The 72,089-nt window shown below is 37.3% G+C and overlaps 1 non-coding gene across 1 annotated transcript; it reads right to left on the bottom strand.

Moving 5' to 3' along the window:
- Window positions 1-35,040: 35,040 nt before the first annotated feature.
- LOC126078624 (U6 spliceosomal RNA) lies at window positions 35,041-35,149 on the bottom strand. The gene has a single exon (XR_007518110.1). It is a non-coding gene; the product is annotated as a U6 spliceosomal RNA (small nuclear RNA).
- Between the last annotated feature and the right edge of the window lie 36,940 nt (window positions 35,150-72,089).

The raw sequence follows: 72,089 nt of genomic DNA, 5'->3' as shown, positions 1-72,089 counted from the left end.
GCTCCTGTAGGTGGAAATATGGCCAAATAAACAGGTATTTATGATATCATATGGTAAATTTTATGAAGGGGATTATAGAGTGCTACAGAAACACACAGAAGGAAAATGTATTACGAATTGGGGAGGCTTGCTGATTTGTCCAGTAAAGAGATCCTAGATAATGGGGCATCTAGGTTGAAAGAAACCTGATGAATAAGTGGGGGTTAGTTTGGTAAATGGCAAAAGATGATTAATTTCCAGGGAGACAGAATCACGTGTGCAAATGACTGGAGGTAGAAAAGAATGGAGCGCTATGGAACTTAGCAGTGGTTGGGTGCGGCTGGACCATAGGCTATGGAGGGAGAGTGAAGTCAGGGGGCTGGTGTTTAGAAGAGTAGCACGATCGGTTTCGGGTTTTAGTACCATCATTCTGCTGCAGTGTGTATCATCATTTAGATGTGGGTAAGATGGAAACAAAGAGACCAAATAAGAAATTGTCATAACCAGGAATAATAACGGCCTGACCAAGAGTCTAAACAAAATACAAAAATGAAGAGAAGTGGATACAATTTATTGGTATTAGGAGGTATGAACAAAAATATTTGATAATTGTATATGAGGGATCAGGGAGGCAATAAGTAATCACCTAGCTTTTTTTTTTTTTTGGTTTGAGTAACTGGGTCACTTAGTAGTGGTGACATTACCCACTCTGAGAGGGAACAAATATAGGTAAGATGAATGGCTGGGGGAGGGAAGGATTCTGAGTTGAATTTACAATATGTTGAATTTGAATTTTCTGTGAAATAGTCAAGTGAAATGCCTGACAGGTAGTTAGAGATAGGAGTCTGAAGCTCTGTAGAGATAATGGGGCAGGAGCCATAAATTTCAGAGACAGTAAATGAAGGCACTATGCTGTCTGAGATCATGCAGGGAGAGTGGGTAGAGTGAGAAGGGGTCAAAGGAGCAGCTTCAGTCAGGAGGATGGAGAACTCCAGTGTGAAGGGGGAAGAAGCAAAGGATGGGGCAGACCTAAGTCAGGTTGCTGGTTAGGTGGCTGAATGTTGAAGGAAGGAAGTCTTTTTGGATGATTTGTATTGTCTGAGTGAACTGGGAGGCAAGCTCTTCTCTGAGAATGTATATCAAGGGAAACTGGAGAGAGAAATGACTGGAAAATAGAGTTACTTGACAGCATCTGGGGCAGGCTGAGTATGGAGCACAGGAATTTATAGCAGCTCCTCACTCTAGGGCTGATAAATCCCTCTTTCCCTTCTCAGCCAGAGTTCTCAGCAGCCCTGAGCTGGTAGGTTCAAAAGAATACAAAGGAAAGAACTGAGTGACAAAATGGGCCAGGAGAAATGACGACTGATACAAGCCAATTTACAGAATGAAGAACCATGGAAATGAGAGCTAATTTTTAGAATAAACAAAAATGAATCAAATACTAGGAATTAAAAAAAAAAAAAAAAGGTCAGTAAAGTTCAATGATCACATTTTCATAATTATTATAAATAGATACTTCTGCCGAAAATTCCGGAAGACTGTATAAACTTTCCAAAGGCCTTTTGATCCACTGATCGTGAAAGTATTCTCTCTCAAATGTATTTAATGTCATCAACCTTTTTCTTGTTGACTTCTTCAAATATTGACTGGTTTAAATTTCTCAGAACCTCTTATAGCAATGGATTTGAGTATGATTTGAACAACTGTTCAATTTTAGTTTCCTTAGTTTCATGAAATCCTATATATTTTATAAGGCTTGCTGTTTCACCTTCCCTCCCTTTCATACACCATAAACCTTTACTTCAGCAGGTGAAAGGAAAAAAAAGGGGGATATGTATCTCCAAAGTACCACAAAAGCATTCAGGGGAAAAAAAGAAAACATACGTGATTTAAAAAAAAAAACAAAAAACCTCATGTCCTAGAATTAGACAGATTATTCCATAACAAGATTAAAAAAAAAAAAAGCAGCAATGACACAATTGTTAACTGGGTAGTGGGGAAATATCTGAGGTACTATCATTTAAGAAAAAATTAAGCTTAAGAGAAAATTGAGGCCTAATGCCAATTTATTTAAAATTGTCAATCCATTAATGCTATGAACCTCACAAACTGAAAAAGTAAAACTTACATAAGTTTGAAAGATCTGATCAAATCAACAAGGACTAGAAAAAGCAATGAGGCAAATTTCCTGAAAATAGACAAAACTATTGGTATTTGGAGATAATATAATTAATTACAGAAGGATGATCAGCTGCAATATTGAAATAAGGGGAATTTCTTGTCCATACAGCAGCAATAATCAGGTCAAAATAGTCTATTCAATAACAACAAAACACAGAAAATGTTAAAAGGATATTTAGCCAAATATCCTTTTACGGTTTACACGAAGAAAACTATAAAACTTTGCTAAGGGACGTAGAACCAAAAAAACCAAACCCGCTGCCATCAAGTTGATTCCGACTCATAGCAACCCTATAGGACAGAGTAGAACTGCCCCATAGAGTTTCCAAGGAGTATCTGGTGAAACTGAACTGCCAACTTTTTGGTTAGCAGCCATAGCTCTTAACCACTATACCACCAGGGTTTCCAAGGGACATAAAGGAAGGCTTAAAAAAATGTAGAAACAAAGATGTTCCTGGAAAGAAAAACTAAATATTGTATAAATGTTAACTGCCCTCAAATAAACTTATATAAGTACAATAATGCAATTGCAACCACGATTCCTTTACAAAATAATTCTGAATTTCATTTGGAAGAATACAGTGAAAAAACTTAGCCATGGAAAAGACAAGGAATGGGGAAATTGTACTTGATCAGAAATCAGAAGTTAGTATAATATAACCTCAGTAAGAACGATTGAGATATTCACTCAGGAAACGACAGATCATTGCAACAGAATGGAGACTCTAAAAACAAGAAACTTACACATACTCACTGTATAATGCAGCATATAAACGATAGCTGTGGCACATAAAATCATCAAGGAAGGGCTGATTAACAATAAATTCTTCCGTAACAAGACCACCTCATATGCATGTGAAAGCTGGACAATGAATAAGGAAGACTGAAGAAAAATGGATGCCTTTGCATTATGGTGTTGGCAAAGAATATTGAACATACATTGGACAGCCAGAAGATTCGAAAAAATCTATCTTGAAAGAAGCACAGCCAGAATGCTCCTTGGAAGCAAGGATGGCAACACTTCATCTCACATACATTGGACGTGTTATCAGGAGGGACCAGTTCCTGGAGAAGGACATCATGCTTGGTAAAGTAGAGGGTCAGTGAAAAAGAAGAAGACCCTCAATGAGATGGATTGACTCAGTGGCTGCAACAATGGGCTTAAACACAGCAATGGTTGTGAGGATGGCACAGGACCCAGCAGTCCTTCGTTCTGTTGTACATAGGATTGTTATGCGTCAGAGCTGACTTGACAGCAACTAACAATATATAATAATAATAAGACATGTTTTTAGTTGGGAAAAGATTTATTTATTAATTTTGGAATCAGAGCTGCCCAACAGGCAATTGGGAATATGGATCTGACTTTGGGCTTTGGGGAGATTCTTAGAAGCACAGTTTTTGAAAGTCATTCATGAATGAAATTGTAGGACAGCAGGTTTGAGTGGAAAAAGAAAGAAATGGGCTGGGTACAAAAGTTTGATAAATTTCTATACTTATGGGCAGAAAAGGAAAAAGGAACCTGTGAAGAGACACTGGGAGTGAAGAGTACTCAAAGTCCGGAAAGCAGGAGGTATCAAAAAGAAAAGCACACAACATAAGCAAAGAATCAGGGAGATTGAAGAAAACACTGAGTTTGACAATAAATTGATCATTGGTGTTTTGTAAAAGAGCAGAAATCAGTTTACAAGGGGTAAAAGAAAAAACGTATGATAAAGAATTGCATTAAAAATCCTACTCTCTTTAAAATACTTGGGAGTAAAAAAAGAAGAGAAAAGAGATCACAAAACTTGTTTATAGGCAACCATTCCAGGTACTTCCATTGCCATTAGAATTTTTTAACCTTAGTTTTTATTTTTAATCTTTTTATGCATTAATTTTTAAAGTTTATAAACATATAATTGAATTCAGTAAAATTCACCATTTTAGTTATACTGTTCTATGAACTGATAAATGTATACAGGTGCCTAACCACCACCACAATCAAGGTATAGAATATTTTCATCACCTCAGAAAAGTTCTTTCATGCCTCTTTGCACTAAGTCCTCATCCTTACCCCAGTCCCTGGCAACCATGATCCGTTATCTTTGCCTTTTCTAGAGTGGAGTATAAATGGATTCGTATAGTATATGGCCTTTTGAGAGTGGCTTCTTTCACTGAGCGTAATATTTTTGATATTTATCTATGTTTTGTATCAGTATTTCATATCTTTTTATTGCCAAGTACTATTCCATTGTAATGAAATACTCAAAGAACTGGAGTTAGAAAACCAAAAGGGAAGAACACACTCAGCATTTCTCAAGCAAAGAACTGAAGGAAAAATTCAAGCCTGGAGTTGCAATATTGGAGGATGCTATGGGCAAAATATTGAATGACCCAAGAAGCATCAAAAGAAGATGGAAGGGATACACAGAGTCGTGGTACCAAAAAGAATTGGTCAACATTCAATCATTTCAGCAGGTAACTTATGATCAAGAAACAATGGTACTGAAGGAAGAAGTCCAAGCTGCACTGAAGGCATTAGTAAAAAACAAAGCTCCAGGAATTGATGGAATGCCAATTGAGATGTTTCAACAAACAGTTGGCAGCGTGGAAGTGCTCACTTGTGTATGCCAAGAAATTTGGAAGACAGCTACCTTGCTAACCAACTGGAGGAGATCCATATTTGTGCCCATTCCAAAGAAAGGTTATTCAACAGAAAGCAGAAATTATCAAACAATACCATTAAGACCCCATGCAAGTAAAACTTTGCTGAAGATAATTAAAAAATGTTTACAGCAGTATATCAACAGTGAACTGCCACAAATATAAGTCAGATTCAGGAGAGGACTTGGAATGAGGGATATCATTGCTGATGTCAGATGGATGTTGGTTGAAAGCAGATAATACCAGAAAGATGTTTGTTGTTGTTCGATGCCATGGAGTCAGTTTTTGTCCTGGGCCATCCTCACAATCATTGCTATGTTTGAGCCCTTTGTTGCAGCCACTTTGTCAATCCATCTCATTAAGGGTCTTCTTCTTTTTTGCTCACCCTCTACCTTACCAAGTATGATGTCCTTCTTCAGGGACTGGTCCATCCTGATAACAAGTCCAAAGTAACCCAGACAAAATTTCACCATCCTGGCTTCCAAGGAGCACGATGGGTTTACTTCTTCTAAAACAGGCTTGTTCATACTTCTGGCAGTCCATGGTGTATTCAATATTCTCCACCAACGCCATAAGGAAAAGGCATCAATTCTTCTTCAGTCTTCCTTATTCATTGTCCAACTTTCCCATGCATATGAGGCAACTGAAAATATCATGCCTTGGGTCAGGAATACCTTAGTCCTAAAGTGACATTTTTGCTTTTTAACACTTTAAGGAGGTCTTTTGCAGCAGATTTGAGCAATGCAACATTGCTACTTCCATGGGAGTTGATTGAGGATCCAAGTAAAATGAAATCCTTGACAACTTCAATATTTTCTCTGTTTACCATGATGTTGCTTATTGGTCTAGTTGTGAGGATTTTTGTGTTCTTTATGTTGAGATGTAATTCATATTGAAGACTGTAGTCTTTGATATTCAACAGTAAGTGCTTCAAATCTTCTTTGCTTTCCGCAAACAAGGTGTGTCATTTGCATATCAAAGGTTGTTAATGAGCCTTCCTCCAATCCTGATGCTCCGTTCTCCTTCATGTAGTCCAGCTTCTGGGATTATTTGCTTGGCATACAGATTGTATAAGTATGGTGAAAGGATACAACTCTGATGCACACCTTTCCCAGTTTTAAACCACGTGAAACACAGGTAAGCATCGTTCTGGTATTCTCTACTTTACCTGTGTTTTATTCACTAGGCAAAGGTATTCAACTCTGTGGATTTTGGATAACATTTCAAAGAATGGGAATTCCAGAACACTTAATCGTTCTCATGGAGAATGTGAACATAGACCAAGAGACAGTTCTATGAACAGAACAAGGGCACACTTTACGGTTTAAAGTAGGGAAAGCTGTGTGTCAGGGCTGTATTCTTTTACCATACTTATTCTATCTGTATGCTGAGCAAATAATTTGAGAAGCAGGACTATATGAAGAAGAATAGAGCATCAGGATTGGAAGAAGACTCATTAACAACCTTCAAAATGCAGATGACAGAACCTTGCTTGCTGAAGGGGAAGTGGACTTGAAGCACTTACTGTTGAAGATTAAAGAGTACAACCTTCTATATGGAATACATTTCAACATAAAGAAAACAAAAATTCTCACAACTGGACCAATAAACAATATTACGATAAACAGGGAAAATATTGAAATTGTGAAGAATTTCATTTTTCTTGGATCCACAATCAATATCCATACAAGCAGCAGTCAAGAAAAGAAATGACATATTGCAACAGGCAAATTTGCTGCAAAAGACCTGTTTAAAATGTTAAAAAGCAAAGATATCACTTTGAGACCTAAGGTGCTCTGGACGCAAACCATGGTATTTTCAATTGCCTCATAGGCATGTGAAAGTTGGACAGTGAATTAGGAAGAGGGCACCTAACAACTGTTTTCCATTGTATGGATATGCCACAATTTCATTGACATCAAAATCTTCAGAACTAACTATCAAAGGAGACTGTATCTCAATTTTACTGAAGACAGAATGGAAGACCCTAGAGGTTGGTCAGCTTCCTGAAATTCATGGCTAGTAGAAACTAGAGCTGGAATTCAAATCCAGATCTGTCTAACCCCAAACCCAGGGACAACATGAACCTCAGAGACTGAAAAGTAAATCAAAGAAAAAATGACTGAGGTTCTGGGGCATGGAATGAAGTGGAAGATTTTTTTTTTATTTAATTTTTTCTCTCTCTCTCTTTGAAAATCTAGGTGAAATATTTGCTTCCTATAAAATGAATTCATGGTGTCTCAAGTTTCATGTCACCCCTACCTCCTTTCATATATTTTAGTGTTTCAAAAGATACTCAAGAATTTGGGGAATTCAATCCAATTTGCACCCCTGGAACGATTTAAAGAGCTTGTAACAAATTGAACTTCTGAGTTGGATCAGTTCCTGGGGGACAGTTGCCACAGCCACATGCTTCCATCAAATGTACAGTACATGATCAGAAGGATTCATACTATAGATAGAAAAAGGACAAACTGCATTTGAATCTGTTCATTTCTAAATTTAACAGTTCATTTTTGTGTTTATGTAGAGCAGCATCAAAGCTCTGCTTTGCCAATACTGTACTTTATTTGATTCTTAGATTTATACTAATTCATCCATTGCCTGACTTTTGAATGTCTCATCTCCTTGCAGTAATGATTTTGTGCATATTTAGAAAACAAGTTGATCAGGATGCCTGCTGCCTCTGGTCCCTCAGCAAGTTCCTCTTCTTTTTTAAGATAATAAAGTCACCCTGCAAGGGCCACCACAACGGAATGTGTTTCACATCACAACACAGATGGTTTGTTTACACCATTTCCCCTTCTCAGAGAAATTTTTAAGGATGAATTCAAATTTTCTTTCTTGTCGCATTATTTGTCTTCTAACTCCTTTCTAGTCAAAACCTGGAAGTGCCCTTGAAACACAAGAAGTTATTCTATTTTCTTTACTTTAAAATATAAAGAAGCACTGCAATTGGAGAAAACAACCATTCCCTGCCAAGTGTTTGCCAACTTTTAAACATCTCTTTAAATAATCCTTGAGATTATACAATGCTCACCTTGATGCTGACAACACAGCACATAGATCCTCCTTCTTCAAGTCTGGAGCACTGAATTCATTACTGATTTGCACATTTTCTTTGACCCAATATATAAGGTTTCAGGTCAATGGTTTCTTTGTTTTTGTCATTGTTTTTTAGGTATAACATTATAGATAAAGGCTGGAACACTGTATTATACCTTAGAATTACCCACGGAGTTTTTTTTTTTTTTTTGAATAGTGATGTGTGGACCCTACTATCAGAATTTCTCATTTAATTACTCTGGGATAAGAGGGCCTGAGGATCAGAAATTTTAACATTTCCTCAGGTGATCTTTAACGTACAGCCTGGGTTGACAAACACTGGTTTAGAATCTTTAATCAGACGTTCCATAGGATGCCAATAGAGAACTTGATTTGCTTTTTTCTCACCATCCTTATGAAATACGTGCTTGCCATTTAAGGTTATAAGAGTGCATGGATGTGGGAAGGTTTCCATAGTGATGAATATTTATGGAGAGAGCGGCGGCTCTCCTATCATGCATCCGACAGGTTGGTGAGAGTACTTTGTAACCTTCTGTAGGAATAGGATATTCATCTAGTTCCTGGAGCAGTTTTTATTCTGGTATCTTTCCCCGAAAGACATTCAATAAGCTCTGTTCTCGAAATTAGAGAGGCTCAGTCTCTCTGCTGCTGAAAAATCCACCAAGAAAATAACATTTCCACTAGAAAATCTAAGCCAGGGTGTCTCAACCTTGGCACTATTAACATTTGGGGCAGATGATTCTTCATTGTGTGTGGCTGTCCTGTGCACATCGGATGTTTAGCAGCATCCCTGGCCTCCACTTAGAGTTGTGACAACCAAAAATGTCTCCAGATATTGCCAAATACCCCTAATGGAAATTATTTCCCCAGTTGAGAACCACCACTGTAAGCGTATCAATTCAACTTTATATCTAGACAGAAATATTTTATTAGATCATTACCATTAGAAAATGAATTTGTGCCCACATTGTTGCCATACTAATTTTTCCATTAAACATTTGTTCTCAAAAATATGGCAAAATGTTATTTTCAAATTGGGCCATGAACAATTATATCAATGTTATTATCAATTTTTTTATGGACATCTAACATGAAAGAGGCTCTGTTCTTAGCACTATAAGGTGGTGTGGGAAACAGGAAGTCTAAGGAAAAATAGCAGCAATACTACATTGTATTGCTAGTAATAAACCAAAAAACCAAATCTGTTGCCATTGAGTGAATTCCAACTCATAGTGACCCTATAGGACACAGTAGAACTGCCCCATAGAGTTTCCAAGGAGTACCTGGTGGATTTGAACTGCCGACCTTTTGGTTAGCAGCAATAGCTCTTAACCACTACGCCACCAGGGTTTTCCATTTCGAACGCTCTGGCCCTTTAGAATCCGGGCTTTATTTTCAAGCAGACGAAAATTAAAATTGAAAAATTTGTTGTAGATTCTATTGATTTTCTTTTGTTCATGTCTTCAGGTTTAATAACCCATGCCCTGTCACAGCTGTGTCTTATTTATATATGACACTGGAAGGAAATGTAGCATTTTTTTTTTTCAGAAAATTTGAATTATGAGTGATGGGCTCATTTTTTCATCTTTATATGTATTTGCACTTTATGCAGTTAACATGTATAATTATTTAATCAGGAAACGTACATCAGTACTACTTAATGTTTATTGAATACTTCCTACGAGCCAGGCATTAAGCTAAATACTTTACAAAGATCATCTCATTAAATTCTTAAAACAGCTCTGTGTGGTAGATCTTACTAGTAGTCTTAAAGTGCAGATGAGGAAGCTGAGAATTAGAAAGTTTAAAAAGAACCCAGTTTTCACAGCCTGGAAGTGGAAGAGCTAAGGCTGGACCCTAGCCATTGTAACTCAAGAGCCTGCACTTTTAACTGTAAGTGCAATGACTCCCTTTGTAAAAATAAGAGGATGGAAATTTCAGAAGAGATGGTTAAACCTCCCAAGAGTCAGTAAACTCCTCTAAGAATTCTAATGTTCTCCCTGTTTCTCTACATATGTGCTATTTTTTTTTTTTTCATCAAATCCAAGGGAAATACCAACCAGAGGGCAAATTGTTTCATCTTTGTAAGTAATTCTCCCACCACTCTTGGAACAGTGACACCCTAGACAGAGTTCACAAGATGCTATCCCTTCCTAAAAATTAAAACATTTATGTACTTTTATGTTTATTTGCATGCAGCAAAGGCTAAGTTAAGAATTACACTTTTATGTAGGGACTTCATGCCCTGGATGACTGTGGTTTACTTCTCAATCTTGTCTGCTATTAGACCAGTTATATATTTGCATAATTCTCACTCTAAGTATTTCAGGAACAGAATCTAGCATGTAACCAACTCAAAACTAATAATAAATCTAAAGCTATACATTTACTTTCAGAAATCGTATTTTAAGCAAAAGTACACTATTTTGTATTTCATAAAAATAACCTAAGTGTTTTCCACTTCACTTCCACTTCCAGAGTTTTCCCAAAGTGAAATCTGACTCATGTTTTATGTGTAGTAAGATTTCTAGGACAGTCTTCATTTAAACAATAAAAACACTATGGCACAAGGAAGAATGTGCTCAGGATAGTAGATACAGAAGCAATATGTATTATAATTTAAATCCGAATTTAAACCAAACTAAACCCATTGCCTTCAAGTCAACTCCCACTCATAGTAACCTTATAGGAAGAGTGGAACTGTCCCCTAAGGTTGGCAGGGCTGTAATCTTTATGGCAGCAGATAGCCACGTCTTTGTCCCGCAAAGTACCTGGTGGGTTCAAACTGCTCATCTTTCAGTTAGCAGCCGAACACTTTACTGCTGCACCACCAGAGCTCCTTAATGTGAGTTCACTACGTGTCAAAGGGGTATAACAGAAATTTTGAGGATCATGTGTTATGCAATACACCATTTAATCAACCTAATTGACGTTAAAATTAAATGTAATTTAAGATTATAAGGCAGCTCTTGATATTGATAATCCTTCACCAATCAGTAAAGGAAAATTTTTGTACACATGACACTGATTCAAAGATATAGTTAGTTTGACATCAAGAGGATTTTAAACCAACAGTATATACATATATATATATATTATGCACACACACACATGTACATTTCAGAATGGATAAAAAGAAAACTAAAACTTAGAAGTATGTAAAAATATGCTTATTACTTTTTTACAATTTTGGCATTCCTATTTTATCTACTTTGGGACAAAATACCTAATATTTTTCGTATTCCTTTTTATGTATTGATATGCCTCTCATTGATATATTACATGAAAACAAACAGAAGTCAGAACATGCTCCAAGTGAAAGGTTATTAATATTCTTGGTATCTTGAAGGAAACTCTGGTGGCATAGTGGTTAAGAGCTACAGCTGCTAACCAAAAAGGTTGGCAGTTCAAATCTACCAGGCACTCCTTGGAAACCCTATGCGGCAGTTCTACTCTGTCTTATAGAGTCACTATGAGCTGGAATCGACTTGATGGCAGTGGGTTTGTTTGTTTGTTTGTTCTTGGTATCATGCAAATATTAGCTTTGTTAATTATCAAATGTATTATCTGCTATAGATTTTTTAACTTTATCTGACAATTAGAAAACAGGTAGAAATTTTGGGTTAGAGTAAATTATATTAATAGACAAGAACTTCTGCATATTTAGATAAAAAGCAGATGTTGTAACACTGAGCATAGGGCTAAAGTGTATTTTTCTTGATTGCTCTTAAGTTCCTCATAAAACTACCTGGAATAGCTTTGTTCACCCAGTGAAATCTATTAGCCCCCACTGAATGTTTGAAGGCCTTCCCAACACTTTTAAAGCCTTTGACTTTGAGGGACAGGGACAAGGCTCATCAACAGTTTAATGTAGTGGTATTTAACACTTTTACTGTGGCTGACAAGACAATATACATTCTATGTTGTGACTCAATACAAACATGTGTGTGCGTGTAAAGATAATAAGTATTCTGAAACGTAAATTTTGAAAAACACCACTTACCCTTACTGACTGCAATTTGCTCTAATAATCTCTTGTACTGTGTTATTGTGTTCTGTTTCATTAAAAATAAAATAGTTGTTTATGACCAATTTAATTGATCTCAAAACCCATAATGAGTTTGTACCACAAAAAAAAAACACCAAATGTCTTCTTTTTTAAAACTTATAAGTTGATAGCAGAGATGGTTTCTATTAACTGTTTTAGAACTTCTTGGCAGATTTGGGTCACTATTAATCAAAGGCACTGGCATGATTTACTCAAGGTTGTGCTTTTCATCTCTGTCCTAGTATCACTGTTCAAGACAGCCACTGTATTTTTTTTTCTGTCTTATAAGAAGAACATGTAACTCATAAATGAAAAATTATTGACATATTTACTTAGAATATAGCTGTATTTTACGTATCTATTTAGTTTTTATCTCTTCAAGCAGATAAAGATTAAATGGACTAAAAAAAAAAGTCCTTTATTCTTGGTGATAACACCTTAATTTATCCTGATCTCAATAAAAAATCCATGTTTTTTTTTTTACATGCGTGAAAAAGTGGTTCAAGAGATTGGTTCTGATTTGGAGCCTATGACTTCCAACTCCATCGGTGGCCTTTGATAATTTAGTTTTCCAGTTCTCTTATCTCCATATCTTTATAGAGACCTCACCTGACTTTATAAAAACCTATCAAGATACTTTAATTTGATACTATTTTCTATTGAGTAAATATACTTCACTGTCTCAATTGTAAGTTATAAAGTAATGCTGCTATTCTCATTTATATACAAATTTTAATCAACAGATTAGACGTTAAAAACAACAAATTCCTAAATAATATTATCTTCTGGTCACCACAGGACCCAAGTTTAAAAAATGTACTTCTGGGAGAACAGTATTACATAATGAAAGTGGGAAGGTTGGAGGATAAGGTGGAAACAAGAAGAAAGAATAAGAGAAGAGCATAACGTGCCAGCAGCTTGGGTTTAAATTAAAATAGTACAAGATGTCAGAAAGCAGGTTAAAAGAATTAATTACTTGCAGTTATTTATTAGGAAGGTTGTGGCTCATACCAAGGAAAGCAGAAAAACACTTTCTTAAATAAATGTAAGCCTTTCAAAATGAAAAGTTTTCAAAGCTGGCTCCATCCTCATCTTGCAAAGTCAGATGGGGAGGCTGAGAAGCAGCAGCATCTTGACCACTATTGACAACCCAGGTGTAACCAGTAAATCTAAAGTAGAGATGGATCAAATATTCTTCCATCTGCTTCTGTGCTGATATTTATATTGTATCAAATGTTTCAGTACATACGTGTGAACTCAAAAAGTAGGAGAATATAAACTGTGTCCTTAGATATCACCCTAGCCTGACACCTATAGTTTATTTAGCCTCTGTTTATAATTATTTTAATAAAATAATCCACTTTAAATCCTTTCAGTGGTAAAATTTCAAATTATCCCCGATTAGGTAAGAATTTTGAGAATAAAGTATCGATTTAATTTTAATCTTCAAGTTACTGTATCATAACTTATATGCACTGTTTTAACTATTAACTCTGTGTAGATCTAATTTCTTAAAAGAGTACAGATAACAAGTCTTAAAAGTAAAGACATAGCCCATTTCATTGATAAAATTTTTATGTGAAACACATTCTCAAATACCTTACATTCAAATTGTAAAAACAAAACAAAGCGAATGGAACTTTATTCCCCTGATACCTGGTCTTGGAGAACATTAGTGCTTGCAATCAAATCTTAGCCCTTTGTCATTTGGCCATGAAGATCTCACAACCATAAATCAAGAAAACCTTATGGGAGAGGAACAGAGCAAGTTCCCAAAGCACGATGGATATTATCAGCCAAGAGTTTCTGGAAAAAATAAAGGTAGATCCAAAGCTACTGGTTTTCATTTAGAAGACAAGGCTATTGCATAGAACGTCATCTTTCAAGTGAAATCCCATCAGGATGCATCCATTTGTAACCGTGACAATTAACAGTTTCTATTTCCAATTTGAAAATTGTGAGAAGGATGGGGATGATTATGATGATTATTTATTCAGGTTATTTTGGCCAGGAGACTGTTCTTAGGTCTCCCTACTGTTTCTACAGTATGCCGTGTTCTTTGCAAAGGGAAAACCAAAATTACTTTATTAGTGACCCTTGAAAGTTTCCCCAAATCCCCATTTGGTTTGGATTTCCCTTAATCTATTCTAGGATGATAATGTAACAGAGGAAAGCATATGGTCCTAATAGATATTCAGACCAGATGTTAGTTGTCTAATATGTATCCTATTCCTGGATGGCTGAGCAGAGGAGTCTATAATAGAAGATGGAGAAGTCGTTAACTAGAGACCTTGCACATTCCACTATTCTCACCAGTTTACAAAAGTTAAGAGTTCCAGATTGCAGCACCTCTGGTTCTGTCACTTTGAATTTCTGGTCAATGTTAGCAGCATTAAACTTGTTGCTTATACACATGGAGGGGAAAGGGAATGGACACACCTGAGATCTTATCTCAGGCATGCACTAGAAACCAGGGGGCTGGGGACCAGGTTCAGGGTATATCCACATCTATGTTTCCTGAAGAAAGGAACACATGAAACCTTTTCAAGGAGTTGTCTTCCACCTTACCCTAAACTAAGGCATATGCCAGAGACTGTTTGCCTTCCTATTGTCTCAGTTCCTAACACCTAACATAGAGCTTGATACTCACTAGGAGCACACATATATTGACTGAGTAAATAAATAGAAGGTACTTCATACTGGCATTTTTGGATACCAGGGCTCTGAATGGAATCAGACACATTGAGTTTGTGGAAAGTAAGCATAATTAAAATGTCCCATTATGTGCACTCCTTTGAATAATTAAAATGAGTTATAGATTTGTTATTAAAATGATTCTCTCTCCTTTGTTTCTTCAAGAGGCAATGATTGCTCTTGCTGCAGAAAATATAGTTTCATTTAACATATAATGTATCATTACAAGAAAAAATATTTTTTTCAGAGCCCATACTAAAATACCTTTTAAAAACAAATCACTGGAAGATGTCTATACTGGTAACCATCATATGGGTGGTATAGTAAGATTTGATAACCAAGGATTAGATCTGTAGATTAGGAGTGTAAATGATCTTTCTTTTGAGTTGTTGAATACTACCAAAACACATGAAACGCAACATTTTACACATGGGTAATTATGAAGAGAGACACAAATATGGTGCAAAATTGAAAACCTTCTCTTTCCACATAGAGAAAAGACAACATTGCCCTTTATAGGCCAATTGGAAAGACTTTTTAATGAGAAGTATGGTTTGGAGGATAAATACTGTATGTTATTGTTTTAATCCTTAAAATCTGTTTTTACTAATTGATAATCGCTGGCAAGTAAGGACTGTTAGTGATAAATATAGTTGTGATACTTCCGTCTTCATTTGCAATGAAAATCTGTTTTAAAAAAATTTTTTTTTCCAATCAATATGAGCTAGAGGAGATAGAACGAGGTCATGCACTGCCTACAAATTATGTACACAGTTTTGAAACTGAGAACACTGGTATTTTCACAAAGGCTTACATATGCACTCCCTAAATGATGACCTGGCCTCTAACCACAAAAGGTTTGGGCTTTGTCTTTAACGCCAATGAGATAAAAGAATTAAATAAAGGAGAAGGATAACATACCAGTGCTCCTGAGTGTAATCAGGAGAAACCAATTGCATTTTTATTGCAAGACCCTCTGGGGATTCATAGGAACCTGGAGGGCTCTGCTTGGAAAAGTCAGTAATCAGTGGAATACTGTATGTCCAAGAAGCAGGAAGCACAACAACCATCCTAGAGCTGAAATCATCCTGATCAGGATACCTCTGCTAGGATGAAAGATTAAGGGTTCCCTAGTGTTTGCGTCTCTCCAACAGGAGGTGAAGTCCAGGAGTGGCCATTGAGTGACTGAGTTTAGGTTATCTACCTGCACTGGTTGTATCACAGGATGGGAAGAAAAAGGATCTGTCTCTCTTGGCTTCCTTAGTGAGATGGCAAAATTTGGAATTACCTTCCCACCAAAATGACACATAATGGGTGAAAGATAATTTTCTGAACAACTACAGTACCATAATGAATGGAAGAGGATTCTGGCAAACAAACACTAAATACTGCCCAATATCAAAATATAGTGTGTATAATCCAACTTGGTATATCTCAAGTCTTAGATAAAGAAGCCAATATCCATGGCAGTATTTACACAGCCTACACAGGATGTGCAAAGATGTCACCTTGAAGACTAAGGTGTGTCTGGCCCAAGCCATGGTACTTTCAATCTCATCACATGCATGGGAAGGCTGGACAATGAGTAAGGAAGACCAAAGAATTGAATATTGAATATACCGTGGATTGCTAAAAGAACGAACAGGCCTGTCTTGGAAGAAGTACAAGCAGAATGCTCCTTAGAAGCAAGGATGGTGAGACTACCTCTTACATACTTTGGACATATTGTCAGGAGGGACCCTTTCCTGCAGAAGGACATCATGGTTGGTAAAGTACAATATCAGCGGAAAAGACAAAGACCATCAACGAGATGAACTGACACAGTGACTGCAACGATGGGCTCAAGCATGACAATGATTGTAAGCATAGCGCGGGACCGGGCAGTGCTTCGTTCTGTGGCATGTAGGGTTGCTATGAGTTGGAACCAACTCGATGGCACCCAACAACAACAACATACAGGACATGAGAATCTAAAATATAAGGGTGGGAGAGAAAGGAAAAGAAATGGTTATACTGATCACTTGCTCTAGAGAAGACATTATAATAACTGTAGCTCATTTGATATTCATGACCACACAACTAAATGGGTTCTATTAGTTTGACCATTTTAGAGATAAGGAAACTGAAGCACAAGAAAATTAAGTAATTTGACCAAGGGTCATCACAGACTATAAATGACAGAACTGAGGGCTGAGTTTAGCTGTGTCAGACTCCAAAGCCCACATTCCATGCTAACCATGCCTATATTATAGAGTCATTCCTGCAAGAGTTGCTGCTCTATACAACTTTGTATGGAAGGGATCCTGATAGGGACAAAGGATGACTGAGAAATTTGGCACGTGTCTATAATTTTATTTTGCAACCAGTCATGAAGGCTCCTTTATACTAAGGATAAAGTAAGAGTAACTCTGCCCAGTAATGGATAGGCCAACGTGGAAGAATTTAAAGCAAAGGAAAAATATGATTATGTGCTTATTTTTTAAAAAGTTCCTACTCTCAGCCTCTTGTAAAAAAGGAATTAGGTGGTGACAAAACTAAAGACAGTGATATAGAAGCTATTGTAACAAACTTTTTGAGCATTAAAAATACCCCAAACATATTTGGGTTATAAATATTCTATTTTGGTACTGGGCAACAGTGAATGTGAAAATGGCAAGTAGATGAAATGAAAAATTTATATTAGTTTGGAAAAACTTGATGACCAATAAAATTTGACTATATATCGGAAAGAAAGAGATGATAAATTTCCAGATTTCTTGCTTAGGTGTCTCGTGAAATGGAAATATCATTCACATCAATGGTTTTATAGTCTAGCATGCAACAGAATCACCTGGAGAGCTTGTCAAAACAGATTGAAGGGCCCTACCCCAGAGTTTTGATAGAGTAGGGCTCTAATAGGACCTAAAATTTGCATTTCTAAAAAGTTCCCTAGTAATGCTGACACATTATAAAATACCAATGAAATAGAATCCATTATGAGTTCCATGTTATGGAAGAAAAATTATTACCTAAGAGATATTAAGTAATTCACCGAACCTCAGGCAATATTTTCACTCCAATGTCAATCCATTTAAATACTACACATAAGATCTCCCAGCAACAGGGCAATAAGAGACGCAAGAAAAATAAATTAGATTTGGGGTAGGGGGGGTAGGGTAGAAGGAATATCGGAGAAATAATGAGTATAATCATACCTATGTTCAGTTTGAAATACTACATGGCGTTTGTAGGCATTTGGAAATATGAATATGCAGAGAGCTAGCTTAGAGAAAGAGATTTGAAAGTTATTTCCACATAAATGGTAAATGAGGACTTAACAGCAGAGAAGAGCACTATGCAAATTTGAGAAAGTGTTTAAAGGTGAAAACATGGGGGATCTCAGTTTTTAAGAAAGAGTCAGGCAGAGACACTCATGACAGAAACTGAGAGATAGAAGTGAAAACAAGGAAGCAGGATGTTCAGAAACCTAAAGGTCTCCAGTATGAGAGAGTTTTAAGATGAAATAGTCAGTGGTGTCAAATGCCACATAGGGGATTAATACAGAATTTCTTGACTCCCGCCCCTCCACCCTCCTCCTTTAAGGGCAGCTTCTGCAGCCACACCTTGGTGGGTTAGAGTTTATCTCCTCTTTTCTCAGGACTCATCGTGGTTAAAGTCCTCTGAAATTCTCATTTCCTGATCTAATTGAGAAAGACCCTTGAAAACATTCCATTTTAGCATGAGAGGGCATCAGAATTCCTCACAGAATTAAGAAATGACACTGTTTTTATTTACCTTTTGAAGTATTTATTATGAAAGGTTTATATAAGTATTGGAATATCCAGAACAGTGGTTCTCAAAGTGCCAGCCATCAGTATTATCGGGGAACTTGCTAGAAAAGCAAATTCTCAGCCTCTACTTCAGTATTACTGAATCAGAAGCTCTGAGGGTATGATCTAGCAATCTGTATTTTTACAAGCCTTCAGCATGTTTCTCTTGATCCTTAACATTTGAGAACAATGGTTTAGTACATTTGGGGTGCCAATCGGGCTAAGCTAGATTGAGAGGCCAAAGGCAGACCCCACAAAAGAAGACGACTTCTGGGAGAAGTCCCTGAAAAGAAAAATCAAAATCCTTCCCCCTCCACTCTCTTCAAACACAAACTAAATTTAACACCTTATTATAAGATGTGACTTGTAGTGAGAGAGATAGTAGAATTGAGAGGGGATTTGAGATTATAGTATGAAAATAGGAACTGATTAATTTAGCACATTTTCACTGATAGCCTATTCATTGCCAAGCACTAAAAAGATAGTGTCCACTCTCAGAAAAGCTATGCTTGAGGCTCTCACATCAGACGATTAATTTACAAGTGAGTCTGGCCTAACTCTTCACCACATTTCTCTGGAAACTCAAGTCATGGTATTCAGTAACTGAGAAGTGTTCTAGGGAATTCAAAATTCTTTCCTCTTCATTTGCGCTCCACATGCTGTCATCAAGTTCTTTCACATTTACATGTTAGTCTCTCTCTAATATTACACACACACACTTGTTGTTGTTGTTGTTGTGTGACATCAAGTTGATTCTGACATAGCAACCCTATAGGACAGGGTAGGGCTTTCTAGGCTGTAATCTTTATGGGGGCAGATTGCCAGGTCCTTTCTCCTGTGGAACAGGTGGTGGGTTCCAACAGTCCACCTTTCAGTTACAGCCCCTGCACGTTTAACCATTGTGTCACCAGGACTGCTTATACGCACACATACACACATATATATTATCTGGATATATTTTCAAATGTTTTTCTTTTTTATCGTAGTATCATAATTTTTTCTCTTAGTTTGAAACTTATTAGAGATCCAGCAACTTTAGGTACAACTAATATCCATATACCCATGCACTGACCCCCCAGCAAGAAAATAAAAAATTACCAGTGCAGCTAAATCTCCGTGTATCCTCTCGGATCTCAACTCCTCACCCTTCCCCTTGCTCTGTACATGATTATACATTTCTCCTTTTTGCATAGGGGAGAGTTTCTTTAGGTTTTTTCTAAGAGTAGAATTGCTTGGATTAGGGTGTATGTATCGCTATAAGCTATTGTTAATTTTCTCTCCGAAGTAGTTATTATAGATTGAATTGTGTTCCGCAAAAATACATACTGTAAATCTTAACCTTGATATCTGTGGTTATAATCCCATTTGGTAATGGATTTTCTTTATTATGTTAATGAGGCGATATTAGCCTAGGGCGTGTCTTAAATCAATCTCGTTTGAGATATAAAAAGAGTAGATTGAGCAAAAAACCTAGCAACAAAGCAGAAATAGGAGATGTCACATCATCAGATGAGATCTCCAAGGAACCAAGAAACAGAAGCTGAAAAGAGACAAGCACCTTCCCTCAGAGCCAGCAAAGGGAGAAAAGCTTTCCCTAGAGCTGGCATCCTGAATTCAGACTTCTAGCCTCCTAAACTGTGAAAAAATAAATTTCTGTTTGCTAAAGACACCCACTTGAAGTATTTTTGTTATAGTGGCAAAAAAATAACTAAGACAATAGTTATTCCAGTTTTCAGTTTCCACAATTAGAAAGTATGCTTATGTTGCTTCGCATTCTTACTGATCTCTGGCATTGTCCTGTATTTTAAGATGGAAGAATCTAATGGATGGGAAAGAGTTTCTTACTGTAAGATTAATTATGTTTTCCTGATCATAATGAGATGAACAATATTTTTTATTTTTATTGGTCATTGTTTCCTCTTGGGCAAATTCATATCTTGTGATTATTTCTTATTGGCTTTCTTCCTTCCTTTTGTTGATTTTTTTTTTTTTAATGTTCTTAGGTGCACAGTTTTCTTTAAAATTTAGTGTATTCAAATTTATCAATCCTCTAATCTATGGTTTGTTTTGAGTATTATTTAAGAAATAGTCTCCTGTGTATACAAATATTGTCTATTCACACTTTAGAGTTTGCTGTTCACATTTAGGTCTTTTTAATCCAGCTGCACTTTATTTTCATGTATAGTGTGACACGGGGATTCAATTTTATTTTTACCACATAGGTAACTAATTGTTCCAGAACCACTTAGTAAATAGTTCATATTTTCTCACTAGTTGTCTATGCTTTCTTTGCCTTATGTCAAGTTTCCTTCCACATGTGTGTGGGTCTCTTTCTGGGTTCTCTATTCTACTTCTCTATCCCTGTGCAAATGCCATATGGTCTTAATTACCACAGCCTTTTTTTTTTTCTTTTTATGATAAAATAGTACCTTAATCTTCTTTCTAGTAGTATTTTACTGGCTTGCTTGCTCCTATACATTTTAGAATTAGAATTAAAAATTGCATTGAATTTATAGATTAACTTGAAAGATCATTTTAGATTATGGTGTAGTTTTCCACTTATTTTGTTACTAAAGTCTTTTACTAATATTTTGTATTTTTTTTAATCGAGAATTTTTTTGCCTTAAAACTTTTTTCGTTAAAAAGAGTTGAGATCTGAGAGGGTACGTGGGGGATTTATCTATATTAGTAATGCTTTATTTTCTTGACTGGTATTATGGATTGAATTGCATCCCTCCAAAATGTGTGCCAACTTGGCTAGGCCATGATTCTCAGTTTAATGTGGTTGTTTACCATTTTATAATCTGATGTGATTTTCCTATGTGTTGTTAAATCCTAAATTCTATGATGTTAATAAGGCAGGATTGGAGGGATTTATGTCAGTGAGGCAGGACTCAATCTACAGGATTAGGTTTTATTTTGAGTTAATCTCCGTTGAAATATACAAGAGAGAATCCAGCAGAAAGGAGAGGGACCTCATGCCACCAAGAAAGAAGAGCCAGGAGTAAAGCTTGTCATTTGGACCTGTGGTCCTTGTGCTGAGAAAATCCTAGACCAGAGGAAGATTGATGATGAGGATCTTTCTCCAGAGCTGACAGAGAGAGAAAGCCTTCCTCTGGAGCTGGCAGCTGGAATTTGGGCTTCTAGACTAGACCGGTTTGTTAAAACCATCCACTTGTGGTATTTCTGTTATAGAGCAGCACTAGATAACTAAGACAACTGGACAGTCAGTTCATGGATATTTGCTAGATTTTTTACTAGGTATGATATGTGTGTGTGTGTTCATGATATATATGTGTGTGTATATATGTGTGTGTATACTTAGATATGCTGTTAGTCGTTGTTAGGTACCATCGAGTAGGCTCTGACTCATAGCAACCCAATGTATAACACAACAAAACATTGGCGGTCTTGTGCCATCCTCATAATCATTGCTATGTTTGAACCCACTGTTGTAGTCACTGTGTCAATTCATCTCATTGAGGGTCCCTTTTTTGCTGATCCTCTGCTCAACTTAGCATGATGTCCTTCTCCAGGGATTGGTCCCGCCTGATAACATGTCCAAAGTAAGCAAAATGAAGTCTCACCATTCTCACTTCTAAGGAGCATTTTGGCTGTTCCTCCAAGCCAGATTTGTTTATTTTTCTGGAAACCCATGGTATATATTCAATATTCTTCCCCAATACCACAAATAAATGTCTTTTTTTTTTTTGCTCTTCCTTTTTCATTGTCCAGCTTTCTCGTGCATATGATGCCATTGAAAATACCATGGCTTGGGTCAGGCTTAGGGAGCCCCGGTGGTGCTGTGGTTAAAGCACTTAGTTCAAACACTTTCTCCTGCTCTACAAGAGAAAGATGTGGCAGTTTACTTCCATAAAGATTCACAGTCTTGGAATCGCTATGGGGCAATTCTACTCTGTCCTATAAGGTTGCTATGAGTTGGAATTGACTTGACAGGAGTGGGTTTGTTTTTTCATTGTTGTTGTTACTGGGTAAAGCTCACCCTAGTTATCAGTGACATCTTTGCTTTTTAGCACTTTCAAGAGGTCTTTTGCAACATACACACACACACCTATAAATACTATTGTAATATCACATATGTATGTAAACTGGGTTTCCATACTAACTTTGGCTGCTGGTGTAGAAGAGTGCAAGTTATTTTATAAATTAAATATAAATACAACAATATTGCAACACTCTCTTATAAATACTAATAATCTGTTGATGGAGTATATTGGATTTTATCTAGTAATCTTAAGTTCTAAAATCAATGTAAAACAAAATAGAACTTAATGCCAAGTCTGATGGAAATTTCCAGATCATTTCTTCATCTGCCACTGTAATGTTTTTGTTATTTTTTTGAAAAGATCAAGTTTTAAATTTATAAAGCTGACTGATCATCAGAAATTCATCTTAATTCATTCGAGTTCTGACAAATGTTGTGTCAAATGCTTTACTGGAATTGTAATATCTATTATGTTTCTCTTCTTCTTTTGTCTCCATCATCTCAAGAACAGAGTTCTCAGACTTTAATGACATAATTGTCTTTACAGAACTTTCTACAATTCTTTACTCTGCAGATTATTTAAGTGTTTATTTTATCAGGATTTTATTGCTATGGAAGTAGCATAGTACCAATGAGAGAGGAGGATATAGAGAAGGGGGCATTGTTTTAACTGTATCTTACAAATTTTGATGTGTTGTATTTTCATTTTAACTCAGCTCAAAATATTTTCTAATATACATTGAGTTTTTCTCTTGGACCCATGGAATATTTTATACTGTGTTACTTAAGTATTGGCTTTTTTCCTATTATCTCTCGGTTACGGTTTTTAGTATAAATCCATTATAGCCGGAGAACATACTTGGTATGATTTCAATATTTTAAATTTCTTTAATTTTGTGTTTTGGTCTAAGATATGGTCTATCTTGGTAAATGTTCCCTGTGTATTCAAATTCTTTTTCTGTACTGCATACTTTCTTCTCTCTTAAGGGACTCCGCTGACACAGATGCTAGAGCTTTTGTTTTTTAATGTGTTTATGAAATTCTTCTCGTCTTCAAATTCACTGACTCTTTTCTCCATGATCTCTATTCTGCTCTTGTGACCTTTCAATGAGGGATTTTTTTTTTTTAATTATAGTTATTGTATTTTTTGGTTATAAAATTTCCATGTGGCTCTTCTTTGTGTCTTCTTTTTCTTTGGTGGGTCTTTCTACCTTTTGGTTCATTCTGGTAGTGTTAGCCTTTATCTCTCAAACCAGTTTGATAATACCTGCTGTAAAGTCTTTATGTGATATTTCCAAAATTTTTTTCATCTTGGCATTAGCAATTGTTGTTGTTTTTTTCCCATGTGAGCTGAGATTTTCCTAGTTCTTTTCATTTTTAGTAATTTTGGAGTGTATCCCAGACATTTTAAATATTATGGGAATCTGGGTCTTTCTATAGCCTATGGAGAAATGTTGATACTCTTGTTTTAGCAGTCAATAAACCCAATTGAGTTCAGGTCACAAGTTGTGATCATACTCTGTGGGTTTTGCTTCCAAAAGGTCAGTTTAGTCCTCAAAGTCTTTGCAGTGTTATTTGATGGCACCAATCAACAGTCAGTCTGGTGTCTAGGTAATGATATATTCCATATGGTATATTCCACGGTTTTGTGCTCAAAGTCTTTCATATCTTGTTTAGGATCAGATCTAGCATGGAAACTCAGTGGTAAGCCCAGGGGCTTATGAATAACTTTAAGGGATAGTTTTCCTAAGCTCCTTTCTTTGTGCAATCTTACCCCCCCCACCCCAATTTTTGGGTATACGTTTGTTTGTTCTCTATCAAGAAAGCTAGAGCTTTAGTCACTTCACTCTGAGTCACCTGTGTTTGTGTCCAGGAGCAGGTGATGGGGGGCAGGAGGTTGAGTAAAAAGTCAACAGGCATTTGCCTGTTTAATAACACTGTTTGAATTCTAGAGCAAGAACTAGAACAGTTTTCCGGGAGCTCTTTCTACCCATGTTTGGTGCTCCCTTCCGGGCTGCCACTTCTGTGCTGCCCTGATTCCAGGGCTAGGGATGTCAGAAAACAAACAAACAGGAAATTCACTACCAGGCTTTGGTACATCAAATTCTGGTCTTATTCTCAATTTTGCCTTTTTTACCTGACTGCTTTTAAGATTTCCTCCTTGCCTTTGTTTTATTTTTCAGCAGTTTTATTATGATGTTTCTGGACATTGATTTTATTGTAGCTGCTTTACCCTGCTTAGCCTTGGGAACCATACAGGGCCGTTCTACTCTGTCTTATAGGGCCACTATGAGTCAGAATCAACTCAATGGCAATGGGTTTGGTTCTTTTTTTTTTCTTGGTTTATCCTGCTTAGGGTTCATAATATTTGTTAAATTTTTTGTTTGATATCTTTTATCTTGGCTATTATCTCTCCAAATGTTGTTTCTTCCTCATTCTCTTTCCTTTCTCCTTCTGAAATTCCAGTTACACATGTTATGCCTTTTAGTGGTACGATCCAAGTCTCTTATGCTCTTTCCTGAAATAATTTTTTTTTCTCTTTATGTTTTGGTCTGAATATTTTCTACTGATGTATCTTCTAGTGCATGGATCTTTCTTTAGCTTCTCTGATCTGCTAGCAAAAGCAACTATGGGGTTCCAAATTTCAGTTATTTAATGATTTGGACCTATAGTAGCTATTTGATTCATTTTTATAGTAAAAATTATCTGATAAAATTATCTACCTTAATATTAGTTGCTTTTAATATTTTAGTTATGGTTATTTTAACATTCATGTTTGTTAACTCCAATTATCTAGGTTACTGGTGGATTATTTCTATTCTCTATTTTGTCTCTCAAATTTTGGTCATATAATCTTGTCTCTCGGTAGGCTAGTAATTTTTTTCTTGACTGCAGAATATTTTGTATCAAAAATCATAAAGATCATTTGAGTGTCTGGGTGATGTGATCTATCTCCAGAGAGAGTTTACTTTTGCTCTTGGCAGGCAGGCCACTTTAATTAAATCTGGAATTAAGTTTCGTTTTGAATCCTGGTTTTAGTCTTTGTGAGGAATTATCTATTTCAATTTTTCTCTCACACCTAGGGTGTAGGCCTTCATAATACCAACTAAAAGGCTTAGTGGAGCCTGAATGCTAATATTGCCTCCGACTGCCACCAGTTCACTGAAAGTGTTGAAAACTCAAGTCAGTTTTTCAGTCTATTTGCCAGTGCTTACAAATCAGCAAATATCTCTAAGGTTAAAGTAGAACTGAATGTGGATATCCCTTCTCTGTCCTTCCCTTCTCTTGGCCGTCTTGTCCCCTCATATTCTTACTGTCTCATAACTCTTCTTCAAAGAGATTTTCTAGTAGTGCTCAGTGGGAAGGTTGTTCTGATACAATCTAGTTACTCATACCTGAAAGCAAAATCTAGGTTTAATTTTGTACTTTTATTGTTCTGGCAAGAATAATTACAATGCCAAATCAAAAAAAAAAAAAAAAAATGTGTTCTGCAAGTCTTAAATATTGTAATGTCAGAATATCATCATGCATTAAAACATTTTTCATTTAAAAAATACACTGTATTTTCCAGTCAAGAGTTGTACTTATCAGGCTTAGGAAATAGGAAATTAGTTAAAAGACTATAGCAGTATTTTCCTCAATAGTTGGGATCAATTATATGCTAATAAATTCTGTGATGATACTAGAATTATTACTATTATTTATAATAAATACTTAATATTTCCTAAGGGCTTATTAGTAGCCCTGGTGGTGCAGTGTTTAAGAGCTCAGGTTGCTAACCAAAAGGCTGGCAGTTCGAATCCACCATCTGCTCCTTTGAAACCCTATAGGGCAGTTCTACTCAATGATGTTTTTGTTTGCTTGTTTCTTTGAAGGGTTTACTATGCACAGAAACTATGCAAGCTGCATGATCAATATTTAACTAAACAACTAAAATAAAAGAGACTTATACTGAAATGTGTGAGTGACCAGTCACTAGAATGAATTTCTCAAATCATTCCAAATTCCATGTCTTACTCTACTACTTAGAAACTAAAATGGGTTAGAGAAAATATAACTTCCCTCTGTATTTCTTGGTTGGAATATCCAGCTACACAAACCCACAAACATAATCTCCAGATTGTTATGTTCAAATGCATGTGGTGAAAAGTATTTGACCCTTGCCCTGTCTATTTAATGTTCTGAAACTTCAGAGTTACAACTCCAGGGAGCATTTGTGTTTGATTCACCTCTGGACAACTTGGGATAGTCCCTTGGCACCCTGGGCAGAAGTTTGAGCCGAGAGATACGCAGCTTAAAATTAACTCACATAAAATGGCCAGGTATTCTACTTTGTCCAGGACAGTCTGCATTGTTGGCAATGCTTGCTGCATGGGAAGAGAGACATAAAAGCATTAGACAGATTCAGATTTAGAGACCAAGGGCTCTAAGAAGTAGACCAACTGGGACATGCGTTAATTATTGTGTAAATGACCATCTCTAGATGAATGTGGGCTTGTGGAGAATACCTATCACTGTCACTTCGGTACTGCCTTTCCCTCCTGCTTAGTCCTTTTCCCCAAACACACACACAGACAGAAAGAGAAACAGAGAGAGAAAAACCTGGAACAATCCTCAGAGCTTTGATAAAAGAAAACCAAGAAGATGATTAGATACTTTTCATATTTACTAGTTTATCTCCTCCACTTAGGAGAGGAATCTATAAATCCTTCTCTACCTTGTTTCTCTTAAATAAATACATGAAAATAAAATTATCTTCAACTCAAATCATATTATTTTACTTGTTTCAGATGAGATCAGGGTATTTATGGTTGTGATTCAAAAAGAAGCTTCTTGGCCTCTGGAAATTCAACCCATATTTCCTCTGGAAATACTTTAGCATTAAAAAAGCAAGTCTAGGGTGCATCTAAGTGGTCAATTTATTACTATTATTTTTTTACAGTTCTTAAACTCTTTTGGAGATTTTTGTGAAGTATGTAATCTAATTAAAATTTACTGGATTTCAATAATCATTAGAGTTACTTTAAACATTTTCCATTATTTTATAGACAAATTTTTTAAAAAGTTCTTTGGAATGGTGAATAAAACATTCTGGATGGCAGCAAGACTAAATTACTCTGGGCAAGAACTATTAGTATATTAAAAATAAGCATTAGAGTTTGGGGAGGAAAATGCATAGGGTGTAACATTTTTCATGTGGCTACAATGAAGTAAGGGATTTGAAGGCAAAAACAAATCTGGCAAATTATAAGTTAGGGTAGTAATTCAAGGAAGTCATAAAATAGAAGACTTTTATTGCACCATGGAGACAGTTTGGTGCTATTAGTGGATTAAAAAGCATGTGGGACTGTGAGACTGGAAGAGATGGAAGCTTGAAAGAGTTGGTGGGTTAAATATTAACAAAGAAAAGATGTTTACTGACAGTTGCTACAAACACACTTTAATAAATAAGATCCTTCAAGTGCTCAAAATAGAACTGTGTAAAGCCACAAAAATCCACCCTTGGTCTCCTTTGGCGACGCATGGCTTCACTGTCATCAGAATTAGTGTAAGTGGATGTTCTTTTGGAGAAGATTGCAAGAATAGACAAGAACAAGTAAAAAAGTAGGAAAAAACAGACAACTAGAAAAGAGCCACAAGTTTGCATTTGCCTTTAAAAACTGACTACAGCACTCCGAGAGCGGCGAAGTGTGGTGGAAATGTGTGACCGTGAGTTTGAGTTTCAAATAGATCTTTCAATTCTCAAGTTGCACAGTTTACCTTTCTGAACCTCAGATTCCTGATCTGTAGAATTGATATCATCATACCTACTTCTCAGCATTGCTTTTCAGTGCTTACTAAAGTTACTGTGCATATTAATCACCTGGAGACTTTCTTGAAAAGGCAAATTCCAATTCAGTACGTTTGCCATAAGGCCTCAGATTCTCAGTTTCTAATAAGCACCCTGGTAATGATGATGCTGCTGTCCCCAGTCACATACTTTGAGAGTGAGCCTTTTGAATTCGCAAATTGTTCAGTGTATATGTAACTAAACTGTCACTTAATTATAACAATGCTTTGTTTTTTTTTCCCCTTAGTATATATTTTTTCAAGAATATTTTCACGTTTCTCTCTTTCAGTTCCCAAATTAGTCCTTGGAGGAAAAAACAAAAACAAACAGTTGCCATTGAGCCAATTCCAACTCATGGCAGTCACGTGTGCATCCCAGTAGAACTGTGCTTCAGAGGGTTTTCAATGGCTGATTTTGGAGATATACATTACCAGGCCCTTCTTCTGAGGCGCCTCTGGGTGGAATCAAACCACCAACCTTGGGTTAGCAGCTGAAGGCATTAACCATTTGCACAGCCCAGGGACTTCACTGGGGGGAAAAAGATTAGGTATTACTATTCCAAGAGGAAGCACAGACACATCATGGTGAACTGATAGAGTATGTCCACGGTCTTAAGCACAGAAGAGAGCTGGTAGCAGGGGGAAAGCCCTGTGAGAGACAATCGCTGAGTCTTTAACATGCCTGAGGAGAAGTCCTTGCTTATTCAACTTTCCAGCTGATTATGCAGCCTTCGGTTTGATTAAAAGAAAGGAAACAAAAATTATTCAAAATTTTCAAAAATTCTATTGTTGAAATAACCACAATTTCCAGGCATCAAGAAGATCTTAGTTTAAAAAAACAAAAACATTTCAAGTCTTGCCTACTACATATAAATAAACTCTTTAGAAAACCTCATTAAGAGCCTACACAACATTTTAAAACAAACATTACGTGATGCTGAAGATTAATAAGAAAAATCACCTGTAATACTCTTTTAAGAAAAGATGGCTGTTCTGATAACAATTGTCTGAGCTATAGCAGGCTTCAGATGGTTATATCTTCTATAGGAATGGCTTTGTCAAAGAGAAAGGAATACCGTGTACTCAGGAACTGATTTTATAACCATGGTCTAGCTTCTTTTTATAAATTATTTTTATCTTATTTGTTTCATCAACACATTTTGCTTCTAAAATTAAGCAGATACTGCACAAAAGGTCCTTTGTCCTTTTTGTTCCATTTTATCCTTTAGTGAACATTTTAGATACAGGTAAGGAGAATAAAAAGAATTAAGAATTAATTATCTTTAAATTTTGTAGTTACTCAAATAAAGCATGCTGGATGAACATAATGTGTATAGTTTTCTTTAAGATGCTAATAAAATTATAAAGTGCAAAAACATTTGTTATAAGGGAATGAGAGCTAAAAAGCCAGGTATGCAACAATGCTTGGAGTTGGGTGGTAATGGCTTTGTGTTGACCGTGTGATCTGCTTATACTTAGGGTTCTTCATTTGTGTGTGTGTGTATGTGTGAGTGTGTGTGTGTGGCTAAATAACACAAGATATAAACTCCAAAGTATTCTTTCTCATCATAAGATTAAAAATAATAGCATTCTTTCTATCAAAAATTACAAGTGTTCTTTTGGGGAAAAATGATGCTTTGGAAACATCATTTTTTTTTTTTTCCCCCACATGGCAAGACCCATACCCTCTTTATTTTCTTTTCTTCTCCAAAAGGTGGTGAGGCAAGGGAGGGAAGCAAACTATTTGTAGACATGAGTGCTAACCATACCTGGGAAGGAAACAATGCTATTACCATAATCATAGTATTTTGGTAAACCTGAAGAATCTGTAGGTCACATGGGCAGAAATAAGCTACCATCTGCTTCTACCAGCAGGTGGATGAGAAAACATACAGGCTTTCTCACTAATTACCTACAACAACATCTAACTCTAAATATTTTGCGTGTAGAGATTTCTCTTCTATGTTTATAAATACTCATATATGACAAAAGAAACACTTATTTTAAAGATCTTAATATCTTGTTTGCAAAGCAATTTGTATTTAGGAGAGGGACTATGTTGACAGCTCTGCAAACAGAAGTTTCTGATTCATCTGCTTAAGAGGTACTCACATACCTTGGCAGGCTTCCTCACTCTGCTCTGCTTAATGGTTTACCCGTACTCCACAAAAAGCCACCTTGTCATTCCCAGACCACCCTGAACATCCATCCAAGTACTTAATCTGTTAAATATTAGAGTAAGGAGTATAATCTGTTCATTCCTTGGATCTTGGGAAATGTCAATGGTAATGTCAAAATGTTTTATTTTATTTTTTTCCTGGAGGCACCTGTTACATTTAATCAAACCAACAAATAATTGTAAAATAAAATATCCAATTTGTATGAATTTCAGGAAAATAAAATACACTTCAACCATTATCCCTGTGGTTGTTTCCACACTCCTTTAGCATAACCATGCCTCATTTAAGCAATGTCTGTGTGGAAGCAAATTCTTGCTACTCATGAAAATCTATCTTCTCCTTTTTTGGGGGGCAGAGCTGGATGACATTTTGCAGAGTCCTTTGCAGTAGGCTTGGTCACGTGACTGAATTCCAACCAATGGATGTGAGAGGCTGTGATGTGTATCATTTTTAGGCTTCATCCACTTTCCATGTATGCTCTCCCATGCTTTTCTCCTTTCTTGACTGATAAGGATGAAGTTAACCAGGGTGAAGCTCACATTTAGGTGTGGAATAAGCCTAAACACGGCTCTTCAAACTACTAAACTTTTTACTGAATAAGAATTGTCATGTTAACAAGAAATAAAATTCTGTCGTATTTGAGCATTTATACATTTGGGGATCCATTTCTAATACCAGTTAGCATTACCCTACATAATTGAGATGATGTTCCTGAAAAGTCTGCTAATCAATTTGCTGTATTTCTGAGTAGCCTAATTGATTCAAGATATTGTCCATTCTATTTTCAACACATTGGAATCTCTATTAAAGCTTTTCTTAAGAGTTGATAATAATAATTTATATCTGTTCCTTCTTTAATCAAAAAATATCATTGCCACTAAGAAAAAGGGGCTTCTACAAATAAATAAACTGATCATGGAAGTAAAAAAGAAGTAACTACCATTAAGGTTGTAGAAACAGAGCAAATAAAAGTCAGAATTAAGGTTGCCAGATTTAGCAGATAAAAATTGAGGATTTCCAGTTAAATTTTAACTTCAAATAAATTATTTTTATTTTATTTATTCAATGAATAATTTTTACAAGTATGTCCCAAATGAAGTGGTAAAGTGAGGCATACTTATACTAAGAAGTCATTCATTGGTTGTCTGAAATTAAAATTCAACTGAGAATTCCATACTTCATCTGGGAACTCAATTCAGAATAATTAAAATACAATATACTAAAAGCACAAATTATTGTACTGAAAACTCAGGTAAAAATTGAAAGGCACTGAAAAGGAATAAAAAGAATAATTTTAAAGTAAAATTATACATTATGGAGAATAGAAATAAAATTGTCAACAACAGGTAACAGAAGACTCAGGAGAAAATAATAACATATGTTGCTGTCTGTGTGTGTCATTAAGTTGGTTATAACTCATAGTGACCCTATATACAACAGGAGGAAACACTGCCCAGTCGTAGACCATCCTCACAGTCATTACTGTGTTTGAACTCATCATTGGAGCCACTGTGTAAATTCATCTCCTTTAGGGTTTTCCCCTTTTTCACTGACCTTCAACTTTACCAAGCATGATGTCCTTCTCCAGAGTCTGGTCCCTCCTGATAGCATATCCAAAGTACTTGAGACAAAGCCCCACCATCTTCGTTTTTAAGGAGGATTCTAGTTGTACTTCCTCTAAGACAGATTTATTCATTTTTCTGGCAGTCCACGGTTTATTCAATAATCTTTGCCAACAACATAATTCGAAGGCATCAATTCTTCGTTGGTCTTCCTTACTCATTGTTTGACTTTCGCATGCATGAGGCTGTTGAAAATAACATGGCTTGGGTCAACACACCTTAGTCCTCAAAGTGACATGTTTACTTCCAAAACCAAACTCGTCACCATTGAGTCAATTCCAACTCATAGCTACCCAATAGGACAGAGTAGAATTGCCCCATAGGATTTCCAAGGAGTGGCTGGAAGATTTGAACTGCCGATCTTTTGGTTAGCACCCGTAGCTGACTGTAGGCCTTAAGCACTGCACCATCAGGGCTCCCCTTTTTAACACTTTAAAGAGATTTTTGCACAGATTTGCCCAATGCAACACATCCTTTGATTTCTTGACTGTTGCTTCCACTGGCATTGATTATGGATCCAAGTAAAATGAAATCTTTGACAATTTCAATATTTTCTTCATTTATCATGAGGTTGTTTTGGGCCAGTTGTGAGAATTTTTGTTTTCTTTATGTTACAGCATAATGCATACTGAAGGCTATAATGTAGTCTTTAAACTTTGTCAGTAAGTGCTTCAAGTCATCTTGGCTTTCAGCAATCAAGATTGTGTCATTGCACAATGCAGGTTGTTAATGAGTCTCCCTCCAATCCTGATCTCTTTCCTACAGTCCAGTTTTTCAGATTATTTGCTCAGAATACAAACTGAATAAATATGATAAAAGGATACACCCCTGAAGCACAACTTTTCTAATTTTAAACCATGCAGGATCCCCTTGCTCTGTTCAAACAATTGCCACTTGGTCTATGTACAGGTTCCGCATGAGCAAAATTAAGTGTTCTGGAATTCGCATTCTTCCAAATGTGTACATAACTTGTTAAAATCCACACAGTTGAATGCTTTGCATAGTCAGTAAAACACAGGTAAACATCCTTCTGGTATTCTCTCCTTTCAGTCAGGATCCATCTGATGTCGGCAATGATATCCCTCATTCCATGTCCTCTTTGGAATTTGCTTGAATACCTGGCAGTTCCCTACCGATATACTGCTGCAACTGCTTTTGAATGATCTTCAGCTAAATTTTCCTTGAATGGTATATTGTTTGATAATTTTCACGTTCTGTTGGGTCACTTTTCTTTGGAATGGCCATAAATATGAATCTCTTCCATTCAGTTGGCCAGGTATCTGTCTTCCAAATTTCTTGGCATAAGATGAGTGAACATCACCAGCACTGCATCAGTTTGTTGAAATAGTTCAATAGGTGTTCTATTAATTCTGGGAACTTTGTTTTTCACCAATGCCTTCAGTGCAGCTTGGACTTCTTCCTTCAATATCATCAATCTCGATCATATGCTGCCTTCTAAAATGGTTGAATGTCGAACAATTCTTTTTGGTACAGCGACTTTGTTTATTTCTCCCAACTTCTTTTGCTGCTTCCTGTGTTGTTCAGTATTTTGCTTGTAGAATCATTCAATATTGCAACTTGAGGTATGAATTTTTTCTTCAGCTCTTTCAGCTTAAGAAATGCCAAGCGTGCTCTTCCTTTTCAGTTCTCTGATCCCAGATCTTTGCACATTTTGTTATAATATTTTATTTTGTCTTCTCAAGCCACACATTGAAATCTTCTCTTCAGCTCTTTTACTTCATCATTCCATCCATTCACTTCAGTTGACCTATGTTCAAGAGCAAGGTTCAGAGTCTCTTCTGCCATCTGTTTTAATCTTTCTTTTCTGTCTTTTTAGTGACCTTTTGCTTTTTCATATATGATGTTCTTGGTGTCATCCCACAACTCGTCTGGTCTTCAGTCATTAGCGTTCACTTCATCAAATCTATCCTTGAGATGAACTCTAAAGCCAGGTGGGCTATTCTCGAGGTAGCACTTTGGCCCTTGTGAACTTATTCTAATAATCTTCAGCTTCAACCTGAACTTGCATATGACCAATTGATGGTCTGTTCTACTGTCAGCCCCTGCTCTTGCTGTGACTGATGATATTGAGCTTCTCCTTTGTCTCTTTCCTCAGATGTAACTTATTTGATTCCTGTATATTCCATCTCACAAGGTCCACAAGTATACTTGCCATTTATGTTGTTGAAAAATGTATTTGCAATGAATAATTTCTTGACATCGCAAAATTCTGTCATGCAATCTCCAGCATCATTTCTAACACAAAGGCAATATTTCCAACTACTGATCCTTCTTCTTCTCTGTTTCCTACTTTTGCATTCCAATAACACTTCTGTCAGTTTGTCCCTACTGTGGTGGCTCGCATGTTACTATGATGTTGGAAGCTATTCTACCAAAATGTCAAATGCCAGCAGTGTCATCCATTGTGGATGGGTTTCAGCACAGCATCCAGCCTGAGAGGCTAGGAAGAAGAACCTGGCAGTCTACTTTTGAAAAAATTGGCCAGTGAAAACCTTATGAATAGTAGCAGTACATTGTTTGATATATTGCCAGAAGATGAGCCCCTCAGTTTGGAAGACACTCAAAATATGACTGGGAAGACCTGCCTCCTAAAACCAAAGTCAATCTTAATGACATACATGGAGTCAAGCTTTTAAGACCTTCATTTGATGATGTGGCATGACTCAAAATGAGAAGAGCGAGCTACAAACCTTCATGAATAATCAGACTGTGAAATGTAGGAATATGAATCTAGGAAAATTGGATGTCACCAAAAAATGAAATGGAATGCATAAAGATCAATATCCTAGGCCTTAAAAATCCATTGTCATTGAGTCAATTCTAACTCATATCTACACTATACAGCAGAGGAGAACTGTCCCATAGAGTTTCCAAAGGGTGCTTGGTGAATTTGAACCCCCAATCTTTTGGTTAGCAGCTGTAGCTCTTAACAACTGCACCACCAGGGTTTCCCAAAAAAAGAAAAATGGAACACTTTATAAATTTGCATGTCATCCTTGCACAGGGGCCATGCTAGTCTTCTCTGTAACATTCCATTTTTAGTATATGTGTTGGCAAAGTGAGCCCACTAGGCCTTAATGAGCTGAAATGGACCAGTATCAGCCATTTTGAATCAGACAATCATATGGTCTATCCTGCCAGGAATGACAAGTTGAAAAAAAAAATGGTGCTTCATTCACCATCAAAAAGAACATTTCAAGTTCCCTTTTGAAGTACAACATTGTCAGTGATACGATAATATCCATACACTGCAAGGAAGACCAATTAATACAATTATTATTTAAATTTACACACTGACCACTAACGCCAAAGATGAAAAAATTGAAGATTTTTACCAACTTCTGCAGTCTGAAATTGATCAAATATGCAATCAAGATGCATTGATAGTTACTGGTGATTAGAATGCAAAAGTTGGAAACAAAGAAGGATCAGTAGTTAATAAATAAGGCTTTTGTGATAGAAACAATGCCAGAAATGGCATGATAGAATTTTGTAAGACCAACAACTTATTCATTGCAAATACCTTCTTCAACAACATAAACAGTGACTATACACATAGGCTCCACCAGGTAGAATACACAGGAATCAAACTGACTACATCTATTGGGTATGGAGAAAAAAAATGGAAAAACTAAACATCATCAGTCAGAACAAGAGCAGGGGCTGACTGTGAAAGTTCTAGTTGAAGCTGGAGAAAATTAGAATAAGTCCATGAGAGCCAAGGTACACCTTGAGTATATCCTACCTGAATTTCAAGACTATCTCAACAATACATTTGAAGCCTTGAATGCTAATGATGGAAGACCAGACAAGTTATGGAATGACATCAAGGACATCATACATGAAGAAAGCAAAAGACCATTAAAAAGACAGGGAAAAAAGAAAGAGGCAGGGCCAAGAAGGCAGAGTAGTCAGTCTCTTCCAGTGGTCCCTCTTATAACAAAGATCCCCCCAAAAAACAAGTGAATCAGTTATATATGACAGTCTAGGAGCCCTGAATATCAAAAGCAAAGTTGAGGAATCAGACTGAGTTTCACAGGGTGGGAAAGACAGTTCAGAAGCCTCAAGGAGCTGCCAGACCTGACCTGGTGGAAACTGGCACCCTGCAGGCTGGATTGGTAGATGAGCATGGTAAGGCAAGCAGTGGCGTTCAAGAATTGTTTTCCACATCAGGAGAGACTGAGCAGCGGAGTGTCTGCTCAACCCTCCAGAATCAGCTAGAAGCAGCGCTCAATTGGCAAAACATAAGCACATGCATCTAACCTACCACATGGACCAAAAAAACCACATTTGGGAAAAACCTCTTTCCCTGCTCCCTCCCTGCTCTGCACCGGGTCCTGGGCTGACTTCAGTGATTGCTGATAGCTGCTTCCTCTGGGCCAGAAGTAGGGCTCATCATACACGGTGAGCCATTCTCCTACCCTGGGAGAGGGAACAAATGAACAAACAGGAAAAAATAACCTGCCAGCTCCCCTGAGCCGGAAACTCAGGACAGGTACAGCTCCTTTGCCTAGGCACAGGCATAAGAGGGCCACAGACTCTGAATGTCTTTCACTCCTGCATAGACTTATGTGGGCCAAATTCAACACCGTAGGCCCTCATTGGCACAGTACAACAGGGTATATACCTGAAGCCTAACTTCACTCTATCAGTTATATGGTAGAATGGTAGGTTTGTGACATTTGGCACCACTTTGCCCAGTAAACAGGGTCCTCACCTACCCACATCAGGGGCCTGAGGATTGGTCGCTCCACTCATGCCACCTAACCACCTGCAACAGGGGTCCAAGAATAAGTGGTACCTCTCAGTATTACAGCCAACAGCATTGGGTATCCACAGCCCAGTTGCAAAATCCACCCACCTATACACTCTAGGGAACAGGAACATGCTTTCTTCCCAGACACTCAGGGGCAGCCATCAACCGCCTGCCTTGCTCAGCACATGATCCCCTACTGCAGCCAGATACTTGTGCCTACTCCAATCACCCTTGCCCATCTAGGATTGTAGGTGAGAGCCTGCACCACAAACTTTGTGAATGACTATCTGGATACTTGAGCTGAATCCATAAAAGAAAAGCAAAAGGACTCCTGGGCTCACGTACCTAGTAACAGATTTAGCCACCTGGTGACAGGACATTAGTGCTTCAAAGGCACCAATAATCAAAATAGCTCACATAACCAGCCTATTTGGGCATATCAAAACAAACAAACGAAAAAACCACAAACAAACAAGGAACTAGGACACAGTAAGCAAACATAAAATAAATATAATAACTTATTGATGGCTCAGAGACAGCAATCAATATGAAATCACATAAAGAGGCAGACCATGATGGCTTCAGCAAGCTCTCAAAACAAAGAGTAAAGAAATCTTTCAGAGGAAGAGGACTTTCTGGAATTACTGGAGTTAGGACAGGAAAGATTAATATAAAGAACTTTCAAGAGATCAGGAAGGAGATCAGGCAAAATGCAGAACAAGCCAAGGAACACACAGACAATGCAACAGAAGAACTTATAAAGGTTATACAAGACCATAATGACAAATTTAACAGGCTGCAAGAATCCACAGAGAGACAACAAACAGAAACCCAGAAGATTAACAATAAAATTTCAGAATTAGACAATTCAACTGAAAGTCATAGGAGCAGAATTGAGGCAATGGAAGTCAGAATTAGTGAGATTGAAGATAAAGCATTTGACACCAACTTATTTGAGGAAAAATCAGATGAAAGAACTTTAAAAAATTAAGAAACCTTAAGAATTGCATGGGATTCTAACAAGAGGAATAACCTACAAGTGATTGGAGTACCTGAACAGGGGGACATAACAAAAAATACACAGAGAATTGTTGAAGAATTGTTGGCAGAAAATCTCCATGATATCATGAAAGATGAGAAGATAGCTACCCAAGATGGTCATCGAACCCCACACGAGGTAGATTCCAAAAGGAAGTCACTAAGACACATTATAATCAAACTTGTTGGAACCAAAGATAAACAGAGAATTTTAAGAGTGGCTTAGAGATAAGTGAAAAATCATCTACAAAGGAGATTCAATAAGTCTAAACTTGGACTACTCAGCAGAAACTATGCAGGAAAGAAGGCAATGGGAAGATATATATAAAGCCTTAAAGGAAAAAATTGTGAGCCAAGAGTTATATATCCAGCAAAACTGTCTTTCAAATATGGTGGCAAAATTAAGGCATTTCCAGATAAACAGAAGTTAAGAGAATTTGCAAAAAACAAACCAAAATATTAGAAATACTAAAGGGAGTCCTCCAGTTAGAAAATAAATAACATCAGATAACAACCCAAGACCAGAACACAGGACAGAGCATCCAGATATAAACTCAGATAGGAAAGTCACAAAAATAAATCAAAGCTAAATCACTGAAAATAAGGTAACAGAGATGCCAGTATGTAAAAGATGACAATATTAAAACAAAGGAGGGACTAAAAAATATAGTCATAGATCTTTCATATGGAGAGGAAGTCAAGGTGATATAAAGAAAAAAAGATTGGTTTAAACTTGGAAAAATAGGGGTAAATATTTAGGTAGCCACAAAGGAAACTAACAATCCTACACAACAAAATAAAAAAAATTACAGAAACATAAAGATTAGGCAAATACAAAATCAGCAACAATGAAAAATATGAAAAGAAAATACATAAAGATAAATGACTCAAACCAAACCCACTGCCATCAAGTCGATTCCAATTCATAGTGATGTTATGATACAAAGGACTCAGCACAGAAAATTAAGTGGAACAAAGAAACTGTCAACAACACACAAAATAAAGACATCAAAATGACAGCACTAAATTCATACCTACCAATAATTACGCTGAATGTAAACCGACTAAATGCACCAAAAAAGAGACAGAGACTAGCAGAATGGATTAAAAAAACATGATCCATCTATATGATGCCTACAAGAGACAAGCCTTAGACTTAAAGCCACAAACAAAACTCAAAGGATGGAAAAAACATATCAAGCAAACAACAGTCAAAAAAGAGGAGGAGTTGCAATATTAATCTCTGACAAAAGAGACTTTTCAGTTAAATCCACCACAAAGGATAAAGAAGGACACTGTATAATGATTAAAGGGTCAATTTTATACTAGGAAGGCATAACCAGAATAAATATTTATGCACCCAATGACGGTGCTTCAAAAACCATGAAACAAACTCTAACACCATTGAAAAGAGAGATAGACAGCTCCAAAATAACAGTAGGAGACTCTAACACACCACCTTCAGTGAAGAACAGAACATCCAGGAAAAAGATCAATAAAGACATGGAAGATCTAAATGTAACAATCAGCCAACTTGACCTCATAGACATATTCAGAACCCTCCATCCAACAGCAGCCAAGTATGCTTTCTTTTCCAACACACATGGAACATTCTCCAGAATAGACCACATATTAGGCTATAAAGCAAGCCTTAACAGAATCCAAAACATCGAAATATTACACTGTTCTGACCATAAAGCCATAAAAGTAGAAATCAATAACAGAAAAAGCAAGGAAAAAAAAAAATCAAACACATGGAAAATGAACAACACCTTGCTCAAAAACTACTGGGTTGTAGAAGAAATTAAGGATGGAATAAAGAAGATCATAGAATCAAATGAGAATGAAAACACATCCTATCGGAACCTTTGGGACACAGCAAAAGCAGTGTTGAGGTCAATTTATGTCAATAAATGCACACATCCAAAAAGAAGAAAAGGCCAAAATGAAAATATTAACGCTACAACTCAAGCAAATAGAGAGCAGCAAAAGGAGCCCCGGGCACCAGAAGAAAGCAAATAATAAAAATTAGAGAAGAATTAAATAGAGAATACAAAAACAATTGAAAGAGTCAACAAGATCAAAAGCTGGTTCTTTGGAAAGAACAACAGAATCAATAAACCATTGGCCAAACTGACAAAAGAAAAACAGGAGAGGAAGCAAATAATCTGAATAAGAAATCCAATGGATGATATCACAGCAGACCCAACTGAAATGAAAAGAATCATAACAGATTACTATGAAAAATTGTACTCAAATCTGAAAACCTAGAGAAAATGGATGTATTTCTAGAAACACACTACATACATAAACTAACACAAACACACTACATACATAAACTAACACAAAAACACTACATACATAAACTAACACAAACAGAACAACTAAATAAATTTATAGCAAAAGAAGAGATTGAAAAGGTAATTTAAAAACTCCCAACACAAAAAAGCCCAGGCCTTGACAGTTTCACTGGAGAATTCTACCAATCTTTCAGAGAAGAGTTAACACCACTACTATTAAGGCACGGCAGAGCATAGAAAAAGATGGAATACTTCACATAAATTCATCCACCTACGAGCAGCTGATATTTGACAAAGACCCAAAGTCCATTAGTTGGGGAAAAGAAAGTCTCTTTAACAGATGGTGCTGGCAAAAATGGATATCCATCCACAAAAAAATTAAGCAAGACCCATTTCTCAAGCCATGCACAAAAACTAACTCAAAATGGATCAAAGACCTAAATATAAAATCCAGAACAATAAAGATCATAGAAGAAAAAATAGGGACAATGGTAGGAGCCCTAATACATGGCATAAACAGAATACAAAACATTACTAACAATGCACAAACATCAGAAGAGAAACCAGACAACTGGGAGCTCTGAAAAATCAAACACTTATGCTCATCCAAAGACTTCACCAAAAGAGTAAAAAGACAACCTACAGACTGGTAAAAAAATTTTGGCTACAACAAATCTGATCAGTATCTAATCTCTAAAATCTGCAAGATACTGCAAAACCTCAACAGCAAAAAGACAGCCCAATTAAAAAATGGGCAAAACATATGAACAGACACTTCACCAAAGAAGACATTCAGATGGCTACCAGATATTTGAGGAAATGCTCACAATCATTAGCCATTAGAGCAATGCAAATCAAAACTACAATGAGATACCATCTCACCCAAATAAGGCTAGCATTAAGCCAAAAAACACAAAATAATAAATGTTGGAGAGGTTGTAGAGAGACTGGAACACTTACACAGTGCTGGTGGGAATATGAAATGGTACAACGGCTTTGGAAATCAATTTGGTGCTTCCTTAAAAAGCTAGAAATAGAAGTACCATACGATTTAGCAATCCCACTCCTTGAAATATATCCTAGAGAAATAAGAGCCCTCACATGAACAGATATATGCACCCCCGTGTTCATTGCAGCACTGTTCACAATAGCAAGAAGATGGAAACAACTAAGGTGCCCATCAACAGATGAATGGATAAACAAATTATGATATATTCACACAGTGGAATACTAGGCAACAGTAAAGAACGATGATGAATCCGTGAGAGATAACATGGATGAATCTGGAAGGCATTACGCTGAGTGAAATTAGTCAGTCACAAAAGCACAAATATTGTATGAAACCATGATCATAAGAACTCAAGAAAATCTTTAAACACAGAAGAAAACATTCTTTGATGGTTATGAGGTGGGGGAAGGGACGGAGAGGTGTACTCACTAACTAGATAGTAGACAAGAATTATCTCAGGTGAAGGGCAGGACAATACACAATACAGGGGAAGTCAGCATAACTGGACTAAATCAAAACCTGAGAAGTTTCCTGAATACAATGAAACACTTCAAGGGACAGAGTAGCTGGGACAGGGGTCTGGGGACCATGGTTTCAGGGAGCTTCCAGGTCAATTGGCACAACAAAGTTTATTAAGAAAATGTTCTGCATCCCACTTTGGTGAGTGCCATCTGGGGTCTTAAAAGTTAGCAAGTGGACATCTAAGATGCATCAATTTGTCCCAACCCACCTGGAGCAAAGGAGAATGAAGAACACCAAAGACACAAGGAAAATATGAGCCCAAGAAACAGAAAGGGACACATAAACCAGAGACTCCATCAGCCTGAGACCAGAAGAACTAGATGGTGCCCAGCTACCAGCAACGACTGCCTTGACAGGGAACACAACAGAGAGTTCCTGACAGAGCAGGAGAAAAGGGGTATGCAAAACTCAAATTCTGGTAAAAAAGACCAGACTTAATGGCCTGAGATTGGAAAGACCCCGGAGGACATGGCCCACGGACTCTCTGTTAGTCCAGAACTGAAACCATTCCCCAAGCCAACTCTTCAGACAAAGATTAGACTGGACTATAAGAGAAAAAATAATACTCGTGAAGAGTACTTCTTAGCTCAAGTAGATACATGAGATTAAAGGGGCAGCTCCTGTCTGGAGGCAAGATAAGAAGGCAAAAAGGGACAGGAGCTGGATGAATGCACAAGGGAAAGGAGGAGTGTGCTGTCACATTATAGGGAAAGAAACTAGGGTCAAGTAATAATATGTGTATAAGTTATTGTATGAAAAACTAACTTAAACTGTAAACTTTCACTTAAAGCACAAGAAAAAGAAAATTAAAAAAAAAAAAAAACAATAGTTTTGCTACTGGAAAAAACCCAAATGGATTTCAGAAGAGACTCTAAAACTTGCTTTTTAGTTGCTAAAGTGAATGGAAGAAATGATGAAGTAAAAGATCTGAACAAAAGATTTCAAAGGGTGGCTCGAGAAGACAAAGTATTATAATGACATGTGCAAAGACCTGGAGTTAGAAAACCAAAGGGGAAGAACACGCTTGGCATTTCTCAGGCTTAAGGACCTGCAGAGAAAATTCAGGCCTTAAAGTTGCAATATTGAATGATTCTTTGGGCAAAATACTGAATGATGCAGGAATCATCAAAAGAACATGGAAGGAATACACAAAGCCACTGTACCAAAAATAATTAGTCAACATTCAATCATTTCAGGAGATAGCATATGACCAAGAACCAGTGGTGCTGAAGGAAGAAGTCCAAGCTTCACTGAAGACGTTGGCAAATAACAAGACTTTAGGAACTGACAGAATACCAACTGAGATGTTTCAACAAATGCCAAATGCCCATGGACACAGCAGTCAAAAAACCAAACAGCACATTGCATTGGGCAAATCTGCTGGAAAAGATATCTTTAAAGTTTTAAAAACCAAAGATGTCACTTTAAGGACTAAGGTGCACCTGAGCCAAGCCATGGTGTTTTCGATCGCCTCATAGTCATGCAAAAGCTGGACAATGAATAAGGAAGAGCAAAGAATTGATGCCTTTGAAGTACGGTGTTGGCAAAGAATATTGAATATACCATGGACTGTCAAATGAACGAACAAATCTGTCTTGGAAGAAGTATAGCCAGAATGAGTCTTAGAAGCAAGGATGGCAAGACTTCGTCTCATATACTTTGGACATGTTATCAGGAGGGATCAGTCCCTGGAAAAGGACATAATGCTTGGTAAAGTTGAGGGTAATCAAAAAAGAGGAAGACTGTCAATGAGATGGAAAGACAGCAGCCGCAACAATGGGCTCAAGCATAACAATGATTTGGAGGATGGCGCAGGACTGGGCTGTGTTTCATTCAGTTGTACATAGGTTTACTATGAGTTGGAAGCAACTTCACAGCACCTAACAACAATTGCCTCTTTCCAAAGATATTGTCGATTTAATTCCTATATTTTCCGCCTGGCAAGGTCCGTGTGTATGCACCTGTTCTTATCGAGTCGATTTCGACTCATAGCAACCCTATGGGACAGAGTAGAACTGTTCCGTAGAGTTGTTTTCCCAGAAGCAGCTGGTGGATTCGAACTGCTGACCTTTTGGTTTGCAGCCAAACTCTTAACTACTATGCCACCAGGTATTCCACCTGGCCAGGTCCTTGTGTATAGTCATCATTTATGTTGTTGAAAAAAGATACTCGCAATGAATAAGTTCTTGGCCTTGCAAAATTCTATCATGCAATCTCCAGCATCATTTCTATCACCAAGGCCATATTTTCAAACTATGGATCCTTCTTCTCTGTTTCCTACTTTCACATTCCAATCACCAGTAATTTTCAATGCATCTTGATTGCATGTTTAGTCAATCCCAGCCTGCTGAAGTTGCCAAAATTCTTAATTTTCTTCATCTTTGGCATTACTAGGAGGTGATTAAATTTGAATAACAGTCAAATTAACTAGTCTCCTTGTAGGAGTATGGGTATTATCCTATTACTGATAGCATTGTGCTTCAGGATAGATCTTGAATTGTTCTTTTTAATGATGAATGGATTGTCATTCCTCTTCGATTTGTCATTCTCAGCATAAAGACTGTAAGACTGTCTGATTCAAAATGGTCAAAACCTGTCCATTTCAGCCCACTAATGCCTAGGATATTGATATTTATGTGTTCCATTTCATTTTTGACGACTTTCAATTTTCCTAGGTTCATACTTTGTATGTTCCACGTTCTCATTATTAATGGATGTTTGCAGCTGTTTCTTCTCATATTTAGTCATACCACATCAGCAAATGAAGGACCCAAAAGCTTTACTCCATCCAGTCATTAAGGTTGACTCTAGTGGAGAAGGCAGCTCTTTTCCAGCTGTCTTTTGAGTGCCTTCCAACCTGATGGGCTCGTCTTTCATGACTATATTAGACAATGTTCTGCTGCTATTCATAAGGTTTTCACTGGCCAATTTTTTAAGACATGGATTACTTCTTCAAGTCCTTCTTCTTATTCTGTCTTGGACTGGAAATTCTACTTAAATCTGTCCACCATGGGTGACCATACTGGAATTTGAAATACCAAATGGCATTGCTTCAAGCATCACAGCAACATACGAGCTACCACAGTACAACAAAATGACAACTGAGTGGTGGAATTGTACATAGAAAATAAAATATTTGAATAAATGATGATGATATCACATAATTGAACAGATAAAAGATCTCAGAAGACAAGGGATTGTGAACTTGTAAATTCGTATTGTAGTAAGAATGAACATCAGTGAGAATGAGATATTCTAATAACTAAAACCTAATTCTGAGAGCTACTTCTAAGAAAAATTCTAACAGAAGATTTAAGAAAATTTTGAAAAGGAAATTACTGACGAATGTGAAAGAACCAGATTTCCAACAGGCAATTGAGACAAGAAAGTAACTCAAAGTGATCTTTAAAATTGATATAAAACCAGTGGATTCATCCACAGATTAATGCTACCAGTTTGTCAGGTGCTAATTTTAGCTATATAACCTTTACTCAAGAATTCTTTAATTTATTCAGCAAATCTTTAGTAAGGTTCTACAAAATGTCCAGTGCTATGACACTGACCTCCCCGAAATGCTCAGATTTTAGATGCAAAAGTTTTGCTTAAATCCCAGGATATTAAATGTATCAACCCGTGACCCCTTGCCATTGATTCAATTCTGACCCATAGCAACCCTATAGGACAGAATAGAACTGTCCTATAGGGGTCCCAAGGAGCAGCCGATGGATTCAAACTGCCAACCTCTTGGTTAGCAGCTGACCTCTTAACCACTGAGTCAGCAAGACTCCATCAAATGTATCACATCTCTATAAATCATCGTTTCCTGTACTGTGTTATGGAGCGTACTGGTGCCCCATAGGCGCTCAATAGGTTTACTAAGAAAAAATTGGTCAAAAATCTTGAGAGATAACACATTGTTTTGGAATTACCATTCTATGTATCATGTAAAACACTAAAAGGTCCTATACTTGAAAAATCGAATGTTGTTTAACCTAGCATTTCTTTTTAAATACATTTGACCAGACAATGCTTTTTATTTCCTCTCAGTAATACCAAGCAACATCTCTAGGAACCCCAGTGGTCTGGAGAACCCAGTTTAGGAAAGTTATTATTTTCATAAGAAAATTTTTTCTGAAATGTTTTAAAAACAGTTGCTCATAGAATGGAATGCCTAAACTTTGTCATCTATGAATTTAACCTTACAAATAAAGGAAACGAGTACCATCTCTCTTCTCATTGTCATTTGTTTAAAGATTCCTCTTACTTCCATAGTTACTGGCTGTGCTTTTGCAAAAACAGCCACAAGGGGGGAAAAAAAAAAACAATGAAGCAACTAAAGTTGGTGCTGAAATTTATACCCGAAAGTACTTAACTGCAGAAGTATTAAAATTACTATGGTACACATGGGAACTCATAGGCCCAGGATTTACTATCACTGAAATCACTCTGGAGTAGCTGAGTACATCGCAAAACACAACCCTATAAAGGAGACTGCAATATGGGAACAATGTGCTGGGAAAGCGTTTCAGTAAATAAAGACTCCGTGGACTTTATGGCTTTTGGTAATACTTGTCACTTAATACAGTTTATAAAGATTTGCTTATTAAATTCTGTAGGGCAAAATAACACATCTTCCTGCTTCTCGCAGGGATGTCGACATAGGCTTCAAAAAGCTGCAGCTGCAGTGTTCCTGGGCTGTCCTCCCCCACCATGTTACAATACGTGTTGTTCTAAAATTTTCAATTCAGCTATAAACAATCTACTTTATCAACAACATGCTTTTGCACTTTTTGAAATGGTGCTTTGAGGCAGATAAATGAAAATAAGCCTGGCAGGGTGCCAATAAAAATTCTGCAAACTGTATCTTCAGTGGCATGCAGGCTGAGGAAGCACAACATCGTATTTATTTATTTAGTGTTGGTTCTGAAATCCATTTCTACCCTTACAATAGCTGCTTTATTTTGTTGTCTGTTTGTTCTAATCTTGGCTGACACTTTTTTAATCAATACTAAAAAAGGGTTTTTTTGGAAATCTGGCATCTTTTCAATTGTTATACGGGTCCACATATAGGGGAAATGGAGGTTGGATTTTAAAGCTTAAGGCATATTAAAAGTGCTATTTATTGGTCAAAGCTCACTCCCTTTAAATGTATAAGGCCCCAGATTCTAAATTGGGATCTCTTAGCTATAAAATTTTTTAATGTAAGGGTAGAAAAATATGTATATATAAAAGACTACCAGGTTAAAACTAGACAATGAGGAAAAAACTCATTGTCTAGTTTTAACCTGGTAGTTCTTTCCATATGGGAGTCACTGGGTGGCACACACCATTTAGCACTCTACTACTAGCCAAAAGGTTGGTGGTTCCAAACCACCAAGGATGCTTCAGAAGATAGGCCTGGTGATCTGCTTCCAAAAGGTCATAGCCTTGAAAATCCTACGTTGCTGTTGCTGTTGTTAGGTGCTGTCAGATCAGTTCCGACTCGTAGAGATCCTATGTACGACAGAACAAAACACTGCCCGGTCCTGTGCCATCCTCACAATCACTGCTATTTTTGAACCCATTGTTGCAGTCACCATGTCAATTCACCTCATTGAGGGTCTTCCTTTTTTTCTCTGACCCTGTACTTTACCAAGTATTATGTCCTTCTCCACGGACTGGTCCCTCCTTGAAAACTCTATAGAGCAGTTCTACTCTGCACACATGGGGTCACATGAGTCAGAATCAACTAGACGGCAACTAACAGAAACAACAGTCCTTTCAATAGATTGACTTCCTGACTTTTATGTTTTCAGAATTGTTTGTAAACTTCACTTCAAAAACTATGCTAAATGGAATAACAATGAAAAACGAAAGTCATTACACATTGTGAAACAAAAGAGGCTGTAAAATTTAATTTCTCAGCTTCCTTTTGGTTTGGATTATGAGAACTTCCAATTTCAGTTTAATTCTTTGTGCGTAAATTTTAATTTTTGCACACTAATTAAAGATTTGCTATTTGATATTAGTTTGGAAATACCCTTACAAAGTACATTTAGACATCCTGGGCTTTGAATTCTAAAAGGAAGTCTTTGGAGATTCCTTCTTAGTATTTTAGAATTTTATTGTGTTTGGGGACAAATCACATATGTTCATGACCTGGGGTCCTCCACAAAGCTATAAAAATTTTATTTATTTTCTCAAATTATAATTAAAATAATTTGTTTAATAAGCTAAAAAGAAAAATTAAAATTAAGACAGGTCATAAAGGCCTAATATTGAAGAATAGATGTAAAATGGGCTCAATATAAATGCTTGCATACAACGAAAAATAAATACCAAGTTTCATTTTTATCTGTTTGTCTTTAGTTTATATTATCTGAAATATGAAGACTGTTCATGCCAAAATACTTTATAAATTTAGCTGTGTAAAATTTGTTGTTGTTAGTTGACGTTGAATTGATTCTGATTCATGGCACCCCCATGTGTGCAAAGTAGAACTGTCCCATGGAGTTTTTAAGACTGTACCCTTTTGAAAGCAGACGTCTGAGACCTGTTTCCTGAGGCACCATTGGGTGGGTTTGAACTGCCAACCTTTCATATTAGTTGAGCATTTAACCATTTGTACCATGCAACTATTCCATATCCTAAAATTTACTGTTCATTTATTTTTAGTTAAACATTCAACTCCAAAATAATTTGATTTTGTATTATGCAACAGCTAATTTTGTTTGAAATTAAGATTGTGAAAAGGAAGTCTTTAAGATACTTTTCCTACCTCTAGCAGTAAGAAATAAACGCTCTTCTGACCATGGGGAATTTCTGGAAATTAAAATATCCCTGAGTATTGATTTAATGACTGTTTGATTTTATGCAGTCCTTTTTAATATATTTTTTATATTATAAATTCAGAAATTATTATACATTAAGGTGTATATAGATCGAGGGAATTGTGTATTAATAGAGTTGTTATGTCAGTACATTTTACATAAAAACAAAAAACTAAACCCATTGCCATCAAGTTAATTCCATCCCACAGCTAGCCTATAGGACAGAGTAGAACTGTCCCCATAGAGTTTCCAAGGCTGTAATCTTTACAAAAGCAGACTGCCACATCTTTCTCCTGCAGAGTGGCTGGTGAGTTCAAATTGTTCATCTTTCAGTTAGCAGCTGAGCACTTAACCACTGTAGCACCAAGGCTCCTCCATTTTACTTTAGTACTCACAAACTAGGAAAGTGGAATCGTAAAATACTCCTATGTGGAGAAATGAATACCAATGATGAATAATTCCAAACAGCATATTCACAACATTTCAAAAATAAGGTAAATTTGGACACTTTGCTGTGACTTCTATACTCCCATATACTTAGCTTCCAAATGAAAATTTTATTAGAGCCATTCTGCTTTGTTCATCAATAAAGGAACAAATAAGAGAACTCTGGGAAAGCACAAATAGGGAGCTAAACTTCTCAACCATGTTGGGAGCCAAATTAAGAGTTCATTTCCATATACACACATACAAAAGGATTAATTAGGGAAATATAATTTTTTATGTATAAACAAATGACAAAGTTATCTTCAGACTGCTCCATAGCCTGTCTCCATTACACCTCATTCTTTAAATTCACCTCTTTTTTATCCTCACTATCTCTTACTCATCTGAGGCATTCACCAAGAGCTTTTGATCCTGGTGTGTGTTTTTCTCTCCACCATACTTGGCATTGTAACAACTGCTGAAGTCAAAGAACTTTGTCGATTTTCAGCATGAGGTGATAGGAATGAGGTGAAAGGCCAAGAGTGTGATATTTGCCACAAATCTCTGTCATTGACCTTCCTGTGGTCCAGAATCCAACCACATGGAACTTCTCACCACTTCCTGAACCTACCCTATTTCATGATTCTTCCCCTTTGCCTACTCTATTCCATTTATCTTGAGTAACTTTCCCTCAGGCTCAATTTGAGAAAAACTCGTGCTTAGTCAAGACCGATACATGTTGCCTTCTAGGCATAGATTTTTCCAACTCCAGGAAGCAGAACAATTGCACTCATCCACGGTTTTCTATTTGTCTATCTCCATAGATGATTTCTCACTCAACTGTGAATGCTTTGCGGACAGGAACTATGCTTTATTTATTTTTCAGCAGTATGATTTACTGAATTTTGTTGAATGTACAAAAGAACAAAAATTAGGATACAATTGCAATTTAGCAATATCTATTGAGCGTCATTGAGCATCCCGCAGGAGAAATACATGGGAGTCTGCTTCCCTAAAGATTTATAGCCTTGGAAACCCTATAGGACAGTTCTACTCTGTCCTGTAGTATTGCTATGAGTCAGAATAGACTTGAGGGCACTCGGTTTGGTTGGTTTGGCATTGAGCATTCACGACATTTGTATCCATTCACCAAACTATTCAATCTGTATGCTGAGCAAATAATCACAGAAGCTAGACTATATGAAGAAGAACACGGTATCAGGAACAGAGGCAGGCTTATTAACAGCCTGGGATATGTAGATGACATATCTACATATGTTTGCTGAAAGCGAAGAGAACTTGAAGCACTCACTAATGAAGAGCAAAGACTACAGCTTTCATGGATTATACCTCAACATAAAGAAAACAAAAATCCTCACAAATGGACCAATAAGTAACATCATGATAAATGGAGAATAGACTGATGCTGTCAAGGATCTCATTTTACCAGAATTCACAACCAATGCCCATGGAAGCAGCAGTCAAGAAATCAAACGATGTACTGCAGTGAGCAATCTGCTGCAAAAGACCTCTTTAAAGTGTTAAAAAGCAGAGATGTCACCTTGAGGACTAAAGTATGCCTGACCCAAGCCATGGTATTTTCAGTCACCTCACATGCATGCAAAAGCTGGACAATGAATAAAGAAGACCAGTGAAGAATAGATGCCTTTGAATTACAGTGGTGGTGAAGAATATTGACTATACCATGGACTGCCAGAAGAAAGAACAAATTTGTCTTGGAAGAACTATAGCCAGAATGCTCCTTAGAAGGCAGGATGGCACAACTTCACCTCATGCATTTTCGACATTTTATCAGGTGGGACCAGTACCTGGAGAAGGGCATTATGCTTGATAAAGTAGAGGGTCAGCAAAAAAGAGGAAGACGCTCAATGGACATGGATTGACACAGTGGCTGCAACAATAGGCTCAAACATAGCAACAATTGTGAGGATGGCACAAGGCTAGACAGTGTTTTGTTCTGTTGTACATAGGGCCACTATGAGTGGAAACCAACTCAATGGCATCCAATAACAACAATTTAGCATTCACAGGGCACAAGACATTGTGTTAGGGATATGGAAGACACAAGCTAGTCCTTCAGATCATAGGAAGAAGCTTCCTTCCAGAGACAGAGAGCCATGAAAGTAATGATAAATGTGAGGAAGAGTACTTAAGCCCACTATACTATATGTGTAGAGTGATATAAAAGTTTTGATATCACCCAAAGAGTAAAGTACAAAATATCATCATCATCATCATCACCATAGCTATTTTATTCAGAGCTTACACTGTGGCAAGTATATTAAAATCATTTTAATCATGAGAAAAGTACTATGAGGTTGGAAATATTATTCCCCATTTTACAGATGAGGCAAGTGTGAGGTAGAGCAGATGAGCTACTTACCTGTCCACACAGCTTGTAAATAATGAGATGGAAATTTGAACTCAGATTCCAAATTCCACACATTTTTAATTTTTCTGAGGTTAAAACACGTAATACAAAATATGCTTTTTTAGTAGTACTTCTTTGGTATGATTTTTATCTGAAGCAGAACAGGGTGTATCAAAAAATTCAATAAAGGGATACCTCAGCACAAGTGTTCCTAGAGTGAGTATATTCCATCTTTTCAATCTGGTCACACTGTTTAAATAACTTAACCAGAAATTTGAGCATCTGATGTGTTTATTTAACCTCTTAGCTGTTTAACATCTAATACTAAAATAGGGAATTATCAGTTTCTACTTCCTCAATCTTATGCTTTTTAGCACTGGAAAATTGTTGAGATATCATTAAAAGTATATCATGTAAATATCCAAAAGTGGCCATTTTGCTACAAGCATCAGGGGTAATAGCACTGTTACACAGATGTGTACATCTTTTAAACTTCTAGAAAAGCCAGAAAACAAGTATTGTTAAACACAGGCGCCTTGCTAGAAAGGAAACAACATGGTCATATAAAATTTAATAAGAGTTGGATTTTCTTTGTTATGCATATGTTAAAATTTTTTTGAGGGATAAAAGAGATGGGGGAAGAGATCTATAAGTTGACAGGGTATGTACAGTTGATGGACAAATTATGTAAATAAAAAACGTTCAAATATGTGAAAATGTGACTTTGGTTACATTGCTGTCATGGATTGAATTATGTCCCCCCAAAAATGTGTGTACTAATTTGACTGGGCCATGAATCCCAGTACTGTATGATTTTCCTATATGTTATAAATCCTGCCTCTACGATACTAATGCGGGGGGATGGGTGGCAGTTGTGTTAGTGAGGCAGGACTCAATTTTGAGGCAATCCCTTTTGAGATATAAAAGAGAAGACAGCAGAGTGATGGGGGACCTCAAACCACCAAGAAAGGGGCACCAGGAGCAGAGAGAGTCCTTTGGACCTGAGGTTCTGAGCAGAGAAACTCCTAGTCCATGAGAAGATTGTCAAGAAGGACCTTCCTCCAGAGCCAACAGAGAGAAAGACTTCCCCTGAAGCAGACGCCCTGAATTTGGACTTGTACCCTACTAGGCTGCGAGAGAATAAATTTTTCTTTATTAAAATCATCCACTTGTGGTATTTCTGTTATAGCAGCACTAGATGACTAAGACAATTGCCAAAGTCAGAGACACTGAAATAAGTATGCTGATTAAGCCCTGGTCCTGCAGACAAGAAATAACCAGGGATGTTATTAACATGGAAACCGTGGTGGCATAGTGGTTAAGAGCTTGGCTGCCTGCCAGAAGATCTGCAGTTCAGACCTACTAGCCGCTCCTTGGGAACCACATGGGATGGTTCTACTCTGTCCTGTATAGGGTTAGTATGAGTCGGAATTAATGGCAATGTGTTTTTTGTTTGACTATTAACATGGTCTACCCATTGCGAGGAGTTTGTACTACATTCTAGTTGGGTCTCCTCAATCTTGCCTTATCTGCCTACCTTTTTCACTTCTATTATGTGCCACCTCTCTCCTAGAGACAGAAAACATTCTAGGAGAAAGAGAAAAGAAAGCCCGAACTTTGCAGCATGTAAATGAACTCATTGTGGAAGAGCTATTTAATGCAAATGGCCTAACTATCAAGGCCCAGGAAAGCAGAACAGAGCACTCACCAGCACATGGCACACCCATTGGCCCTCATAGGGCTTCAGCATTCATACCGAGGGGCTGCAAACCCCTCAACAGAGAGGCACCATATACACAGTAGATATGGAAAATATATGAGCCAAAAAGATTAACTGACAAAAAGTTAATTAAAACTGCTCTGATTATGAGGTAGAATTTAACAATCACTTTAAAAAACGCAGTGTGACACAGTGCAGCACTGCAGCTGAATTAATCATGAATGAGGAGAGCAATGTTTAATTTTAGTGTGTGTGAGAAAAACACTCAACAGACTTGACAATTACGGCAGGGTAACAGAATTGCAGGGCACAATGCGAGGAGGTTTTTCCCAGTGGTTTTTTGGGAGGGAGCTAAGCAGATGTGCTCAAATATTTACAAATGCACAATATTCGCATGCTCTTCAGCTGCCCACACTGCCGATTCGCAAGAAGTCGCCTTCAATCTGGAGGCTGCTGGAGGACTGGTACGTGCTATTCCTCAAATTCCTGGAGAAGCTCAGCTAAGGTCCCTCTGCTTCCAATCCCCCACTCATTCCCAGGAGCAGAGAGGGCTGAAAGGTGAGAAAAGGAGAGAGTCATTTCAAACACTCACTGTCCAGGATGCACTTTGCCCTATAAAGTGGCTGGGGCAATTGTCAATCATGGCGGCTAAAGCAGTCACTGTATGGAAATTACCACAACTGCCTGGCTGTTTAGTAACATCTCAATAAGTATTTTCACACCTCAAGACCAATACTTTCTTAGGAACTTCTTTCTTCAGGCTCTGAGGTGGACTTTAAGGACAAGAGGCACCTGCTGGCAAGGCCCTACACAAAATGTTGTGCTCTGTGAATTAAAAATATCAGCCTGGATATTTACGTATGAAAAGGTTTTATATAAATAGCACAGCATGAATTTTTTTTTTTTTTTTTAAGACCTACCTAAGCCTACCCCTCCATTCTCATGTCTGCTTTAATTCAAGTCCTTACCATGCCATACCAGACTTCTGGGGGGAAAAGGGATGGAAATCTTAATGCTGTCCCAGCCATCAGTATAAGCCCAACCCACTGTAACCTGCTCATCTCTGCCACATTTCACCTGTCACATTCATCCCCTATATGCCACAAGTTTCCAAAGCACAGGCTCTAGTTTCACAGACCTGGGCTTGTTTTGGGCTGTTCCATTTAGTAATCATGCCATTGAGGGAAAGTCATTGCACTTCTCTGGCTTCTATTACCTTATCTGTTACATGAAGGTAATGAAGCAAACCCTGTTGATGCTCTGCCCAGATTCCTTCAGGACTTTTTCATAGGTCTCCCTTCCCCAGCTCCCATACTTTTGGCTTCACATGGTCTGCATCTGTAACTCTCTTCAAAGATTGCCCTTGGGACACTGGAGCTATTTTGCCTGCCTGGGCAGAGAGCTGGAAGTTCCTGGAATTTACATCCTCTCCTCTCTTCCGTGAGAAACCCTGGTGGCATAGTGGTTAAGTGCTACGGCTACTAACCAAAAGGTTGGCAGATCATATCTAGGATACTCCACTGGTCTCACCCCTTTGGGAGCAAGGAAGAATGAAAAAACTAAAGATACAAGGGAAAGGTTATTGCAAAGGACTAATGGACCACATCTACCATGGCCCCCACCAGGCTGAGTCCAGTACAGTGGGATGATGTCTGGCTACCACCACTGGCTGCTCTCACAGAGATCAAAATAGAGGGTCCTGGACAGAGCTGGAGAAAAATGTAGAACAAAATTCTAACTCAAAAAGAAAGACCAGAGGCGGGGCCAAGATGGCTGACTAGGTAGAAGCTACCTCAGATCTCTCTTGCAACAAAGACTCAGAAAAACAAGCGAATCAATCACATACATGACAGTCGACGAACCCTGACCATCAGACACAGATCTAAAGAGTTGCCTGAGTGACAGGGGAGCAAAAAGCTGTGCCCTGAAGCAGCAACCACTTCTGGAACCCACGTCCTGCTCCACAGCCTTGAGAACTCACAGTTCCCTGGTGCTGAGTGGTGGGGCTGATTGCGGCTTACTGAGAGGGGGCAAGCACAGAGCACAGCCCTAACCCTTAACCCCCTGGGGTAACCTCGGTAGAGACTCAGCCAGCCAGCGCAAGCAGGCTGCACACTAAGGTGGCTGACAAGAGAAAGAGCAAACATGGGGAAGCAGTGACTGTTTTCAGAGCCTGGATCCAGCGTCCCAGTCAGAAAACCTTGCCACCGGGCTTTGGACTAAGCGCAAAGAACCTGAGCACAGCCTCCTGAGACAGCGCAAGCACAGGACACAGCCCTAGCCCTCTGAAGTAACCTCAGGGGAAACCAAGCCAGCGCACGCAGGCAGCACAAAGACGCTGCTAACAGGAGGAGAAATCACTGGGAAGCAATGACTGGTTTTGCAGCCAGGAGTGCAATATCCCAGCCAGGAAACCTTGGCACTGGGCTTTGGACTAGGAGCAGAGGAGCTGACCATGGCTTCTGAGACGGCACAAGCACGGGACACAGGCCTGACCCTCGGGGGCAATCTCAACCCAGCCAGCGCACACAGGCTACATGCCCTTCGGGAATCTCAGATAAAACAGTCATCACCAAGCAAGATAAGTAACTTTCTCTACATTGCTGGGTGAAACTCTCTCCTATCTATCTGATCCCTCCCCTCCCCGCTTCAGGTGGCTTCGTTAACATTGGAATTTCCTGGGCCTGGGAGTGAGGTGCTCTGCAGGTTTTTTTTTTTTTTTTTTTCTCTAACCCATTCTCCTGGCTGGAGAGAAGCAGCTACTAACAACCCAAGGACGAAAAATCCTTCCCTGACTTCCCTAAACTGGAATAAAAATACAGAACCAGCTCCAGCCAAGCATATGAGATCCACAGTCTTTGGCTTTCATCCCTACAGGGAACAAGGTGGCTATTATAATGCAAAGGCAATTCTGATAGAGATCTGACTGTAATTGTTTTAGGGAAGCACTGGAAAGACAAGTTTTCCAGGTCTGATATCTCTACCTATTAAACAGAGCCCTCACTGAGGCACAGTGGGGAACTGAGGGCTGAAGCTCCACCCAAACCACCCAGCCACCTGCCAAAGGGGTCTGAGGATACTGACGCCTAACAATCTTTATAGGAACAAGCATTGGGTGCCTAAGGTACAGCTGCAGAGCCCACCCACCAAAGTACTTTAGGAATAGAGACACACCTACCTCACTGGCACGTGGGGGAAGGCTGTCAGCATCCTGCCCTCTTTGGAGCATGACCCCCTGCTGCTACTAGAATCTGGTGCACACAAGTATCACCATGACTCCTCTAAGTTAATAGGTAACAGTCTACACCACACACTTGGTGACCCAAAATCAGAACCCCTAAGCTGATTCTATTCAAGAATAGTGAATGGACTCTTAGCCTTATATAACTGGTAACAGCCCAAACCAGCTGGTAATGGGACATAAGTGATTCAAAGGCTACAACAATCAAGACAGCGCAATCTAGTAGCCCATCTGGGTATATTGAAAGAAAAACAAAACAAGATAAGGCTCAGTGAGCAAATATAAAATAAATGATTACAATATCTTATAGATGGCTCAGAGACAGCAGTTGATATCAAATCACATAAAGAAGCAGACCATGATTGCTTCTACAAATCCCCAAATTAAAGAATCAAAATCTTTCCCAAATGAAGATACAATCCTGGAATTGCCAGATGCAGAATATAAAAAACTAATATACAGAATGCTTCAAGACATCAGGGATGACCTCGGAAATGAAATAAGGCAATCTAGAGAAAAAGCCAAGGAACTCACTGATAAAGCAGTTGAAGAAATCAAAAAGATTATTCAAGAACATAGTGGAAAAATTAATAAGCTGCAAGAATCCATAGAGAGACAGCATTCAGAAATCCAAAAGATTAACAGTAAAATTACAGAATTAGACAACTCAATAGGAAGTCAAAGGGGCATAATCGAGGAATTGGAATGCAGAGTGGGGGAGCTGGAGGATAAGGCAATTGACACCAATATAGCTGAAGAAAACCCAAATAAAAGAATTAAAAAAAAAATGAAGAAACCTTAAGAATCACGTGGGACTCTATCAAGAAGAATAACTTGCGTGTGATTAGAGTTCCAGAACAGGGAGGGATAACAGAAAATACAGAGAGAATAGTTGAAGATCTGTTGGCAGAAAACTTCCCTGGCATCATGAGAGACAAAAGGACATCTATCCAAGATGTGCATCGAAACCCATATAAGACTGATCCAAAAAGAAAATCACCAAGGCATATTATCATCAAACTTGCCAAAACCAAAGATAAAGAGAAAGCTTTAAAACCAGCCAGGGATAAAAGAAAAGTCAGCTACAAAGGAGAATCAATAAGTTCAGACTACTCAGCAGAAACCATGCAGGCAAGAAGGCAATGGGATGACATATATACAGCACTGAAGGAGAAAAACTGCCAGCCAAGGATCATATGTCCAGCAAAACTCTCTCTCAAATATGAACGTGAAATTAAAACATTTACAGATAAACACAAGCTTAGAGAATTTGCAAAACCCAAACCAAAGCTACAAGAATTACTAAAGGAAATTGTTTGGTCAGAAAATCAATAATATCAGATACCAACACAACACAAGGCCACAGAACAGAACATCCTGATATCAACTCAAATAGGGAAATCATAAAAACAAAATAAGATTAATTTGAAAAAGAAAGAAAATGCTCAAAACAGGGAATCATTGAAGTCATTACGTAAAAGATTACAATAATCAAAAAGAGGGACTAAATACAGGAGGCATAGATCTTCCATATGGAGAGGAAAACAAGGCAATATAGGATGACACAAGTTAGGTTTTTACTTAGAAAAATAGGGGTAGATATTAAAAAGGTAACCACAAAAAGGTCTAACAATTCCATAATTCAAAATAAAAACCAAGAAAAACATAACGACTCAGCAAACATAAAGTCAACTACTATGAAAATGAGGAACACACAATTTACAGAGAAAAACTTCTCAGCACAAAAAAGTAAGTGGAAAAATGAAATTGTCAACAACACACACAAAAAGGCATCAAAATGACAGCACTAAACTCAGAGTTATCTATAATTACGCTGAATATAAATGGACTAAATGCACCAATAAAGAGACAGAGGGTCTCAGACTGAATAAAGAAACACGATCCGTCTATATGCTGCCTACAAGAGACACACCTTAGACTTAGAGACACAAACAAACTAAAACTCAAAGGATGGAAAAAAATATATCAAGCAAACAACAAGCAAAAAAGAGCAGGAGTGGCATTATTAATTTCTGACAAAAGAGACTTTAAAGTTAAATCCATCACAAAGGTTAAAGAAGGACACTACATAACGATTAAAGGGACAAATTACCAGGAAGCTATAACCATATTAAATATTTATGCATCCAATGACAGGGCTGCAAGATAAAACAAACTTTAACAGAATTGAAAAGTGAGATAGACAACTCCACAATTATAGTAGGATACTTCAACATGCCACTTTCAGAGAAGGATAGGACTTCCAGTAAGAAGCTCAATAGAGACACGGAAGATCTAATTGCTACAATCAACCAACTTGACCTCATAGACTTACACAGAACACTCCATCCAACAGCTGAAAGTATACATTTTTTTTCTAGTGCACATTGAACATTCCCTAGAATAGATCACATATTAGGTCATAAAACAAACCTTTGCAGAATCCAAAACATCGAAATATTACAAAGCATCTTCTCAGACCACAAGGCCATAAAAGTAGAAATCTAACAGAAAAATCAGAGAAAAGAAATCAAAAATTTGGAAACTGAACAATACCCTGTTCAAAAAAGACTGGGTTATAGAAGTCATTAAGGAGGGAATAAAGAAATTCATAGAATGCAACGAGAATGAAAACACTTCCTATCAAAACCTCTGGGACACAGCAAAAGCAGTGCTCAGAGGTCAATTGATACTGATAAATGAACACATACAGAGCCAAAATCAGAGAACTATCCCTACAACTTGAACAAATAGAAAGTGAGCAACAAAAGAATCCATCAGGCACCAGAAGAAAAGAAATAATAAAAATTAGAGTGAACTAAATGAATCAGAGAACAGAAAAACAATTGAAAGAATTAGCAAAGCCAAAAGCTGGTTCTTTGAAAAAATTTAAAAAATTGATAAACTATTGGCCAGGCTGACTAAACAAATACAAGAAAGGAAACAAATAACCCAAATAAGAAATGAGATGGGCCATATCACAACAGACCCAACTGAAATTAAAAGAATCATATCAGATTATTACGAAAAATTGTACTCTAACAAATTTGCAAATCTAGAAGAAATGGATGAATTCCTAGAAAAACACTACCTACCTAAACTAACACAACAGAAGTAGAACAACTAAATTGACCCATAACAAAAAAAAAGAGATTGAAAAGGTAATCAAAAAATTTCCAACAAAAAAAAGCCCTGGCCCGGGTGGCCTCACTGCAGAGTTCTACCAAACTTTCAGAGAAGAGTTAACACCACTAGTACTAACGGTATGTCAAAGCATGGAAAATGATGGAATACCACCTAACTCATTCTATGAAGCCAGCATATCCCTGATACCAAAACCAGGTAAAGATACCACAAAAAAAGAAAATTACAGACCTGTATCCCTCATGAACATAGATGCAAAAATCCTCAGCAAAATTCTAGCCAATAGAATTCAACAACATATCAAAAAAATAATCCACTATGACCAAGTGGGATTTATACCAGGTATGCAAGTTTGGTTCAATATTAGAAAATCCACTAATGTAATCCACCATATAAATAAAACAAAAGACAAGAATCACATGATCTTATCAATTGATGCAGAAAAGGCATTTGACAAAGCCCAACACCCATTCATGATAAAAACTCTCAGCAAAATAGGAATTGAAGGAAAATTCCTCAACATAATAAAGGGCATCTATACAAAACCAACACCCAACATCATTCTAAATGGAGAGAATCTGAAAGCATTTCCCTCGAGAACAGGAACCACACAAGGATGCCCTCTATCGCCGCTCTTATTCAACATTGTGCTAGAGGTCCTAGCCAGAGCAATTAGGCTAGACAAAGAAATAAAGGGCAGGGCATCCGGATTGGCAAGAAAGAAGTAAAATTATTTCTATTTGCAGATGACATGATCTTATCACAGAAAACCCTAAGGAATCCTCCAGAAAACTACTGAAACTAATAGAAGAGTTTGACAGAGTTTCAGGTTACAAGATAAACATACAAAAATCACTTGGATTCCTCTACATCAACAAAAAGAACATCAAAGAGGAAATCACCAAATCAATACCATTCACACTAACCCCAAGAAGATAAAATACCTAGGAATAAATCTTACCAAAGATATAAAAGACCTATACAAAGAAAACTACAAAGTACTAGTGCAAGAAAGTAAAAGGGACCTACATAAGTGGAAAAACATACCTTGCTCATGGATAGGAAGACTTAACATAGTAAAAATGTCTATTCTACCAAAAGCCAACTATATATAAAATGCACTTCCGATCCAAATTCTATCGACATTTTTTAATGTGATGGAGAAACAAATCACCAACTTCATATGGAAGGAAAGAAGCCCCGGATAAGAAAAGCATTACTGAAAAAGAAGAAGAAAGTGATTTTAGAACATATTATACAGCCACAGTAGTCAAAGCAGCCTGGTACTGGTACAACAACAGGCACATAGACCAATGGAACAGAATTGAGAACCTAGATATAAATCCATCCACATATGAGCAGCTGATATTTGACAAAGGCCCAGTGTCAGTTAATTGGGGAAAAGATAGTCTTTTTAACAAATGGTCCTGGCATAACTGGATATCCATTTGCAAAAAAATGAAACAGGACCCATACCTCACACCATGCACAAAAACTAACTCCAAGTGGATCAAAGACCTAAACATAAAGATTAAAACAATAGAAATCATGGAAGAAAAAATAGGGACAACGTTAGGAGCCCTAATACAGGGCATAAACAGAATACAAAACATTACTAAAAATGATAAAGAGAAACCAGATAACCAGGAGCGCCTAAAAATCAAACACCTATGCTCATCTAAAGACTTCACCAAAAGAGTAAAAAGACCATCTACAGATTGGGAAAAAATTTTCAGCTATGACATCTCCGACCAGCGCCTGATCTCTAAAATCTATATGATTCTGTTAAAACTCAACCACAAAAAGACAAACAACCCAATTAAAAATTGGGCAAAGAATTCGAACACACACTTCACTAAAGAAGATTTTCAGGCAGTTAACAAATACATGAGAAAATGCTCTCGCTCAGTAGCCATTACAGAAATGCAAATTAAAGCTGCGATGTGATTCCATCTCACTCCAATGAGGCTGTCATTAATCCGAAAAACACAAAAGAATAAATGTTGGAGAGGCCGTGGAGAGATTGGAACTCTTATACACTGCTGGTGGGAATGTAAAACTACTTTGGAAATCTATGTGGCATTTTCTTAAAAAGTTAGAAATAAAACTACCATACAACCCAGAAATCCCACTCCTTGGAACATATCCTAGAGAAATAAGAGCCTTTACATGAACAGATATATGCATACCCATGTTTATTGCAGCACTGTTTACAATAGCAAAAAGCTGGAAGCAACCAAGGTGTCCATCAATGGATGAATGGATAAATAAATTATGGTATATTCACACAATGGAATACTACACATCAATAAAGAACAGTGACGAGTCTGTGAAATATTTCATAACATGGAGGAACCTGGAAGGCATTATGCTGAGTGAAATTAGTCAGTTGCAAAAGGATAAATATTGTGTAAGACCACTATTATAAGGTCTTGAGAAATAGTTTAACCTGAGAAGAACCCATTCTTTTATGGTTACGAGAGGGGGGAGGGAGGAAGGGTGGGAGAGTGTTATTTACTGATTAGATAGTAGATAAGAACTACTTTAGGTGAAGGGAAGGACAACACTCAATACAGGGAAGGTCAGCTCAACTGGACTGGATCAAAAGCAAAGAAGTTTCCTGAATAAACTGAATGCTTCGAAGGTCAGTGGAGCAAGGGCAGGGGTTTAGGGACTATGGCTTAAGGGGACATCTAAGTCAATTGGCAAAATAAATTCTATTAAGGAAACATTCTGCTTCCCACTTTGAAGTATGGCGTCTGGGGTCTTAAATGCTAACAAGTGGCCATCTAAGATGCATCAATTGGTCTCAACCCACCTGGATCAAAGGAGAATGAAGAGCACCAAGGTCACAAGATAATTATGAGCCCAAGAGACAGAAAGGGCCACATGAACTAGAGACTTACATCATCCTGAGACCAGAAGAACTAGATGGTGCCCAGCCACAACCGATGACTGCCCTGACAGGGAGCACAACAGAGAACCCCTGAGGGAGCAGGAGAGCAGTGGGATGCAGACCCCAAATTCTCATAAAAAAAACCAGACTTAATGGTCTGACTGAGACTAGAAGAATCCTGGCGGTCATGGTCCCCAAACCTTCCGTTGGCCCAGGACAGGAACCATTCCTGAAGCCAACTCATCAGACATGGATTGGACTGGACATGGATTGGAGAGAGATGCTGATGAGAAGTGAGCTAATTGGATCAGGTGGACACTTGAGACTATGTTGGCATCTCCTGTCTAGAGGGGAGATGGGAGGGTAGAGGGGGTTAGAAACTGGCAAAATGGTCACGAAAGGAGAGACTGGAAGGAAGGAGTGGGCTGACTCATTAGGGGGAGAGTTAGTGAGAGTATGTAGTAAGGTGTATATAAATTTATATGTGAGAGACTGACTTGATTTGTAAACTTTCACTTAAAGCACAATAAAAATTATCAAAAAAAAAAAATAAAGACAGACCAAACCTGCTGGACTGACAGAGACTGGAGAATCCCTGAGAGTATGGCCCCCAGACACATTTTCAGCTCAGTAATGAGGCCACTCCTGAGGTTCACCCTTCAGCCAAAAGTTGAACAGACCCATGGAACAAAACAGGACTGAGGGGGCACACGAGCCCTGGGGCAGGGACTGGAAGGCAAGAGGGAACAAGAAATCTTGTAATAGGGAGGCCAGGGTTGACATGTCATGGGGTTGTTAACCAATGTCATAGAACGGAGTGTGTACTAACTGTTTGATGAGAAACTGGTTTGTTCTGTAAACCTTCATCTAAAGTACAAAAAAAAAAATTTTTTTTTTTTTTTTTTTTTGCAGTTCAAATCCACCAGGTGCTCCTCAGAAACCCTATGCGGCAGTTCTACTCTGTCCTTTAGGGTTGCTACAAGTCGGAATCGACTCTACAACAACGGGCTTGGGTTTTTTTGTTTCTTCCTCCAGGGTAACCCTTATGACTGACAGTGGTGGCAAGAATATGAAAGCCCAGCACTTTTACCTTAAAAGGGACAAAGTCCAAGCTGTAATTTATCCTCCAGAGTTCATTGAATGATCAGGCAAGGGCTGGGACTTCACCTGAAATTGCTTCTTGCTTGGCTTCTTCCCTTCTCTTGTCTTGCTTCCCTTCTCTTGTCCTGCTTCCCTCACTTTCTCACTGGCTTCTGCTGGGAGTATACCCTTCATGCATTGCTTGAACGCAAATCCTCACCTCAGAGTCTGCTCTGGGAAACCTGACCCCCCAAGGCAAGCAACTACCTCATACAACTAACTGTTTGGGGCCTAAGGATTAGAAGAAGACTCGTTTACAACCTGCATTATGCAGATGACACAAACTTGGTAGCTGAAAGCGAAGTGGACCTGAAACACTTACTGATGAGGATCAAAGACTATGGCCTTCAGTATGGATTATACCTTAACATAAGAGAAAAATCCTCACAACTGGAGCAATAAGCAAATCATGATAAACAGAGAAAAGATTGAAGTTTTCAAGGATTTCATTTTACTGGGATCCACAAACAACACCCATGGAAGCAGTAGTCAAGAAATCAAACGACACTTTGCGTTTGGGGAAATGTGCTGCAAAAGACCTCTTTAAAGTGTTAAAAAGCAAAGATGTCTCCTTGAAGACTAAGGTGCACCTGACCCAAGCCGTGGTGTTTTCAATCGTGTTGTATGCATGTGAAAGCTGGACAATGAATAAGGAAGACCCAAGAAAAATTGACGACTTTGAATTATGGTGTCGGTGAAGAATATTGAATATAATGTGAACTGCCAATAGAACAAACAAACATTCAGAATGCTCCTTAGAAGCAAGGATGGCGAGACTTCAGCTCACATACTTTGAGATATTATCAGGAGGGATCAGTCCCTGGGGAAGGACATCATGCTTGTCAAAGTAGGGGGACAGCGAAAAAGAGGAAGACCCTCAAAGAGATGGATTGACAGCGGCTGCAACAATGGGCTCAAGCATAACAATGATTGTGAGGATGGCACAGCACCAGGCAGTGTTTCATTCTGTTGTACATAGGGTCACTTTGAATCAGAACTGACTTGATGGCACCCAACAGTAACAACAACATAAATGTTGTTGTTGTTGGCTGCCATCTAGTTGGCCCCTGACTCATGGTAACCCCATTTGCACAATGGAACAAAACTCTGCCTGGTCCTTTGCCATCTGTATGATCAGTTGCAGATTCTACCATTGTGATTCATAGGGTTTTCACTGGGTGATTTTCAGATGTAGATCACCAGACTTTTCTTCCTAGTCTGTCTTAGCCTGGAAGTTCCTCTGAATCCTGTTCAGCATCATAGCAACACACAAGCCTCCACTGACAAATGGGTGGTCGCTGTGCTTGAGGTACAGTGGGTATGACTTGAGCCTTGGTCTCCAGCACTGAAGATGGGAATTCTACCACTGAACCACCAATGCCCCTGTCTTAGGCTGGTTTCTCTAGAGAAGCAAAACTAGTGAAGTGTGTATATACATAGAGAGAGAGAGACAAAGAGAGATTTACCTGAAGGAAATGGCTCATATGGTTGTAGTGGCTCACAAGTCCCAAGTCCATGTGTCAGGTGTCATGCTGGAGACTTCTCCTGACTCACGTAGCTGCAGGGACTGAAAAATCCAAGATTGGCAGATAATACAGCAGGATGCTGGCTCAAATCTCAAGAACCAGAGGTCAGATGACGACAAGCTGGATGCAGGATCCAGAGCAAACAAGCGAACTTTGCCAGAACATCCATGTACGTATTGGAAGCAGGCCCTATCACTGAGGAAACTCCCCTTACAAATGATTGGCTGATCACATCATGGAGGAAGACTACATCATTACATAACTGCCAAACCACTGACAATCATGGCCTATATATACATACATATAACCTAGAAAATAGAAGGTACTCAATGAATGTCAATTATTATTTTGATTTTCGTTTTTGTTTTTGTTAATAGGTACCCACTGTCCAAAATTTCTAACGTTGGCTGCCAGGTATGCAAAATCAATCAATGAATGTTCTTGTATTGAATTTTCCAACTTTGTGTATTATTACTTCAATGTATGTTTTCTAGTCAAAAGAGGCTTTTTGTAAGGAGTTTGAGGCTTGTTCTGTGCCTATATGGTATAGCAATCTATGAGGCACCTAGTTTGATACAGTGGTTCTGATCATTCACTCAGTAAATAAATATGAACTGCTGTCAATTCCAGTATCTTATTATGGCCCAATATTATGGATCCCAGAGGAGAACGGTAAGGAACGTCTTGGAATAACTGTCTTCTCTTAGTTTAGTCCAGATGTTCCACACCTGGAAGGAAAATTTTCATTAATTGCAGTAGACTAGGCCCCTTATTTTCAATGAGGTCATAAAAAAGAAAACTTCACCCTATTAAGTATCTTCAGGAAAGCACAATGATTATTTTGTGTATCATGAATAACCTGTAGGTTTCTTAAGGTCAAAAATGAGTCTATTGTCTAAAATTCCTTAATTTAATTCTTATAAATTTCATATGGCTTTTTTTTTTTTCTTTTTTGCTTTCATACTGATGACATTCAAGTCTTTAAGACTTTCTGTGCATCTTTCTTCTAAATGTAAGTGCCTTGTCAAAAGAATCTATGTGCTGTCATACTGTGATATGGCAAAATTTATGGAAAGAGTATTCAGGTCACACTGGAAATATGTGACTAGTAACTAGTTATATACAAAATGATTGTTTAATAAAGATATGCATGGCATCTATTTTGACATATCAGGAATAATAAAGTGCAATTGTCTGGCAAAGTATTACAATGAGTTTTACGTGTTATATCATTTGATTATTGCAGTAATCATTCAGGACATTTAATATTTATCTTGTTTTACAGCTAAAAAGTTTAAGGCTCTAACAGGTAAATGACTACTGTGTTGACAATGAACAATTCACCAAACAATTGGGCTCCTACTTCCACAGTGTATAGTTGTTGCTTCAAAAAGAAAGAAAAAAGGCTACTCAGACAATAACTACATTTCCCAGACTCCTATATCTTCAGGTATGGCCATGAGACTAGGTCTTGCTAATAGCACAAGAGAAGTGACAAATATCACTTCTGTATTCTCCATTATCTGTCTCCCCATCCACCAGCTAAAAGCAGAAAACTCTACCCCCCACCCAAGGATGCAGGGATCATGAGATGAGAGGAACCTGGTATCATTGCAGAGAAAAAAAAAAAAAAAACAACCTCCAATAGGACCTACTATATGGAACTGACAATAGAACTCAGACCCTTAACCACTGAATAAATTGCAGTGGTTCTAAAACATCAATGTGTTTGTAAACACCTGTGCAGGTTGTTACAAATTCAGAATCTTGACTCCAACCCAGAAAGTCTGTTTTCATAGGTCAGTATGAGGCCAAGGAGTCTACATTTTTAATCAGTACCTCAAATAATTCTTTAATACCACCATAGTGGAGAAATACTGCTGTGGTACACACACTTACCCCAACACCAACATTAGACTATAGAATTTACTTGCCTATCTTCTAGATCAATGCCTCACACAAAGTAAGTTTTCAACATTTTAAAGGTTATTTCTTAGTTTATGCATATATTTATGTATTATGTGGAAAGAGAATCAAGGAGAAAAAAAAAAATCCCCGACATTCACTTTTCAGGATCTCAAACATTCAAACATCAAAAGAAGGAGCATCAGACAGTTTCGACTTGGGTCATATACCTCAGTTTCCCTAGGCTACACTATGAAGAAAAGAGGTAATTAAAGTGGAAATCTGGATACTAACTATTCCAACGGGGATATAGAGGTTAAGAAAACCAAGCAACACTGAAGATACACTCTGGCTCCCAATTATCACAGAGCTAATATAAAACATGCAGATTATTTTCTTGGACTTAAATAAGATCATATTATCATTAAATGATTAGTGCAAAAGTAGAAAATATTTTAACATTATGGTGGGATTGATTAATGTGTAGTAATCCATATTCTCCATTGATGGCACAGGGAAGCACCAGGAGTACTGACGTAATTTTCACTCAAAAATAAAAGCTAGATCTTCAGAGAAATGTGCTGAGTTGGGGAGAGGTCAGCAATGTCAGACTTGTGAATGCATTGACAAGACGTGTATCAATTCCTAAATTCCAATAGCTTAAGGAAAAATCATAAAACTGCCTGTTTCTCTTTAAAGGATATATGAAAATCTGAAAGAATGTGCTGAAAATGTTGGTAAATATTAGTAAAGCAAGACAAAATTGTCTGTGGCACTAATTGGAAAAGAAATTGACCTGCAGGTTGTTTTAAAGATACCCCAACCTAACGACGAAACCAGTGGAATACACCAGAAGTTGTCTGAACATTGTCACTACTTAAGCACAATGGGTGCAGCCCCAAGTTTCTTCCAGGCTGCATGCACTTGCCCTTGTATTTAGATATTGATCAAACTTCATTGAGAACACTATGTTCTTAATTTACTGCAAGACTGCATATATTATTTTCGAATTATGTTTTTAATTCTTAAATTCCTAATTTAGCTACATTCAAATTAGTGTGTCCCTTTTCCAAAATACATTCATTCTCTTTTAGACATAGGTTATGGAGCAGATCATCACCATCAACCACTTTACACTAGTCATTGTCAGTATTTCCTTTGAATCACGTGTACTCTGTGCAAATATGCGCACGTGTGTGCATGCTGTTAGAGAATGTGCGTGAGGTGGTGTGTGTGTGTATTTGTGTGTGAATATGTGCATGTGTGAGTAAGTGTGCATTTCCTCAAGGAAAATCACATAAAATCATTAATGGTGTAAAGCCAAATATGTATTTTGACACATATTTTAATACTGAATGCTAACTCTATATAGAAATATAGTCTATTCATTTTTATATGTAGAACTTTAAAAATAGTTTAAAATGATATTTTGCTTTGAAATTTGTTATAAATTATCAAATGATTCACATTAGTAACATTCCGTGCCTTTATGACTGCAGCAAAAACTCTTCTGTTATGAAAACTGATATTTTAAAGTTGATATACACAGTCAAAAATACATCTCTTTCGTATGTCATAATTTACATATTTTTTCATTTTTGTGGTCGTTATCATTGCAATAGGGTTATATTGCAGCAAAAGACTGTAATGTTCAAAAAAACTGAGCCGTTCTCATACTCAATTTATTCTTTTTTATGATATTTAAATTAAAAAAATATGCAACAGGTTGTTTTAGTACTGTTGGGTGACAAATTTCCTGAATATTTCCAGAAAACAAAAGCTGTATCATAATGAGAACAAACAACTAAGCAAAGCTCCAAAACACTTTACTTCAAGCACTAACATGAGCTGGCTTAGCAGTGTCTACAAAGTGCCAAACCAACCTGGTGAAGAGAAAAGAAAAATCATTAACTTGTCTGGTTGCTTTGGCTAGATGTTGCTAGTTCCACTTTTTCACTCAAATGTTTCAGCATTAGAGAGAAAAATATATATTGTAAATTGAAGAAATTAAGAGCTTTCTTTACTCAATTGCATGAGTTAATTTTTCAATATAATTTGAAGAGTTAGACTTTTCAAAAAATTTTGGTGAAAGGCTACATTAGTAGCAGAAAATAATGGCTTTTCCCGTTAAATCAGATACTTCTCTGACATTAAGACATCATTTTTCTTTTTGAAACACGCTTATTAAATAGTAAGATTTTATCCTTTTTCTAAGCATATGTTCTCTTTTCAAAATGAAATGTCTTGTGTCTATTGGAAGGAAAAAAGTAAAGGAAAATGATGACTATCCAGAAACCAGTAGGCTTTCTATTTTATTCTTAATTGACTTTAGCTAGGATTCTGAAAGGACAAAAGGAGAGAATGGCTTGAGTGGCACACAGTCATTTTGTTATAATTCTACCATTTTAATAAATTTATGAGTAGATGCATCAACAATAAAATTTCAAAGTGAAAAAATGCATAGTTTATGTTCATTATGTAAAATAAAGAAAATGGTTTATTTAAAAATATTGAAAATTAGAAATAAAAATACTAATGTTTGAGATTTTACAAATAAATATTTATACATAATTATTATCATTTAGCTCTTTATTAAGGTACAATATTGAAATCTGTACTTAGGGCTTCGCTAAGTAGGTTATGATTTTGCCTACTATGTTGTAAAAAATCATGCTTTAACTTAAGGGAAAGAAATATGGTTATTTTTTCTTTCACTTTATGTGATAACACAAATGCATTGTTACTTGTTTTCCGTTAATATGCATTATTAATAATGAAATAATATCTATTTACAAATTACAATTTAGCATCCTTCTTGAAGCCATCTTGAATTCTTCTAAAGACTTACAAATCAAGCAACATAATGTGATTATTTGCCATTTTTAGAATTTTACTTCAACCCCTGGACAGATCATTTTCAATTCACCATCTTTTGTTTGTGCTACAACATTCTGCATCTCTTGACACTTCTGCAGAATACCTGTTATAATGTTTGTCTCTTCACCTCTTCCATACCCCAGTGTTCACACCTCGAGGAATTATCATGTTACAAGTAAACAAATATGTTCTATCTACCAGTTTGCAAAAGTGGGCAAAACAAGTTTTTTTTACCACTACTCAACATACACTGTAAATACATCTCATGCATGCTTATTAAGTTTTAATTGAAACATTAAATCTGAGGCTGAATTACTATTGAATTATACGGCCTCTGTTAATTCTTTCATACTTTATTTTGAAGCAAATTTATAGTTATTTTTTGTATATTAGAGACATCGATTGCTTAAAAAAAAAAAAAAATGACCTAGAGGTTTAACCTGCTTAGAAAAAGGAAAAAATCAGAAGAAACTAAAATGTTTTTGATTTGAAGATAACCAGACACACAATAATAAAAATGTATTTTCTCAAAGAGTATCAAACTTCTGAAGTGTGATGCTTTATTTCTTTGGGAAAAGCTCATGATGAATCCACCGTGGCCTTTTAACCAGATGTGATTTTTTTCCCTGTGTTGGAATCTGATTCAGGAGAGCTGATGAGAAATTCAATTCACTAAGGCTGTCTGTTGTTGCTGTTGTGTACCGTACAGTTGATTCTAACCCTTAGTGACCCTGTAGGATAGAGTAGATCTACTTCATAAGGTTTGCTAGGCTGTAATCTTTATAATCTTTATAGGAGCAGATCACCAGGTCTTTTCTCCCACAGAGCAGCTGGTGGGTTCGAACTGCTGACCTTCTGGTTAGCAGCGAAATGCTCACCAATTGCACCATCAGAGCTCTTTAGGCTGTCCATTAAAACCAAAAACCCATTGCCATTGAGTCGATTCTAACTCATAGCGACCCTGTAGGACAGAGTAGAACTTTTCCATAGGGTTTTCAACGAGTGGCTGGTGGATTTAACTGCCAACCGTTTGGCTAGCAGCCAAGTTCTATCTAACTACTACATCACCAGGCCTCTAATTTAATGTATGGATTCCACACTTTCATGGGAAGACCAAATGATTCATAAGAACCTGATTCAGGTAGTGAGTGCAAGCAGATGAACCACTGGCAAAAATCCACTGAGTAAAATAGAGCAATGAGATATGCTAGAACATATTACCAGTCTAAAAAATAAATAAATAAATAGATCCCTAAAAATATGTTTCCAGGTTTACTGAAAGAGAATTATTTCCACAAAGCCACAATCATTGAAGTGTTGTGGTATCTGCAGCAAGATTTTAATATTGTGTTTCGATTCCTAAAGGCAGTGAGGAAAAAGTGAGGAGGAGGCTGAAAATTGTGTGCGTGGAAAACCTTACCATATTATGTCAGTGAATGCCATAAATTATACCACTGACTCACCCCCAGAGTGTTTATTTCCTTAATCACCATGCTAATCAAAGAAAATGTGCCTATCAATGCATGTCTCTAACTGAAGCACTATATGTAAATAGATACATTTAACTGAGTGCCTACTATATAGAAAGTCTCATGCCAGGTGTTAATTTACTATAAATAAGATATACATTTACATATAATACACTATATATATATATATATATACACACACACACACATAAACATTGAGGTCTTCTATTTTCACATATATTTATACAAATGAAAAGATATTTATATATGAAAATAAAAAAAGGCTTCAGAATAAGGTTAAACTTAAAGAGGGACTATTCAACATGTGAAACTCTCCATTTGGGGATGTACCTTTTCCCAAAAAATAAATGGAGTATCAGAGTTAACTTTTAAATTTACCTTTTCTCAAAGGGACATGAAAACTTTTCAAAAAATTTGAAGTAATGATTTTTTTTTCTCTGATGCTGGTGTGCACATATTCTCTATAAATTAACGAGAAATTGGGCTTGTGCACCAATCACTAAAATTTGGGAGAATCTGAAACGTATTAGGAGGTTTAGCATATTGGATGTGGTGCGCGAAAAGCATGCAGTCTGTTTAAAACCTTGAACGCCAGCCCTCCAAGCATTTGCCTTTAAGAAGTGTTAAGTGGCCTGTGAACTGTCTCTTGTTTTCCTGAACACAGCCTTTAGAAAGACTCCAGCTTCCACTCCAGGGCTGTTTGTTCTCTTAGAATATCTGGTAAGATGTCAGTGTGAAGGCCTTCCCAGGCAGCTAACAACTCTTCTCTGTCAGCCAAGAAAGGCTTCCCAGAGGAGAGGGTTTTCTCTGTCAGCTG

Source organism: Elephas maximus, chromosome 6 (genome assembly GCF_024166365.1).
Source record: "Elephas maximus indicus isolate mEleMax1 chromosome 6, mEleMax1 primary haplotype, whole genome shotgun sequence".
Classification (NCBI taxonomy): domain Eukaryota; kingdom Metazoa; phylum Chordata; class Mammalia; order Proboscidea; family Elephantidae; genus Elephas; species Elephas maximus.
Note: the sequence above shows the minus strand (reverse complement) of the source record. Positions and strands in the feature narration are given on the sequence as shown.